We start from the raw sequence: 72089 nt of genomic DNA on the forward strand, positions 1-72089 counted from the left end.
ATCCAGTATGACTATTCTATGCTAAAAAGGAATTGAGAGGTAAGAGATATCTTTGTGCATTAGGGGGCTTAACACAGGAAGTAAGAAGGGCTCCAAATAGGAGATGAAACTGGTTGCATTGGAAGAAGATAGAAGAGGGAGGACTTGTTACTGATCAGTATTTGGAAAAATAATTATATGAGAAGTAATAGGAAATATACCATCTGTTTAGAAGTGGGGCTTAGCCACGTCTTTGAATTTCAGAACATACGTCTATAATGTTTGAACATTGTTCTAATTCTATGCAGGATGGGGGACCTTGTAGACTTCTTTTAAAGTTTGCAGTGTGTGTGTGTGTGTGTGTGTTTTGTGTATATGCATCATTTAGCATGTAAAGCTTAGTGCAGAAATAGTTTTTGTCTAATTTATCAGATCCAGTCCACTAGTGACTTACTGAAGTACTCTCTGGGCCTTGGCCCAGTTCAGCAAGAGAATCATCCCTGGAGAGTATTAACTTTATGCCCCAAGGAGAGATGAGACAGTGGACAATAATACTATGTATACCAAAACCCAGATGTAATACAGTGAGCTTGACACTTTAAAAATGAGATATTTGATGGAAAATTCTAACTCCTTCACTTTTACCTGGGTGACCCTTGATACAACATTCAATAATTTTTGACCAAAGATTCTGCATGAGTGAAATGAAGTTACTAGTTGCATTGCAGAGGTTGTATAGAAATTAAATGAGATCACAAGTACTAAGCCTCAAGTAGTACCTGAAAGCGCTAGTAACTGAAAGTACAGAAGCACTCAATATGTGTTAGATTTCTTTCTAGTTTTTTATCATAAACATTACAGAAGCTGTTAAAGAGAACATGAAACCGTATTTCAAGATGTATATATAATCATTATAAAAAGAGTAAATTTTAATCTTTTCATGTAAGCATCATGGGAAATGGCTACCATTTTCTCCCACAAGTGTTCATTTGTATATATCAGACGTACATCACATAGCTGGTGTATCATTCATCTGAACAAGTATGTTATTTTTTAATGCCTTAAGAAGACATGGATGGATTGATTTCAGTGCTAGTCAATTTACCATAAGTCTATTGTAATATTGCCAAAACATCACAGTATGTTTTTATTTGGACCTATTCAATATTTCCTGCTTTTTCTTCTCCTTGTTGAAATTCTAAGATTCATCAAACATGATCAGTTGTCTCAGTCTCCTGAAGAACTATTGTTTTTTTTTAATCCTTCTATTTTATTTTTTTAATTAACTTATTTTAATTGGAGAATGATTACAATACTGTGGTGGTTTTTGCCATACATCAACATGAATTGGCCACAGGTATACATGTGTCCCCCCCATCCTGAACCTCTCCCCATCTTTCTTTCCCACCCATCCTCTGTATTGTCCCCAAGCACTGGCTTTGGGTGCCCTGTTTCATGCATCCAGCTTGCACTGGTCATCTGTTTTACATGTGGTAATGTACATGTTTCAGTGCTATTCTCTTATGGCTAAGGCATCAGTCTTACATTGAAGCTTTGCTCTTCTCATGATTTAATGTTTGATCTGGGGCAACTTGCTTAATACTCATGGGCTTGATTTTCCTGTCTGTAATGTAATGTCCATATTTGCCCACCATAGCATCAGGCTTATAAAAGTATTTTCAGAATATTAGGAGCTGCTCCTTTATCATTGACATTATCTTCTTTGGGGGGATGGGGGTGGGATTTATATTTACATTTTAGTAGCTGGATCTCAGTGACTATTAGTATCAAAGATCCAGTGAGTTTAAAATTGGAAAAAAAACAAATAGGCAAACCTCTAAAGTAAGATCCTGAAATGTCTGGAATATGTTGTATTTATATAGGGATTAAAACTGAGCAAACTGGTTTGTTTTAGTGTCTGATTTTGTCTTTTTTTTTTTTAATGTGAACTCTGAATTGATGATTGCTTTTGTTCCTTTGAAACTTGGACATGTAGCCAAGTTTCTAATCTTGGGTAGAAATTATTTGGAATGTTTCTTAATTTTACCCATATTCTCTGGAGGAGCTAAAGAAGGTTCATCAATTTTAACTTTAAATAGTTAAGAGCCAAAAGTCAGTGGAAGAGCCTGGAAGTGGAGAGCCAGAGGAAGGAAAAGAGCTATGGACTGGTTTGATGATGAACATGTCCCAGTTCTGGTGTGAATGGAAGATAGATCACCCTCCCCTAGCTTGCATTACCTCTTACACGGAGGGGGAATGTTTCCTCTAGTCCCTGAAGTGACAGTATTTTGGTAGGTTGTTTCCAATAGAAATTGGAAAGGAAGCTCCTTTTCAGTGAAATTAAAGTGCTGTTATTTATCATCTGAGTATCACAATGAAATATGAAGTTGTTTGAGAAGTTAGCCTTTTCTGAGAGTCCTGAAATACCAGAAGAGCACATAGGCTTCAACTCTTGAAGATGTGTTTGCTCTAACCAGATAGAAGTCTGACTTGTGGATAAACTCAATGGAAAAGGGTCAATGGAACTCAATGGAAAACCATTAGCTATTGGGAGAAGAAGGTACAGGATATTTAGTGAAGAAATGCCAATTTAATATACCAACCATTAAATTTGCATATTATTAATTATGCTTCCTATTATAACTTGTCACCAAAAACTGCTGGCAAAATACGGTGATGTTTGGGGGTGGGGTGATTATGAAAAACTACCTTATTTAGCTTAGTAACTATCTCGAGTGTAATTCAAACCGAACAGGGTGAGGTGTTAGCAAAGTATACATTTGTGAGACTTCAAGAATTTTCAAAGATGTTATATTCCAGTAGGGTTCCCTGGTGTTCTAGGTAAGATTATTTTGTAGATGCTGTATTGTTTCTAAAGGTATGACCCATGGTTCACATGGGTCAACATTTTCTGTAATGCCTTACAGTTGGATATGTCACAGTTGATGGTCAGTAAGTGCTAGTAATTAATGGATTAGTTCTTCATTCTCTTTAAGACTCCAATTTCCTTCTCATTTTGATTCAGATACTGTATTCCTGGCATCTCCTTGGGACATTATTTCATTTGACTTTACACGGGAATAGAGGAATTCTTGGGAAGAGGAAAAACTCTACACTTTTTGTCTTGCTGTGTTGACTCTGGGAGCTGGAGGGGTTCATAAAAACATGGAATATGCAATAATTAAATATTTGAATGAAGATAGTCACAAGATCATAAGATACTGTTTCCTGGTTTTAAAGATAAAATGAGGTCAGCTAGTAGGACCTCCCTAGTGGCTCAGCTGTAAAGAATCTGCCTGCAATGCAGGAGATGCGGGTTCAATCCCTGGGTCAGGAAGATCCCCTGGAGAAGGAGGTGGAAACCTGGAAACCTGCTCCAGTATTCTTGCCTGGGAAATTCCCTGGATAGTGGAGCGTGGAGGGCTACAGACCGTGGGATGGCAAATGAGTTGCATGTGAGCTAGCGACTAAACAACAGAGAGAGGAGAGGATTTGTAGCAGACAACATTAGTGTTTCAAATACTTCAGTATTTTAATTTAGCACTGATTATTTTTTTTCTTTAATTGCTGTGGGAATCGTGTTTTTAATTCTGGAACAATTATAGACTCTTAAGACGATAGTACAAATTCAAATTGTAGTGTAATAAGTACATATACCATTTAAGTACTTAAGCTTTGTCAGCACTCTTGTGCTCTATCTGTGAAATGGGAGAGATCACTTTAATCCTTTTACTGGCTGGAATCACCGTTTGAAGATGTGAAGCGTCTTCATTTTTCTGAAAGGAAAGCAGAGTGCTTTCTACTAAATCTTAAAAGCAGACTTTAGAGAGGGTAGTCATTCTTCAAACCAATGGTCTGTCTTTGTAAATGGGCCTCCTACTGAATCAAAGATTGTGTGGGTGCAGTATGATGAGAGCCCCTTTCAATTTCCTCCTGTGCTGCCAACTATTTAATCTGAGGCTGTTTACACTTCCTTGGATATAAATGATTTTATCTCTATTGCTGACAATGTTGAATTCAATGTCCTTCTTTTTGATACAGTATTTGCTGAAGAAATTGTATTGATTTACAGAGTCTCTCTTCTGTAATTCCCCTAACATCTCAAGGCCTTTTAGGTTAACCAGTTTCTTTCAAACACCCTTCAAGACAAAAACATATTGGTTTTCAAAATCTCAGCAGGATCTGGCACTATGGGAATCAGTGTTGGCCCTAGCAATTAATAATTTAAGTTTATACAGCTATCTTTACAGATCCAGTTCTAGGAGCATTTAACTTTTTATACCTTAGTTTTTTAAACCACCAATAGTTCTTTTTTTCATGATGTGTTTCCTTCAGATGTATAGGTTGAAAGCAATGATTTATTTGTGTGAAGTAAGGAAGAAGCAAGGGAAATTAACTGCCCCCACCCAGTCCCCCTTTAGACAATCAATAATTCTTGTTCTCATCCCAGGTTTAATCATTGCCTGTGTGGGTTATTGCAGACTACTTCTTGGTCTTCCTATCTATGACCTCCCTTCTCACTAGAGAGTTCAAAAACTTTGGCTAAATTCGTCTTCTTCTCCCTGAAACCGTATTACTAGTCTTCAAGTGTTTCTCTCACTTTTGCAGTGAAGTTTGAATTTCTTGATTGTGGTCGACCTAGTGGAAACCAATTTAATTTTCTTCTACCCTGAAGTCAGAGTGCTTTTTAGTTCATCCGTTTTCTTTAAGTCATCAAAAGTTCCTTAAGAGAGTTTTCTAAATGGTCTGTTGAATGTGAGAAGTGATTTTTAAATCATATTCTTTTGGTAAAATCTGAATCTTAAGTGTGAGGTTAGCCCAGAATCTATATAATATCTTACATATTGTTGCCAATAATGCATGTGACTCTTAAGTAAGCATTTCATTAGTGTTGTAGATGCTTTTTCACATCTGTCATTCAAATTGGCATAACTCATATGGTTCTGGTGATGGCTTGCTGGCTATAATAAATTCACCAAAGCTTCCTTGTTCTTACCCCCTGTTTTATACTCCTTTGGGGTTGGTTTTGAATAAAAACTCTGTTCAAAATCAAGGGGCAGGGACATAGGTGACTGGAAAGTTGAATTAGGAAAGGTAAAAATGAAAGAAAGGGTGAAAGTGATGAGTCCTATACCAGATTCACAGAAGCTATTCTTTCAGGCGATGGGTGACCAACTAGAATCTTATAGGATGTATTAGAATTGTTCTGGGCTATTTGACCTACACCCACTGATAGTTCCTCTACTTTTTATTGATGGAGCTACCTTTTGTTTAACCCATTTTCACTTCATTTATTAACAAATATGCAATAAGAGATTGCTTTGTTTTATGCGTTATTCTGAGAACCTGGGCATGGACAAAGCAGACAAGCCCTTCTAATGGTGTTTATTTTCTAGAGAAAATTGGGGATGAAATAGAAACATGAGAAATAATAAATATGTGATGATTGAAATTACACTAAATGCAAGAAAGAAAATAAAAATAAAGGAAGGTGAGGCATCCTAGAGTGACAAGAGAAATCTCTCTTAGTTGATGTAGACAGAGGAGGCCTCTAGGAATGGGAGAAATTTCGAATAAATCCTGATGATAAAAGGTCCTGCTATATGAAGAGCTAGAAGCAAAGCATTTCAGGCCAAAGGAGAGCAGAGAAAAAAAGGCTAAATCAAGCATTGTGTTTGAGGAAAAAAATGACATTGTGGCTAGGTCAGGTTGTGTGGGCAGGTTCCTTCATGGCTCAGACAGTAAAGAATCTGCCTGCAATGTGGAAGAATGGGGTTCAATCCCTGGGTTGGAACAGTCTCCTGAAGAAGGGAATGGCTACCCACTCCAGTAGTCTTGCCTGGAGAATTCCATGGACAGAGGAGCCTGGTGGGCTGCAGTCCATGGGATCGCAGAGTTGAACACAGCTGAGAGACCAACACTTTCACTTTCAGGTTGAGTATGAGGGACAATGGTAGGAGAATGAAGATGGAGAGACAAGCAGGGAGTTCAGACTACAGAAAGGAGTCTGGATTTTATTTAGATGCAGTTGCAAGAATTTCAACCAAAGACTGGTTACCTGATTTTCAAGGAAATGACTGGCAGTTGTATGGAGGATGAATCAAAAAGGAGCATGTGTAAAATCAGTGTATGTATTTCCTAGTCCATCTTACAAACCTGAAACCATTCCTAGGCTAATAAGCTGCCTTTCTCTATAATCAGCAAGAATTAAATTATTTTCTTTTGATTCCAAATATTCGTAAGAATATTGTACAGTTTCTCATGTGAACAACAGTTGTTTTCAAAACTCTTTTATGAATGTTGACTAATTGAGTTGTGAAGTAACTGGGGAGGCCTTGCAGCCTTCTCTCTTTTATTCATTTTATTTCTTTATAATTTGCTCTGCTCATGTTTTGGATACAAAGAAGCATGTGACTAAAATCTGTATGGAAACCACTGATTAGTAGATTGCTGTCCATGGCATACTACCTGGGTATCTTTTAAAGCTCATCTCTTGGCACCCTTTCCCTGGTGCCTCATACTCAACTCCTCCTCTATATACAATCACAAAGAATTCTCAAAATATAACTTCCTGCTTTACACTTTACTGCTTTGTATATTCTGTCCTAGCTGCTTACAATGCCTTCTCACAGGCAAATGGCTTTTTCAGTCATTAAAACTTGAAAATCTTTCTTTTATTCTAATACTTTATTCCAACCTAACACTTCACAAGAATCATTGTACTAGAGATTACCTCTTTATAATCCTATATTGTATTGTTTATATTTGTTTCCCAAATTTATTCAGTTCTTTGAAGACAGGAACAATGTATCTTTCACTTTTGCATCACTGGTGCCTATAATAATGTCCAACACTTAGAAGGTCAAAAATGTCACTGGATAAAATAATCATTTAGTGTGCAAGTGAATGAAAAATGATTATTTAAGCATGTTCAAACCACTTACTGATATTATTCCATTAAACTAATAATACTTGATACCATTGGAATATTTCTTTTTTCAAGCCTAGGATCACCCATAGAGGAGAAGCAAGGATAGAAAATATAGTCAGGCTGAATTTTGAAGCAGCACTAATGGTTACTGGTAGATGTACAAGCAATAAAATGTAAAGATTCGAGCGTGTATTGTCAGTCCTAAATAAAAGCCTCTGTCCCAGTCCAAATGGACTTATTAAGACAAATAAATAAAAGGAAGTTAGGATTTGGCTTTTCATTGTATCTTCATCACTTTACTGACTGCATCTGATAAGTTTGATAAATATTAATTGAATAATAAATTTAATTAAAAGAGTATAAAGCTTGTACACTGAGGAGTACCAGTCATTGCTGAAAGAAATGAAAGAACTAAATAAATAGAAAGATATCCATTGATCCTAGATTGGAAAAATTAATGCTATTAAAATGACAAACTCCCTAAATTGATATACAGATTTAATGGAATCCCTGTCAAAATTCTAAAAGACTTTTCTTTCAGAAATGGAAAAGCTTATCTGAAAAGTCATGTGGAACTTCAGAAGAATCAGAGTAGTCAAAATAGTCTTCAAAACAAAAACAAAGTTGGAGGCATTAGACTTTCCAGTTTCAAAACTTACTGCCAAACTACGGTAATCAAAACAGTTGGTGGTGGTATAGGATAGGCATACCAATCAATGGAATACAATTGAGAGTCCAAAAATAAACCTATATATCTCTGGTCAGTTGGTTTTCATCAAGGATATAAAAATTGTTCAGTGCAGAAAGAATTGTCCTTTTAATGAATGGTGCTTGGACAACTGCATGCAAAGGAATTAGCTTCAACCCAAACCTCACTGTGCACAAAAGTTAAAAATGGATCAAATGCCTAAACTAAGAGCTAAAACTATAAAACTCTTAGAAGTATACATAGCGGTAAATCTCGATGACCTTGGATTTGGCAGTGTATTCTTAGCATGACATCAAAATTGTAAACAACAACAAAAATAAATACATTTGATTTCATCAAAATTAAGAATATTGTACATCAAAGAACACTATCAAGAAAGTGAAAAGATAACCTGAAGAATGGGGGAAAATATTTGCAGGCCATATATATGATAAGTGTTTAATATCTAGAACATATAAAGATCTAAAACTCAACAACTCAATTTTTAAAATGGGCAGAAGACTTAAAATCTGCATTTCTCCAAAGAACATGTGCAAATTGCCAAGAAATAATGAAAACGTGCTTCATGTCATTGCTTATTAGGGAAATGCAAATCAAAACTATGAAATATCAATTCATACCCTTTTAGGATGTCTATAACTTAAAACAAAAATGGAATGAAAAATGTGAGTGATGGCAGGGAAAAATTGGAATCCTCATACATTGCTAATGCATTTGCTCTAAAAAACCAGTTTGATGACTCCTCACAAAGTTGAGCATAAAGTCATCAGGTGAACCTGCAGTCCCACTCCTAAGTAAATATCCCAAAGAAATGAAAGTAAGTGTTCAAACAAAAACTTGTACATGAATGTTCACAGTAACATTATTCGTAATAGTAAAAAATGGAAAAAGTTCAAATGTCCATCACCTGAAAAATGGATAAACAAATCATGGGATATCCATACAGTGTGATTGAGTTCAGCCTTAAAAAGGGATGAAATATGGATTTATGGTGCAACATAGGTGGAGCTTGCAAACATTATGCTAAGTAATGGCCTTTTGTATCTCGCTTATTTTACTTAGCATAATGTAGACTAGTGGTTTCCAGGGACTAGGGGAAAAAGGGGGATGGAGAGTTAGTGTTTAATGAGTACAAGATGATTTTTAGGATGATGAAAATGTTCTAGAATTAGGTAGTGGTGATGGCTGCACAACATTGTAAATATACTAAAAGCCATAGTTTTGTGTACTTAGAGGTTAAAATGATGAATTTCATGTTTTATAAATTTTATCTCAATTTAAAAAGCAACCAACTAGGTTAAAATATTATTCTAATAAACAAAATTAAAATTATGTTTTATATAATTATATAACATTAAATTATAATTTAAAGTTAAATTATTATATTTCATTACTTTATTCATATAATCAATAAGAAATTATTTGAGGGCCTTATACTAGCCACTGAACTTAAATTATGGATATAGATGTATAGACAGATGAGTGGATGAGAGAAAGAGAAAGTATAAAAGGAGAGAAAGATAGATGGATTGGTGAATGAATGAGTTACCTACTAAGAATCATTGGGTTAATAATGTTGTAGATCTTTAATCACATTTAGTTATATCTCAGTGTTTTCCCTGTTCCATTTGGCTTCCCCAAATGCTTGATCTGACCAATGCAGAGACTCCTGTCTTTAAGTGCTTGTGCGTATTTTTATAGGGAATTTTCTGAAAATACTATGAACTCTGATCTGCATCTTTTTGATATTTCATACTTCACCACTCACTCAATAACTTTTTTTTTTCTTTCCTATTTGAACTCAATTTAGTGACAGGGACAATTTCTTAAATTCTCTATTGCCTTATTATTACTCTTAATATAAATGATATATGTTTATTATTTTCAAATGTGAAAGGCATTTCAACATTTAACAAAACTTTATAGTTAAACCTTTAAAGTTATCGGTATCTTACTAAATTTGGATTTTGGTGTTATAGATGTTCTCAGTTGGAGTTATCCTGAAATAAGAGAATCAGTGGAGAGAATAAAGAAAAAAAAAAAAAACATGTTTGAGAATTGATTAGATATTGTTTTAAAACAAGTGTAAAAGTGTTTAAATTGAACTTAGCTGGTCCAGTATTTTCATTTCAGAGAGAAAAGGGAGAAAGGACCAAAACTTTCAAATAAAACGTAAGGGAGCTGATCCTAACAATCAGATGGGAGTGAGCTGTTCTCTTTTTGGAGGATCATTAACTCTTCCCAGTCACTGGAATGTCATTTAGTGCATTGAAGCTAACCGGTGATACACACAATCTGAGTACAAGGAGTGGTAGCTTTCCTAGTGATGGGCAAGCCCTGGCTGATTTCCAGGAATGTGGGAACTCAAAGCTGGACAGGCAAACCTGATCTCAGCTCTGTCATAGAAGTTCTCTTGCTTTGACAGGTGGGCAGATCTGCTCCACCCATGTGAAAACCAGCTCTGTGTATTTATAAGGTTTGCCTGTGATGACTTGAGGCTGGACGGTATTAAGAAGATAAAATAAGAAGATAAGATAAAATATGAACATTTCCCATTATTACCAGTTTTGTTTAAAAACAAAAGTTTGGGCACCATTTCATTCCCATTGTGTGTGTGTGTGTGTATGTGTGTGTTTTCCGTTTATTCTTTTATTTTTTAACTTAGCAGACATACTTTGAGCATTTACTCTTGATGACACTGTGCTAGACCTATTTTGGGAATTGAGGATGGATACTTTAAGGGCCCTTTATTCAAAGTGTTTTAAATGTAGTTGGAGCAATAAGCCAATATAATTGTTGTTCAGTTGCTAAATCGTGTCCAACTTTTTGAGACCCCATGAACTGCAGCAAGTCAGGCTTCCCTGTCCTTGACCATCTCCTGGAGTTTGTTCAAACTCATGTCCATTGAGTTGATGATGTCTTCCAACCATCTCATCCTCTGTTGCTCCCTTCTCCTCTTGCCTTCGATCTTTCCCAGCATCAGGGTCTTTTCCAATGAGTTGGCTCTTTGCATTACGTGGCCACAGTATTAGAGTTTCAGCATCATTCCTTTCAGTGAATATTCAATGTTGATTTCTTTAGGATTGACTGGTTTGATCTCCTTGCTGTCCAAGGGATCCTCAAGAGTCTTCTCCAGCACTACAATTTGAAAGTGTCAGTTCTTCTTCACTAAGCCTTCTCTTTGATCCAACTCTTATATCTGAACATGACTATGGGAAAAACCGTAACTTTGACTATATGGACCTTTGTCAGCAAAGTGATGTTTCTGCTTTTTAATATGTTCACTAGGTTTGTCACAGCTCTTCTTCCAAGAAGCAAGTGTCTTTTTATTTTGTGGCTGCAGTCAACAGCCAATATACAAAAAACTAAAATAGAAAGGAATTATATATTTAACTGACATTTCAGGATGCCAGGCATGGTTCCCAAGTAGAGATGGAGATCATAGAACTGCTAGAAAGATAAATATTGGTAAGAAGCAGAAATAACTGTCTCAGCAAGACAGAAAGATGTGACTTGCTCAGAAATACCAAGTTGGCATTATAGAGAAAAGGAAAGACTTTGCTCTTCTTACCTTTAGAAAGCTATGACATCTCTGGGACTGACATCAAAATAACCCAGAAAACCAAACATTTTAGTGATATATGTGGGATTTGACCTAGACAAGAGTGCTGCATCTCCTCCAGACATGTGACAGGAGTCAAAACAAATCTACAAATAGAAATTTTGATAGCATATGTTATTTTCAAACCTTTGTGAAAATTCTGGATCATAATTTTTTGGCATGCTATTTGGAAATAACAATTCATTTTTCATTCCAAAAACATCCCATATTTACAAAATCCCCAGGAGGCAGAAAAGGAGGTAATTAAGCCAACATGGCAAAATTCCATTAAATAATTATCTGAGGGGATTAATGGAATAACATACTGAGATGACTGCTACATTTGTAGGAGACACACAAAAACAATGCAGTCAGGACTAGGGTTCTTGCATCTCAAAAAACTGGAGCCGGGGTGCAGAAAACCTCACTGCTGTTACCAGTATTCTTGTTTCACTGCCTCCAGCCCTAACATTACTCATTCTGTCCTCTATTTTTAGAAAATGTTTGGAAAAGTAGCTGCAATATCTACCAACCTCGAAAAATAACATTTGTAGGAGTCACCACAGTTAGGTTGGACACCGGTTTTATGAATGCTTTTTCCTTAGAAGATCTGAGATGACTTTTTTTCCTTCTCCCTGATAACAGAGTTCCTGGGTGCATGCGTGTATGCTTAGTCGCATAGTCGTGTCCAACTCTTTGTGACCCTTTGGACTATAGCCTGCCAGAGTTCCTAGGTAGCATTAGATAAATCACAAAAGCTCAGTTTTCTTTTTCTTAAATCTGTAGTTGCACAGTAGTGCAATACTTCAGTCATGTAGAAAAACTTAATCAATATACCAAGATAACTTTGATATTCTTAGATTAAAGGCCTACATATAAGAGGGAAGAAAAGGATTATCAGAAATTATCCATCTAATCTAAATTAAGTGATTGAAACAAATAAGCCATTGGGATATTAAAATACCATTTGGAGAAGTTATATTTGTGTTCATTTCCAGAGTGGTATTTATGCTATCTATTTTTCCCTCTTGCTAAGTATGTCATTATAAAAATCATTCCGAGTTATGAGCCCTTCCTAGGGGAATATGAATTCACTGTATCATCAGAGGGGTTTATTTTGTTGTTACAGCCAGGAGTGTCAATAAAGACTTCATAGAGGAGTTGACATTGAGCTGGGTTCAGAAGAATGAGTGACAGGCAGACAAAGTAAAAGGTACATGTGAAGAGCCACAGTTATGACAAGGTTTGGAATGTTTGAAGAATGGTAAGTTCAAAATTGCTGAGATTTGTAAGTAGATGGCAAGAGATGGGAGCTTGGAAATATGAAGTAGATTGATAGCCAATACTGCAAGTATTCCATGCCTCGCTAATACAGTGGGGGTTTATTTTACAGGTAACTGACATACTGAAGAAGTTCTAGGTACAGGATCAGGTTTTAATTTGAAAGTCTTAAGTATAGTGCCAGAAAAATGTGTGGATTGAAATGCCCACTCAAGAAAGAAATTAGAAGGTTTTTACTGTAATCAGGGAGAATTTCATGATGATCCTGGTAACTAGAGAGGAGGAAATCTAGAGATATTTACAAATACCCTGAACTGACCAAATTGGATGACCTTTTGAATAGGGGATGGAAAGATGCCAGCTTTGAGATGTAATGCAAAGATCAGCCAGTTCAGTTTCCACTGAATTCTCTTGTTGAGCTATGGAAATGTTAATAAAAGCAAAAGAGACATACGGCTCATGTCTGTTGCCAACAGAATATCAACAAACAACACAGTTGGACCAGATGTAAAATCAACTGGAAATAAATCTAGGGAGCCAGTTGTGACTGTTATCATATTTTCCTAGTTCTCTTTCTTTTTTCCCCCCACACATCTGTCATTCTTCACTGTTGTTAAACAAAACAAAACAACAACAAAAAGAAAAAAAAATAGGAGAAAGATACAGATTTTATTAGGGTAGAAGCCAGTGCAATTTTTGCCTTTTCAAATAATTCCAATAATTGAAAACACTTTCATCCTAACAAAGTGAAGCATTTCAAATTTATTCATATAATCTTTTAAAAGACTGATTCACTCAATTCCCTAAGAAGTGGCATTTTAGGAAGAGCTGGTTCAGAGAACATAACATTTATTTCTCTTGTAGCCTCACTTTTATTTGATTTTATGTATCTCATTGAAGAATTCATGCTTTTGAACTGTGGTGCTGGAGAAGACTTTGAGAGTCCCTTGGACAGCACAGAGATCAAAGCAGTCAATCCTTAAGGAAATCAGTCCTGAATATTCACGGTAAGGACTAATGCTGAAGCTGAATCTCCAGTACTGTGGCCACATGATGCGAAGAGCCAACTCATTGGAAAAGACCCTAGTGCTGGGAAAAATTGAGGGCAGGAGGAAAAGGGGGTGACAGGTTGAGATGGTTGAATGGCATCACCAACTCAATGAAAATGAGTTTGAGTAAACTCTAGGAGATAGTGAAGGAGAGGGAGGTCTGGTGTGCTGCAGTCCACAGGGTCACAAAGAGTTGGACATGACTTAGTAACTGAATAACAATCTAGGCAAAATACTTTTTCTTCTAGCCTAAATATATGTTCATTGTCTCTGCTTTTAAATTTGCTTTCATATTATTTCAAAAATTTTATTAAAACCTTGTGATGTAGTGAAAGAAGGTAGAGGCCCCTTTCCCAAAGCTCAGAGGACAGTAAAGAGCAGTAACTGATGTCATGTAACAATTTAGACTTGGAAGGAGAATTCAACCTTACAGACTCCTAGACCTTTCATTAACAGACTGCTAGTGACTATATAGGAGAAGGTGATGGCACCCCACTCCAGTACTCTTGCCTGGAAAGTCCCATGGATGGAGGAGCCTGGTGGGCTGCAGTCCATGGGGTCACTAAGAGTCAGACACGACTGAGCACCTTCCCTTTGACTTTTCACTTTCATACATTGGAGAAGGAAATGGCAACTCACTCCAATGTTCTTGCCTGGAGAATTCAGGGATGGGGGAGGCTGGTGGGCTGCCGTCTATGGGGTTGCACAGAGTCGGACATGACTGAAACGACTTAGCAGCAGCAGCAGACCATATTAAATAATACCTGAGATAAAAAATAGTGTGCACTTTCAGTAGATGAGTCTGTTTAAGTCTACTAACATTTGGAATATTTGAATGAAAAGAGAACCAGAAGATGCATTTTACTTTTCCTTCTTTCTCTAAGTGTTGATTAGTCATAGAAACATTTCAATGCCCTGTCCATCAAGAAGGTGTCTGGAGCTTATAACAATGTTTTCTAAACTTGTTTACCGAAATAACTAGTGGCATTGCAGAATCATGTTATTTCCTTAGTCTAATAAGGAGGTAGATGAATTGACCATTTGTAAGACATTTTTATTTGGGGAAGGGAGTGTTCACTTAATTGTAAAAATCTCTGTGAATTTGAATTCTGCCCTATAATTTATTTATATATATTTTTCATTATCTATAATTTATTTATACTTATCTAAACATACAGATGATAGTTTTCACTAGACTTCGAATATAATCTAAGCTTCAGAAAGATAGGTATATTATTCTGTGGCTTCACCTATTCCTTGAGAAACTTAAGACTTCTCATCTGTAGTACATAAACTCCAGTTTGAAAATAATGATACTGTTCCACTGCCTGGCAGTATTTGGTAAAGTACCCAGAAGCAGTGGGGATCTGGTAAACACTACCCGGCCACCACTGTGTTAACCTGCCCAGGTTAACCTGCTCATACAATTATGTACTTCTGGGACTCAGGCTATTATTTAAACCACTTAAAAGAGATAACTTGATTCTTTACTGACACACCATGAAATAAAAAAAACAGACAAAAAGAAAAAAAAGAATACCTCCACAAAAAGCAGAGGATGGAAAGAAAGTAAGAGAAACATGACAGGCCTCCCATGGCTGCCTGATACCTGAAGACAATGGTATAGACCCGCTCGCTCATACCACAGCACTTGCGCCATAATACATCTTCCTAATGATCACCCCCTTCAGGAATTTGATGAGGGTCAAATCCTGTCCTGTGTAGTGAGCACTGCCAAGCAGCTGATAAACCACCTTAGAATATAATGTTATTGGTACATATTTATAAGTGACTCCTGTGTTAAAGACTCAATTCCCTTGACTAAGTAGCAACGGCAGTCTTCAGAATAGAACTCAGTATGGTGGCAGATTGTATCACGTGTAAATCTGGCTGATGCAACTGAAGCTTAGCATTGAATCACACTGAAATTTCAGAACTATACTAAAGTTTCCACTTTTGTTTGTGGTAGAAGAAAAAAGAGAGATTCTTTAAAGTACAGAAACTACAGGTGATTCCTTTGATTACCCAGTCTTTTTTAACCTATGATATGTAGATAAGCTAAGATTATGAATGAATTTGAGTTAAAAAGGATATGTGTAAATGTGAAGTCACTCAGTCATGTCCAACTCTTTGCGACCCCATAGACTGTAGCCTACCAGGCTCCTCTGTCCATGGAATTTTCCAGACAAGATTAGTGGAGTGGGTTGCTATTTCCTTCTCCAGGGAATCTTCCCAACCCAGTGATCAAATCTGGGTCTCCCATATTATAGACAGACGCTTTACTGTCTGAGCCACCAGATAAGCTAGATTATGATTGAATTTGATTTAAAATGCATAGTTGGGTACTTTTATTTTGGAATCTGATGACTTTTTCCGGCCTTTGAAAAATAGAGACTAAGTGCCTCTCTTTTAAAGCTCTCAGTTTGCTGATAGAAAATGGATAAGTCTTAGGCTCAGGTATCTCAGTATTTGGAGATGATAGTCTGCCTCCAAAGGGACATCTGGTTTTGAAAGTGAGATAGAGGAGTACCTGTGCAGACCCAGTGTTCTCAGACTGTGGCCTGTGTACCAAACCCACTCACTGCCTTCTTTCAATTCTCCATGGACTGTAGCCCGACGAGGTCCTCTGTCCATGGAATTCTCCAGGCAAGAATACTGGAGTGGATTGCTGTTCCCTTCTCCAGGGGATCTTTCTGACCCAGGGATTTGAACCTGGGTTTCCTGCACTTGAAGCAGATTCTTAACCATCTGAGCTACCAGGGAAGCCCTTTGAAATGTTTGGAACATATCAAAAGAAGAATAATACTTTGTGATACATAAAAATTATATACAATTCAAAATTCTTTGTTACTTATCATGGTTTTTATTTTTTTTGGAACGAAGTCATTCCCAGTCATTCCCATGTTGTCTATACCTGCTTTCACCACCTTGACAGAGTTTGCAATTGTGACAGAGACGATATGGTTCCCTAAGTGTTTACATAGCCCTTTATAGAAGAAGTGTGTTGACCCCTTATGTACACTGATGAGAGAGGAATGCAAAGGTGTATGAGGTCTTCAATCGTGAGGCCTTTGAAGTGGATTCACAATATCCTTTTATTTGCAGAAACAGCTTTTAAATGGAACATAACAGTGGTCTGAGCAGGTCCAAAAGGCCTTCCTTGTCAATAAGAGCAGAGAACCTTCTCTTCTAATGTAACTGAAAGTTCTGCATTTCACAGGTGTTTTTCCTTCCCCTCTCTCTACACTATGGATTTAGTACGTTATTTGTTTTCTCAGCATCTGAATACAGATGCAAAACACAAAAATATACAGCCTATCGATAGACAGCTTTCTTAAAAGAGGTGGGAGAACAGAGCACATAGGAAGCCTCAATTTAGCATCCACAGCTGTCTCTATCAAAAAAACGATGCCCCAGGCATCAAATCTGACAGTTGTTGCGTCTGACATTGCTATTTTTATCTGAGCACATGCAGCAAGAATATGCCACTGATACGGCGCATGAGGAGTTATGCCATTACGGAGCATGCTGGAAGATAATTTTGGCTTAATGAACCTTTCAAATGTTGTCAGAATAGGATAAACCAAAACCAAGATATCACTGTGACTATAGGGCATTCCATTTACTGGTTGTTTTAGTTAATGTAGTAGAAATATCACCAAACTAAGGAAAACAATCAGTCACAGTGGCTATTTGATTCCATGTAGAGCAGCTTATCTAAGTAGCTTTTCTACTTTTAACTACTCATGTTATCTATTCAACTTTTACTACTACTAAGTATTATGGAGAAATTTCAGTGGGGAAATTGTCTAGGTGTATATAGTTTCATGGAGTAAGTAGAACTCTTGCTATACCTTGAAGAATGTTTGTAAGTACTGATCTGAAATAGAGGAGTCCCTGTGGGAAAAAGAAACATGCATACCGTTGGCACTGCAAGGAGCTCGATTTAGTTAGAGGGTAATAAGGCAACTTGACTCTGGTGCAAAACTAGTTTGTCAAGAGAACTAGAAGAAAATATTAGATAAAAAGTTTTAAGTCAGGTAATAGAAGGCCTAGAAAGTCAGCAGAGAAATTTATCATGCCTAAAATTATAATAGGGAATCATTGTATATATCTGAGCAAAAGTAATATCTGATAAAAGCATTTTTTTTAAGTCAGCAGGATCTGAAGAACAGAGCACAGAACATTAAAGATGAGGAGGGAAGCCTGACACTTTGGAGGACTAGCATTTGGGAATCACATATGATGGTGTTTTCTGTATTACATTTGTTATCTAAGCATAGGAATTGCCAGCAACAGATTAAAACTTGCAACTGAGTGACATAAGAAACTCATATTTCCCCCCATGGCTGCACTGGGTCTAGTTTGAGTCTGAATGTCAGTGATTGCCTTTGCATGACTGTATGCTCACCAAGTCTTTACCTACTCACCCTCATCTCTTTCCTTTCTTCCGTTTCCACATCAGTAAACATCATTCTGACTAAGCTCTTCTTTCTTATGCTTTTTTATTTTCTCACTTCTGTGATCAGCAATAGAGTTTGGGGGTTGTTTTTTACACTTTATTTATTTTTAAACTTTTTACTTTGTATTGGAATATAGCTTATTAAAAATGCTGTGATAGTTTCAGGTGGACAGTGAAGGGACTCAGCCATACATATACATATATCCATCCTGCCATCCAAGCTACCACATACCACAGCGTTCCATATGCTATACAGTAGGTTCTTGTGGTTATCCATTTTAAATACAGAAGAGTGTACATGTAGAGTTTTAAAGAATGTATTAGTTTGCACCCTGTTTTGAGTTGTTATCTGATTGGCTTTTGAAAATACCCAGGAAGCCTTGGAATACTGGGCTAGTTTGATTGTAATTAGGATAAAGATTCAGTTCTGTGGACATTTCAGAGGCACATCTGGAAAAACTTGCAGACAGATGAGACTTAAAACATGGAGGAAAAATGAAAGCTCAAAGTGAAATAAAAGGTATATGGAAAGGTTCGCTATAAATTTGAGGTTCCACCGGCAGAAGAGCTAGGATATTTGAGATACAAAGTATATTTCTTAGGAAGAGAGAGAGTGGTTTATTTGAGTATACTCTTCTGAAGTGTCAGGAGGAGGTTGTCCAGATGGAGATGCCCCCTCTGAAATAATTAAATCAGAAGGAAGGGTGAGACTTATCATTTGGTGAATACTCATTTGGGAATTTATCAACTTGGTAACAAAGGTTGAAAGCACAATTAGATGACAACTTTAGGATGATGAAGATTATAAGTGGTAGATGGCAAAGCAGAAACCACTGAGGGAGAGCAGTATCTAGAAAATGCAGATAGGAAAAAGTAAAAGCAATCAGAAAAGGAAAGTGAAAGGCAGTGATAAAAAGTATATGGAATAATTTGAAAGATGCTGTATTCACTTCCTTGATATGGAGCGGTAGATGAATAGCAAGATACTTCTATAAATATTTGTTCGATTTTTTTTTTCAAAATGTAGAACTAAATGTATTGTAGCTCAAGGATGCCATGTGTGTCTTCCCTCATGATGTTTGTATTTTTTTAAAACCCTTGGCAGCTTACTCTGAAGACAAGAGCTTCCAATTTCCTAAATGCTTACCAAGGAGAAAGTAGTAATAGCTTACATTAGTATGTTCCTACCCAATTTAAATATGTTTGAATTTATTTTATAACTATTAGTGCGCATAATCCCATTAGATAGATCTTCTAGTCAACATTTTACAAATGAGGGAAATGAGATTAAGAAATGTGAATTGGGAATAAATATTTTCCAAATGCTTAGATTCAATCTTAAAATCAAAAGGCAAGACAAGAACCACACACACACACACATTCTTGCACACACTCCAACCAGGGATATTTTCAAACTTACTAATGAAACTTCTGTAAATTACTTGCTATTGAATAATCCTTTTAATAATTCTATCTGCAAAGTAACTCATATATAAACATCTGATGTTTTTCTCTGAAATGAACTCTCTGTTTTCTAAAAGTTACAGAAAGATATACCTGTGTCTTTGTGTAGTTTTTGTAGCTACATGACTCTTTGGTCAATTTCATGATTTTATTGCCTTAGCCTTTTTATTTTTTGTGTTCAGCATTTTAATGTCCCCAATATATCAGTATGCAGTATACATCTGAAAGTTAAATTGCCATCTTTCTTATCTTTTATTTTTTGCCCTTCTTTGTACAAAAGGCTTATTTTATGGTCAAATCAATTAGAAATCTTTGAGTATGAAACTTATCTCACTGACATACATAAAAGATATTATGGAAATATTCACTGATTCTATTATAGCTGCTTGGAGAACAGAAATTAGATTTGAACTGTAATGAATATTTTTGCAAGCATGTGGTAACAATAGTTCTCATTAGCTTAAGAATGTGGATTGAATTTGACCTATTTTAGAAGTAGTTTTTTTTTTTTTTTTTTTGTTAAATCTAGTGGAGTTCTGTTTCTTCCTTTGTTCATTTCGTGACAGGTTTTTTTTTTTTTAATTTTACTTTATTTTACTTTACAATACTGTATTGGTTTTGCCATACATCAACATGAATCCACCATGGGTGTACACATGTTCCCCATCCTGAATGCCCCTCCCACCACCCTCCCCAGACCATCTCTCTGGGTCATCCCAGTGCACCAGCCCCAAGCATCCTGTATCCTGCATCAAACCTAGACTGGCAATTCATTTCTTACATGATATTATACATTTTTCAATGCCATTCTCCCAAATCATCCCACCCTCTCTCTCCTTTTCCCACAGAGTCCAAAAGTCTGTTCTATACATCTGTGTCTCTTTTGCTTTCTCACATACAGGATTATAGTTACCATCTTTCCAAATTCCATTTATATGTGTTAGTATACTGAATTGGTGTTTTTCTTTCTGGCTTACTTCACTCTGTATAATAGGATCCAGTTTCATCTACCTCATTAGAACTGATTCAAATGTATTCTTTTTAATGACTGTGTAATACTCCATTGTGTATATGCACCACAGCTTTCTTATCCATTCATCTGCTGATGGACATCTAGGTTGCTTCCATGTCCTGGCTATTATAAACAGTGCTGCAATGAACATTGGGGTACACGTGTCACTTTCAATTCTGGTTTCCTTGGGGTGTATGCCCAGCAGTGGGATTGCTGGTCATAAGGCAGTTTTATTTCCAGTTTTTTAAGGAATCTCCACACTGTTCTCCACAGTGCCTGTACTAGTTTGTATTCCCACCAACAGTGTAAGAAGGTTCCCCTTTCTCCACACCCTCTCCAGCATTTATTGCTTGTAGACTTTTGGATAGCAACCATTCTGACTGGTGTGAAATGGTACCTCATTGTGGTCTTGATTTGCATTACTCTGATAATGAGTGACCCCATAGACTGCAGCCCACGTGATATTGAGCATCTTTTCATGTGTTTGTTAGCCATATGTATGTCTTCTTTGGAGAAATGTCTATTTAGTTCTTTGGCCCATTTTTTGATTGGGTCGTTTATTTTTCTGGAATTGAGCTGCAGGAGTTGCTTGTATATTTTTGAGATTAGTTGTTCGTCAGTTGCTTCATTTGCTATTATTTTCTCCCATTCCAAAGGCTGTCTTTTCACCTTGCTTATAGTTTCCTTTGTTGTGCAGAAGCTTTTAAGTTTAATTATGTCCCATTTTTTATTTTTGCTTTTATTTCCAATATTCTGGGAGGTGGGTCATAGAGGATCCTGCTGTGATTTATGTTGGAGAGTGTTTTCCTATGTTCTCCTCTAGGAGTTTTTATAGTTTCTGGTCTTACGTTTAGCTCTTTAATCCATTTTGAGTTTATTTTTGTTTATGGTGTTAGAAAGTGATCTAGTTTCATTCTTTTTCAACTGGTTGACCAGTTTACCCAGCAGCACTTGTCAAAGAGATTGTCTATATTCCATTGTATATTCTTGCCTCCTTTGTCAAAGATAAGGTGTCCATAGGTGCATGGATCTATCTCTGGACTTTCTATTGTGTTCCATTGATCTATATTTCTGTCTTTGTGCCAGTACCATACTGTCTTGATGACTGTGGCTTTGTAGTAGAGCCTGAAGTCAGGCAGCTTGATTCCTCCAGTTCCATTCTTCTTTCTCAAGATTGCTTTGGCTATCTGAGGTTTTTTGTATTTCCATACAAATTGTGAAATTATTTTTTCCAGCTCTGTGAAAATTACCGCTGGTAGCTTGATAGGGATTACGTTGAATCTGTAGATTGCTTTGGGTAGTATAGTCATTTTCACTATGTTGATTCTTCCAATCCTTGAACATGGTATATTTCTCCATCTATTAGTGTCCTCTGATTTCTTTCACCAGTGTGTTATAGTTTTCTATATATAGGTCTTTAGTTTCTTTAGATATATTCCTAAGTATTTTATTCTTTTTGTTGCAACGGTGAATGGAATTGTTTCCTTAATTTCACTTTCTACTTTCTCATTATTAGTGTATAGGAATGCAAGGGATTTCTGTGTGTTGATTTTATATCCTGAAACTTTACTATATTCATTGATTAGCTCTAGTAATTTTCTGATGGAGTCTTTAGGGTTTCCTATGTAGAGGATCATGTCATCTGCAAACAGTGAGAGTTTTACTTCTTTTTTTTTTTTTTCCAATTTGGATTCCTTTTATTTCTTTTTCTGCTCTGATTGCTGTGGCCAAAACTTCCAGAACTATGTTGAATAGTAGTGGTGAAAGTGGGCACCCTTGTCTTGTTCCTGACTTTCGGGGAAATGCTTTCAATATTTCACCATTGAGCATAATGTTTGCTATGGGTTTGTAATATATAGCTTTTATTATGTTGAGGTATGTTCCTTCTGTTCCTGCTTTCTGGAGAGTTTTTATCATAAATGGATGTTGAATTTTCTCAAAGGCTTTCTCTGCATCTATTGAGATAATCATATGGCTTTTATTTTTCAATTTGTTGATGTGGTGAATTACATTGATTGATTTGTGGATATTGAAGAATCATTGCATCCTTGGGATAAAGCCCACTTGGTCATGGTGTCTGATCTTTTTAATGTGTTTTTGGATTCTGATTGCTAGAATTTTGTTGAGGATTTTTGCATCTATGTTCATCAGTGATATTGGCCTGTAGTTTTCTTTTTTTGTGGTATCTTTGTCAGGTTTTGGTATTAGGGTGACAGTGGCCTCATAGAATGAGTTTGGAAGTTTACCTTCCTCTGCAATTTTCTGGAAGAGTTTGAGTAGGATAGGTGTTAGCTCTTCTCTAAATTTTTGGTAGAATTCAGCTGTGAAGCTGTCTGGACCTGGGCTTTTGTTTGCTATAAGATTTCTGATTACAGTTTCAATTTCCGTGCTTGTGATGGGTCTGTTAAGATTTTCTATTTCTTCCTGGTTCAGTTTTGGAAAGTTGTACTTTTCTAAGAATTTGTCCATTTCTTTCAGGTTGTCCATTTTATTGGCATATAATTGCTGACAGTAGTCTCTTATGATCCTTTGTATTTCTGTGTTGTCTGTTGTGATCTCTCCATTTTCATTTCTAATTTTATTGATTTGATTTTTCTCCCTTTGTTTCTAATGAGTCTGGCTAATGGTTTGTCAATTTTATTTATCCTTTCAGAGAACCAGCTTTTGGCTTTGTTGCTTTTTGCTATGGTCTCTTTTGTTTCTTTTGCATTTATTTCTGCCCTAATTTTTAAGATTTCTTTCCTTCTACTAACCCTGGGGTTTTTCATTTCTCCTTTTCTAGTTGCTTTAGGTGTAGAGTTAGGTTATTTATTTGACTTTTTTTCTTGTTTCTTGACGTATGCCTGTATTGCTATGGACTTTCCCCTTAGCACTGCTTTTACAGTGTCCCACAGGTTTTGGGTTGTTGTGTTTTCATTTTCATTCATTTCTATGCATATTTTGATTTCTTTTTTGATTTCTTCTGTCATTTGCTGATTATTCAGCAGTGTGTTGTTCAGCGTCCATATGTTGGAATTTTTAATAGTTTTTCTTCTGTAATTGAGATCTAATCTTACTGCATTGTGGTCAGAAAAGATACTTGGAATGATTTCAATTTTTTTGAATTTACCAAGACTAGATCTATGGCCCAGGATGTGATCTATCCTGGAGAAGGTTCTGTGAACACTTGAGATAAAGGTGAAATTCATTGTTTTGTGGTGAAATGTCCTATAGATACCAATTAGGTCTAACTGGTCTATTGTATCATTTAAAGTTTGTGTTTCTTTGTTAATTTTCTGTTTAGTTGATCTATCCATAGATGTGAATGGGGTATTAAAGTCTTCCACTATTATTGTGTTATTGTTAATTTCCCCTTTCATACTTGTTAGCGTTTGTCTTACATATTGTGGTGCTCCTATGTTGGGTGCATATATATTTATAATTGTTATATCTTCTTCTTGGATTGATCCTTTGATCATTATGTAGTGTCCTTCTTTGTCTCTTCACAGCCTTTGTTTTAAAGTCTATTTTATCGGATATGAGTATTGCTACTCCTGCTTTCTTTTGGTCTCTATTTGCATGGAATATCTTTTTCCAGCCCTTCACTTTCAGTCTGTATGTGTCCCTTGTTTTGAGGTGGGTCTCTTGGAAACAACATATATAGGGGTCTCATTTTGTATCCAGCCATTCTTTGTCTTTTGGTTGGGGCATTCAACCCATTTACATTTAAGGTAATTATTGATAAGTATGATCCCCTTGCCATTTTCTTTATTGCTTTGGTTTTGGGTTTATACATCCTTTTTGTGTTTCCTCTGTAGAGAATATCCTTTAGCATTTGTTGGAGAGCTGGTTTGGTAGTGCTGAATTCTCTCAGCTTTTGCTTGTCTGTAAAGCTTTTGATTTCTCCTTCATATTTGAATGAGATCCTTGCTGGGTACAGTAATCTGGGGTGTAGGTTATTTTCTTTCATCACTTTAAGTATGTCTTGCCATTCCCTCCTGGCCTGAAGAGTTTCTATTGAAAGATCAACTGTTATCCTTATGGGAATCCCCTTGTGTGTTATTTGTTGCTTTTCCCTTGCTGCTTTTAATATTTGTCCTTTGTGTTTGATCCTTGTTAATTTGATTAATATGTGTCTTGGGGTATTTTGCCTTGGGTTTATCCTGTTTGGGACTCTCTGGGTTTCTTGCACTTCGTGGTTATTTCCTTCCCCATTTTAGGGAAGTTTTCAACTATAATTTTCTCAAGTATTTTATCATGGTCTTTCTTTTTGTCTTTTTCTTCTGGGACTCCTATAATTCGAATGTTGGAGCATTTCCTATTGTTCAGGAGGTCTCTGAGATTGTCCTCATTTCTTTTAATTTGTTTTTCTTTTTTCCTCTCTGATTCATTTATTTCTACCATTCTATCTTCTATTTCACTAATCCTATCTTCTGCCTCTGTTATTCTACTATTTGTTGCCTCCAGAGTGTTTCTGATCTCATTGACGGCATTAATCATTGTATATTGACTCTTTTATTTCTTCTAGGTCCTTGTTAAACCTTTCTTGCATCTACTCAATCCTTGTCTCCAGTCAATTTATCTGTGATTTCATTTTTATTTCAAGATTTTGGATCATTTTCAGTATCATTATTTGGAATTCTTTATCAGTTAGATTCCTTATCTCTTCCTCTTTTGTTTGGTTTAGTTCACTTTAGTTCAGTTCAGTTGCTCAGTCTTGTCCGACTCTTTGCAACTGCATGAATTTAAGCACGCCAGGCCTCCCTGTCCATCACCAACTCCTGGAGTTCACTCAGACTCACGTCCATTGAGTCGGTGATGCCATCCAGACATCTCATCCTCGGTCGTCCCCTTCTCCTCCTGCCCCCAACCCCTCCCAGCATCAGAGTCTTTTCCAATGAGTCAACTCCCTGCATGAGGTGGCCAAAGTACTGGAGTTTCAGCTTTAACATCATTCCTTTCAAAGAAATCCCAGGGCTGATCTCCTTCAGAATGGACTGGTTGGATCTCCTTGCAGTCCAAGGGACTCTCAAGAGTCTTCTCCAACACCACAGTTCAAAAGCATCAATTCTTCAGTGCTCAGCCTTCTTCACAGTCCAACTCTCACATCCATACATGACCACAGGGAAAACCATAGCCTTGACTAGACGGACCTTAATTGGCAAAGTAATGTCTCTGCTTTTGAATATGCTCTCTAGGTTGGTCATAACTTTTCTTCCAAGGAGTAAGCGTCTTTTAATTTCATGGTTGCAATCACCATCTACAGTGATTTTGGAACCCCCCAAAATAAAGTCTGACACTGTTTCCACTGTTTCCCCATCTATTTCCCATGAAGTGATGGGACCAGATGCCATGATCTTAGTTTCCTAAATGTTGAGCTTTAAGCCAACTTTTTCACTCTTCTCTTTCACTTTCAACAAGAAGCTTTTTAGTTCCTCTTCACTTTCTGCCATAAGGGTGGTGTCATCTGAATATCTGAGGTTATTGATATTTCTCCCGGCAATCTTGATTCCAGCTTGTGCTTCTTCCAGTCCAGAGCTTCTCATGATGTACTCTGCACATAAGTTAAATAAGCAGGGTGACAATATACAGCCTTGACATACTCCTTTTCCTATTTGGAACCAGTCTGTTGTTCCATGTCCAGTTCTAACTGTTGTTTCCTGACCTGTAGACAGATTTCTCAAGAGGCAGGTCAGGTGGTTTGGTATTCCCATTTCTTTCAGAATTTTCCACAGTTTATTGTGATCCACACAGTCAAAGGCTTTGGCATAGTCAATACAGCAGAAATAGATGTTTTTCTGGAACTCTCTTGCTTTTTCCATGATCCAGCGGATGTTGGCAATTTGAGCTCTGGTTCCTCTGCCTTTTCTAAAACTAGCTTGAACATCAGGAAGTTCATGGTTCATGTATTGCTGAAGCCTGGCTTGGAGAATTTTGAGCATTACTTTACTAGCATGTGAGATGAGTGCAATTGTGCGGTAGTTTGAGCATTCTTTGGCATTGCCTTTCTTTGGGATTGGAATGAAAACTGACCTTTTCCAGTCCTGTTGCCACTGCTGAGTTTTCCAAATTTGCTGGCATATTGAGTGCAGCCCTTTCACAGCATCATCTTTCAGGATTTGAAATAGCTCAACTGGAATTCCATCACCTCCACTAGCTTTGTTCATAGTGATGCTTTCTAAGGCCCACTTGACTTCACATTCCAGGATGTCTGGCTCTAGATGAGTGATCACACCATCGTGATTATCTGGGTCATGAAGATCTTTTTTGTACAGTTCTTCTGTGTATTCTTGCAACCTCTTCTTTGGTGGGCATTTATCCTGTTCTTTTACCTGCTGTGTATTCCTCTGTCTCTTCATCTTAAAGGAGATAGAGAAAGCTTCTGACATAGGCATCAGAAGGGGGCAGAAAGAGTACCCCCTTTGTGAATGAGAAACATTTAATTTTTTCTTTTTTCTTGTGTTTGTATGTATATATGTGATTTTCACTCAAGGGATTGCTAACAATGTAAAAAAAATAGTATAACTTGAAATGTACATTATGAAAACTGAGAGGGGAAATTGATTTTGGAGAGAGTGTTGTCCGAATTGGTTACTTTACAAGTGAGGCTACTGAGACATGGACTAAGAGGTAGAATTCATTCATAAAAGCAGGAGGCAAGCTGGGACACAATACCTTCTAATTTCCAGCTAATCAGTATTTTTCATAAAAACTTCATTTTTGACCATTAATAATTATTCCCACACTACAGGGATACTTGGAAAGGCATATTTTTTGTCCAGCTTTTCTTTTCTTCTTTTTCCAGTTATGTTCATATACAAATAATTTTCTTTTTCTATTTTGGAAGTCATAATCAGCTTTTGAGGTTGCCTCCTCTTTCAGTTTGATTTGTGTTACTGGTATTTTGGATATAAATCAAATAAGATAGATTGAATGAAAACACTGAACTTGTTTTGCAAAGTGAGTTGTTGAGTCAACAAAGTAACTTAATTCTCTCCAATATGGGTCTGTTGCCTTATATGGTTGCTGTCAAGTGAATTAGACTTTGCTTTTTGGCTTTTTTGTTATCTTACCAGCCCTTCATTTTCTACTATGTGATTGAAGATTAAAGAAAATAAGTCCTGATATTATTCATTTGTAGAACATGATCATTGAGAGCTGGATGTTTTGGGGTTAGAGTAAAGCATCCTTTCACAATGTGATGAAATAGATTGTGTCTTCTGTAGATAAACTACATTTAAAAAATTAACTTTCAATAGTTGAGGATTTGATATTGCCTCTGATAGTACCAAATGAAATAATTTGGACAAAACTTGCAGCTAAAGTAAATTTCAAATAGAAGGTAGTAATTAAAATATCAAATAAATCATATAAGCAATACTAGATATATAATAATAGAAAATAAAAATATAGTAATAATTGCCAAATTTAGACCCAGAAGATATCAGTCCATTATTTTAACCCCTTTAAGATATTCTTTTTGCTCTGGTCCTATTGGAGATTTCAGGTCAGCTGCTATTTTGAATTTAAAGGACACTAGCGCAGAGGGGAAGGCTTTAAGTGTGGTGGAATGGTAAATTACCTCAGTTTTATCTGGACTGTCATAGGAAGAATGAGACAGAAGTAAACTAAGTCTTGCATAGACTTCAGACCAGCTTACCACTGGTCAGAAAAATTTCAATTATAAAATTGAATTGAGATGACTAAAAATTATTGTGACCTAGGTACCTTGTAAAATCATACAACATCATTTCTGGAGGATTTTAATATCATCTTTGTTCTCAAATTGTTTATATAAATAATTTTTCACATATGATATCCAAAAATATGATAATAAAATAACCAGGTTGTGAATAGACAAGACCTCATGATTAAGAACTACCTGCAATAAGAGAAAATATAAAGAAGTCTACTATGACTCCAGATATTGAATTATCAGACTATAACTGTAATTTTCACATTCTAGGTGATAAATGACAAGATTCAAACTTATAGCAGGGACTAAAATATTAAAAGTGATCTAGCAAATTAACAAAAAACAGAAATTTTAAAAATAACTGAAAAATACAAGTAAAGTATATTTATTTTATATAAAAATAGAATTAAATGGTTGATTTTAGCTTCTGAGGAGAGCATCAACTTGAAAAATAAATGAATGAAACATAGAGAGATGAAAAACACAGAGAATGTAGGAGCATAGAACATAAAGGAGGAAGATCCAAGATAGTTAGTCTCAAAAGGAGAGGAAATAAAAACTGGGAAAGAAGAAATACTGGGTTGTGAATAAGAATTTCCCTAATCTAATGAAAAACTTCTGTCCAATAAACCCCTGGGAGTATAAAAACAAATCAATAAATAATTCCCATCTGTAGTATCACAATAAAATAAAAAATACCAAGTATCTTATTAAGTAGCTAATGAAAAAAATCATGTGACTTTTGGAAGAAGCAAAACTTAGATTACAATGGACTTTTCAAAAGAGATAATGAGCACTAATGAGTGTAGCTTCAATGCATTGAGAGAAAATAAACCATAAGCATAAGTTTTATATTCATTAAAATAAACTTTAGGTATAGAACTGAAATAAATGTATGTTTACCAAAATCCATCTGAAATACTTTGTCACCAGCATGTTTATATTAAAGAATATTTTTCAGGTATGTAAAAAAGTTTCTAAATGGAACTCTGGAGATCCAGGAAGAAGTAAAGATTAATATTTTGCCTTCTTATTTGGTTCGTGATTCACATATTCCAATTAATACTTGAAGTATTAACTATCTTATTTGGATACATGGTAAACATGTTGTTTATTCATCTCATAGAATATGCTCTATTATCTAAAAAAACAATTAGCAAATTTAAACAACAGTGTCAAGTATTTATCATTCAAAAAATCAATGTATATTTCTTATAAAAAATAGATAACATGTCACATTTGTATGGATAGTTGTATAACAATTATTTCAGCAGTTTTTACTTTGCCAGAGTATCATATGTTCTTTAAAATTTCTTGAAAAGTATTTGAATGACCAAAATATAAAGTTTAATCATTTTATGAAATTTAGATTCTATACTTTGGGTCTTCAAAGGGTAACATGAATTACACCTGTATAGTTAAAGTGATAATAGATACAACTATTGGGTTGGCCCTTAAGATGTTACAGAAAAATCCAAATGAACTTTTTGGCCAATCTGATATTGTCTGAGGGAATGGAAATCATTTTTCATTTTAAAACAATTATTTATTATATTTTCATTGCTGCTCAGGCTTTTCTCTAGTTGCAGTGAACAAGGGCTATGGTCTAGTTGCAGTGCATAGCCTTCTTGCAATGGCTTCACTTGTTGCAGAGCATGGGCTCTAGAGCACGCAAGCTTTAGTAATTGCAGCTCATGGGTTCCATAGTTGTGGCTTTCAGGCTCCAAAGCACTGGCTCAGTAGGGCATAGGCCTAGTTGCTCTGGGGCATGTGGGATCATCCCATGCCACAGATAGAGCTCATGTCTCCTGCACTGGCAGGTGGATTCTTTACCACTGAGCTGCCAAAGAAGCCCCGTTTTTCATTTTTGAGTAGCCTAAGGAATGGAAGTTTATAAGCTAGAATAAACTAATATCAATCTGAACAAATAAAAATCAAGTAATTTAGGAGATTCAAATTTTAGCTGAATTAAAAATATAAAAATGTATTTAACCTGATTGTTGTTGCCCATTGAGTAAATGCAGCAAAGTATAGGTATGTCATATTTTAGTTTTTTTAATCACATGTCTCTCTTTCTCTGTGGCTATAGCCTTTAAATGACTACTTTAGAATGAATTGATTGAAAATATGAATACCCCAAATGAAAGTCAATTTGTCCCTTAGTTCAAACATATGTTAAGGATGAAAAATAATATCTAGAAGCTATCATTGGTTATTCAGTTGATGGAAATAAATAGACACACACAATTTATGTATATATATTTGAGACATGCCAACAATTGTTTGTTGTTTATCTAAAATATAGTCTTAATTAGGAAACCTGTATTTTATGTGGTAATTCTATTATTCAGTCTTATGAAATCCCTGGAACTGATTTGATAAAGCCTACCCCTAACGATTAGCAGCCTCTAGACAACTACATCTAATTTGACTGAAGTAAAATTGCATTTGCCCAGAACTTTTTGTATTTCTGCAGAGACATCAGAACATTTGGGATAGATGTACTGACTCTGATTTCATTTGTCTAAGTAGATAAATCTTTGGTATTGAACTTGTCTCCATCAGCATGGCAGTATTTCTCCCTAATTTAATTTTCAGCCCCCCTCCCACTTCTAAGGAAAATAAATGTTTAAATACAATAAATATGAAGGTAATCCAGGTCATTCTGTTTTATTAAGGACTTCCAGGTCAAATTTTAGCAAAAGTATGTCCCTCAACTGATCATTTTCTCTCTTCCCTAAGTCATTAATTTGATTTAACTTCTGGAGACACAGAAAAATTGGAGAAGGAAATGACCTCTTATGTGAGAATACAGTGGCAGCATTATTTTATTTGCTGCATTTTTCCTTTAATAATACTATAATTTTGTTGTTGTTTTTGTTTTTCATTTTCATAAAATAGCTTAATAGAGTCTAATAAGGGAAGGAAATGGCAACCTACTCCAGTATTCTTGCCTAGAGAATCCTGTGGACAGAGGAGCCTGGTGGGCTGCTGTCCACAGCGTCACATAGAGTCAGACACAACTCAAGTGACTTAGCATGTATGCATGCATTTGAGAAGGAAATGGCAACCCATTCCAGTATTCTTGCCTGGAGAATCCCAGGGACGGAGGAGCCTGGAGGACTGCTGTCTGTGGGGTCACACAGAGTCAGACACGACTGAAGTGACTTAGTAGCAGCAGCAGCAGCAGAGTCTAATAAAGAGACATCACTGAAAAGGATCAAGAATTATAGGCCGCATGTAATTGACCACCCAATTACTTTGTTATTACCATTTGCCTCAAGTCAGTACTATTAATAACATCTGAAAAAAAAATCAGATGTTACTAATTGGAATTTTTGACTTAACTAAACCCAACACTCTATTATGAACCAAAGCTTACACATTTAAGTTGTGGATTTCCACAGTTCCACTGGCTGGGACTAGAATCAAATAGTTGTTACCGTTTAGGCACATTTTCTCAATAATCATTATAATGACTGAAGAAACTGAAGAGTGATGACGATGCTTTATTTTGGTGTTGAATGCTCACACTGCCATGTTGGATATTAACACCAGTAAGAGTTTATTTAGTACTGTCGGTGGCACTAGTCATAAAGAATCCATCTGCAGTGCAGGAGACACAGGAGATGTGGGTTTGATCCCTGGGTTGGGAAGATCCCCTGGAGTAACCACTCCAGTATTCTTGCCTGGGGAATCCCACGGACAGATGAACCTGACAGACTGGAGTCCATGAGGTTGCAAAGAGTCAAAAAGGACTGAGAGGCTAAGCTAAGCTAAGCACTTAAAATGTATTTTCTATATCATGATTCAAGCAGTAGAAAGTTAGCGATTATTACCTATGATTTTACTAATGAGGAAGGGAGACTTTGGAAAGCTAAGCATCTCAGCCAAATTCATAACTGTAATTTAATGCCCTAAGTCACCTTCTAACTAAAGAATTATTCATGTTAATACAAGTTAACTGGATCAAGTCACTATTAGTACTGGTGCTCCTGGCTTCTATTTATGACTTTGTCGTACATTTTTCGATGCTAAATTTATAATCCTCTACATAGTTATGCAGCATTTAGGAAAATATGCATTCAAGTAAATAAAATAACACAACTAATGGCTAATAAATGTTCCCAAACAAAGGCCCTGAATAAAAATTATTACTAATTTGCATATGAATTGGTTGCATGCAAATGATTGTTCCTCAGGCACTTGAAGATCATTTGTCCTTTAGAGTAGGTTAATCATCCCTTCATGTTTTTCTTATATTGCCCAGTTGACATTGTCTTCTTTAATGATACAAAAATAACATCTCGAGAACACTGGAGCAGCCTTCCAGGGCTCTAAAGCTGCTTGTTCCTCACAGTGGGATCTTGGGCTATCTGGTGAATAACTTTCCTTGAGACTTCTGTTATCTCACTTGAAAAATGAAATAGTTTTCCTAAAGTGTTTCTAACTGTTTTTTTTTTTTTTTAAATACAGTTTTAGGGGAAAAAATCAACATATAAAACAAATTAAAGACAGAATACTTTGAGGAAGATGTGGATGGGGTAGGTTTGACCTGTAGGTCCCCTGGGAGACCCTCTACATACATACACACACACACACACACAAATGCAGTCAGAAAAATTATATCAGATGGAATTCAGTAGACAATAAAGACTTTATTTATGACTATTTCTATTAAGAGTCAAGACTATTCTAATGGTGAAGAGAGATTCAACTCAACTCTCCTAAAAAAGAAAGGTAGGAGAAGTTTTCATCCCTGGGCAAACTAGTGGCAAAGTTCTGGGGCACATTAGCCCGTTAGTAGGGAAGTTGGTCAGTGTGGTCAGGCCATGAGTGTTTGCTAATTGGTGCTCATTGCAGTTCATTGATATTAGGCTCCTCCCTACTCACAGAGTCTGTGAGGGGGCCCTATAGTCATTATCTGTTTCAAAGGGGTGGCTTGCAGTTCCTTGAGTACACCAGTTCCCAGGCTGAAGACGATTTACATCTCTAAGGGACAAAGTAAGAATTTACAATTGCAAGTTTTCTAAGACAAAAGCTGTAAGATACAGATCAGGGGACTTCAGTCAGGGAGAAAGCTGTCTAAAGTTGAGTCAAGTCCAGGGAAATCTTCACACACAAAACCCAGTACAGTGGGCAAGCATTCAGCCTTGATGTTCTCTAAGAATTCTTCCACTGCCAGCAACCTAAGAGCCTGTGAGTCCTCATCCACATTACCATAAATTCGAAGTTAATGAGTCAAAATTAATGAGTTTGTATGTTGTGTGTACTTAGACACCCTATAATTCTATGTATAGTTATAGTGATTGATTTTTATACATTATATAAAACTTGAAGGCTTCCTTATTTGAATTTGTAATTGATTATTCTTTTAGTTAAATTGTCTAGATGATATAAAATAAATATCATGAGCTGTTTGTTGTTGATATTACCTCCTCATATTTTTGATCGCACACCCTGTGGTACCTGGATGTCTTGGTCTTATTTCAGTGCTTCAGAAAAATTTAAATTCTAAGCAGTAAGAGATTCCAAATCTATGATTCCCACGTCAATTATAATTTAGTCTCTTGGCACATCATGTTGGTAGTATTTTCTATTACTATATAGACTCTTATATTTATGCTTTAATATATATTTGCCTTACAGCCAAGTTATGATTCCTTTGAGGACCATAGCTTTACATTTCATGATGCTTGTTTCAAAATTCTCAGCCATAAAATTACATTAATATATTTTCTGTTGCTCTTTCCTCCCTTTGTTTTAAAGAATATGTAATGATTATGTGTTCATCTTTTCCTTCTGCATACCAAAATGTATTCCAGAATGTGATTCAGGGTTATATTTGAAATTCTCACCTTTATAAATAAATGAATGTGATTAATCCTGAGTGACATAAGGGCCAATGTGCAAGAATAATTTTACATAGGTCACACATAGGGCAATGCTTTCATTCACTCAGAAAATCTGTTGTCAAAGCAAATATTGAGAGGGAAAAAAAAAGTCCTTCCATTTGAAGAGCTGCTGTATAGGTGAAGTATTGTAAATGATCAAAACCAATGCAAGGAAGTGGTGAGAAAAGGTTATTTGCAGAGGTGTGATTTAAACCATGCGTCTCCAACTTTAATGTGTCCTTATATCCTTTTGAAACCTTGTTAAAACGCGACTCCTGATTCATTTATTCTGGGTGGGGCTTGAGACCCTGCCTTGGTAATAGAACAGGGCAGATACACTGAAATTTACCACAGCCCCTCAAAGTCCTTGGTTTCTCACAGCTGGCTATCTACACTCATTTATCTATCTGGGTCTGCTTATTAGAATTTGACATCACCAAGATGACCGAGGATGAGATGGCTGGATGGCATCACTGACTCGATGGATGCGAGTCTGAGTGAACTCCGGGAGCTGGCGATGGACAGGGAGGCTTGGCGTGCTGCGATTCATGGGGTCGCAAAGAGTTGGACACGGCTGAGCAACTGAACTGAACTGAAGAGGATTTCTAGATAGTTAACTTACATTCTACCATCATGTCAGTTGTCAAACTATCTGCCTCCACTTACTCTGATTGGTGTGGTTCTTTTGCTCTTTCTCATCGTTCTACCTTTTCTCTCATTCATAAACAGGCGCTTTATACTCTCCCACCTCTAAAGATACATCTGACTCTCATTTTTCTATCCCATCTGCAAGGGGCTATATCTCTTTTTTTTTGTTCATTTTTATTTTTTAAATTATGAAAGCATAACACATTTACCGGAGACTTGGAAAATACAGAAGAAAGTTGCATATAGTCCCACTATATATTACAATTATATTTTATATATTCTAATAGTGTTAAGTGGATTGAGTTCTAGTTGGAGTTTCAACATCAAAGTCTCAAAAATTAATAGAATGAATAGACAGAAAAGTAGAAGGATATAGTAGACCTGAAAAGCACTATCAACCAAGTCAACATAATTTAGATTTATACAACTTCCGCACAACAACAGGATACAAATCCTATTCAGGTTCAGGACTATGTCTCTTTTACAAACTATCTTAGGAACTTAGCCCTTTGAATACTGACCAAAGTGACCTTGACTTTCCCCTCAGCTTGTCTGAAATTTAGACAGACTTTTCCTGACCATAGCCCCTGATCTCCCTTTTCTTAGAGCTTTTCTTTAGAAAACTTGAAATTGTAAATTCTTTCTCTGCTCATTTAAGATAGGATATGATGTTCTATAACCCAGGAATGTCTTTCTCAAGACACTGGGAACCATCCTAGGACCCCTGACTGCCGTTTTCTCTTGGATGGTAGGAACCTAACTTCTATAAGTACCAGTTAACAAATGCCAATGACTTCTCATGTTAAAAGGTAGCACTCCTGTGAATATTTTGCATTCTTGCTTTTTCCCCTCCTGACTTCATCTTGGCCCCCTCCTCATGATATAGATGGTGAAAGGAGAGAAATTACCAGTAAACAAAATCTGTGAATTCTGTTATCAACTAAAAAAAAAAAAAAGCACAACCTAAAAGTTGAGAATAATGTTTTACTACTAAAGACTTACATCCAGGAGACTCTCTCTCAGATAGCTCTGAAGGACTGTTCTGAAGAGGGAAGGAAGGAGCCAGGATAAATAGGGGTTTTTGGAAAAAAACAAAACAAGCAAAAACCCCAGATAATCAGAACATCAAAAGATTGTGTGTGTGTTGTTCAGTGTTGTCTAACTCTTTATGACACCGTGGACCCAGGGACTGTAGCCTGCCTGGTCCTCTGTCCATGGGATTCTCCAGGCAAGAACACTGCAGTGGGTTGCCATGCCCTTATTGTTAATTAAGGAAAACCAGAAGCTTTCTTTGTGGTTCAGTGGCAAAGAATCCACCTTCCAAGGCAGGAGAAATGGGTTAGATCCCTGGGTTGGGAAGATTCCCTGGAAAAGATCCCCACTCCAGTATTCTTGCCTGGAGAATTCCGTGGACAGAGGAGCCTGACAGGCTATAGTTCATGGGTCACAGAGTCGGACATGATTGAGTGATTAACCAACAAAAAAATCAAACATCTCAACTTAATGAATTTAGTGCTTTTCTGTGTATCAGTTCAGTTCAGTCGCTCAGTCATGTCTGACTCTTTGTAACCCCATGAATCACAGCACGCCAGGCCTCCCTGTCCATCGAGTCAGTGATCCCATCCAGCCATCTCATCCTCGGTCGTCCCCTTCACCTCCTGCCCCCAATCCCTCCCAGCATCAGAGTCTTTTCCAATGAGTCAACTCTTCACATGAGGTGGCCAAAGTACTGGAGCTTCAGCTTTAGCATCATTCCTTCCAAAGAAATCCCAGGGTTGATCTCCTTCAGAATGGACTGGTTGCATCTCCTTGCAGTCCAAAGGATTCTCAAGAGTCTTCTCCAACACCACAGTTCAAAAGCATCAATTCTTCGGCGTTCAGCCTTCTTCACAGTCCAACTCTCACATCCATACATGACCACAGGAAAAACCATAGCCTGGACTAGATGGACCTCAGTCGGCAAAGTAATGTCTCTGCTTTTGAATATGCTATCTATGTTGGTCATAACTTTTCTTCCAAGGAGTAAGCGTCTTTTAATTTCATGGCTGCAGTCACCATCTGCAGTGATTTGGAGCCCCCCAAAATAAAGTCTGACACTGTTTCCACTGTTTCCCCATCTATTTCCCATGAAGTGATGGGACCGGATGCCATGATCTTCGTTTTCTGAATGTTGAGCTTTAGGCCAACTTTTTCCCTCTCCACTTTCACTTTCATCAAGAGGCTTTTTAGTTACCCGGCTAGCTCAGTTGGTAGAGCATGAGACTCTTTCTGTGTATGGGAAGATGCAAAAGTATGGTCTTACTGAAATCATTCCACTGACATGCACCTTAACTATCTAAGGCCAGTAGTATCCCGTTTTTCTCCTTCCTAAATCCCCTAATGATTAAAATAATGATTCCTATGTCTTAACATTTAATATAACCTTTCTTATTGTTAGAATTATATTTTGGATGGTAATATATGATGTAGTAAAGCTATATTTCCCTGACTGTTTGCTCTTTCTTCAGTTCTATGTGAATTTACTTAAGTTAAAATAGAGTAAATTAACTTTCTTATAAAATTCAACTTTATGAATATATTTATCAGCTAGCTATCTATTCCATTAGTGTTCCAAGGTGGAGTGCCATTGGGAGGAATCAATTCTGATGGGAGGAGTGTTGTAATCACAGTTATTGTTTAGAATTGCTGGCATAGAGTGATAATAAAATTTTATTAATTTTATTAATATTTCCAAATTGTCTAGAGTCAATATACTCTCTTATTGACTGTATCCAGAATGGAGCATTCGCATTGCCCTCCACTTCATTCCACAGATGATCTATGACATCATTCATCTTTCTAACTCCATTAATACTCAGAAACATGTTATCAGACATTAATTTTTTCTGGGTAATGCAATTTGGAGATTCATTTTTAATTTCTTTGTTGTTCTATATATAACTTTGCCTTTAAAATGATCTCTACCATATTTCCAATAAAATAAAATTGTGACTTTATTTTTTACTAAAGGAAATTAAATACCACATTTTCAAGTGTCACAAATGGGAATTGATGGGGTATTTTCTTTGATGAACATTGAATTAAAATAGGCTCTAATTTGATCTATTACTGCATGCAACTACATGACCTCAGTTTATTAAAAAGATACATGTTGGAAACAAATTTATTCTTCCTCATATACTTTGGTTATGCATAACACTTTTCACTATTTTAGAAGTATACTTAGAGAAGCTACATTTGTTTTGGGACTTCCCTGGTGGTTCAGTGGTTAAGAGTGATAATAAGTATACTTATAGAAGTTACATTTATTAAGAATGCTATTTATTATTGCCTTCCAGTGTAGGGGTGTAGGTTTGATCCCTGGCTGGGCAAATAAGATCCCACATGCCTTGTGGCCAATAAAAGAAAACATAAACAATAGATGGAATATTGTTAACAAATTCAATTAAGACTTTGAAAATGGTCCACATTAAAAAAAAAATCTTGAAAAAAGTTTCATTTGTGTCTATCTGACTTCTAAAGTGGAGTGTATTTATGACACAGTACAGTAAAACTACTAAGATCTGAGAAAAAAATGTTTCTACTTATACTCTGTCATTTCTGAATTTCTACTTTGGAGTATGCCTTGAAATGTTAACTCCATATTAATGCAGAAATATGTGTGTGTGTGTGTATATAAGCATAATCAGTTGTGTGCACATGCATGTATGCATGCATCTATGTATCTAAACATAGACTGGAATGCTAATATCTTTTTTAGTAATAGAGTACATCATTGGAAACATTTTGAAAACTAGCATTTCTGTTATACATTACGTTATTAAGAAAAGCATAGTCTTTGCCTTCAGTAAATCTCTACTTTTAGAAAAAATAATTGTATCATTTTATTTATTTATTTTTGACTGTGCTGGGTCTTAGTTGCTGTGTGGTCTTTTCTCTAGTTGCAGCACATGCAGGCTTCTCATTTTGGTGGCTTCTCTTGTTGTGGAGCAGGGGTTCTTAGGCATGCTGGCTTCAGCAGTTGCAGTACGTGGGCTGAGTAGTTGCTGTTTTGGGCTCTGGAGTGCAGCCTCACTAGTTGTGGCACAGGAGCCCAGTTGCTCCAAGGCTCATGGGGTCTTCCCAGATCAGAGATCAAACCTGGGTCTCCTGCACTGATTATCAGGTGGATTCTTTACCACCGAGCCACCAGGGAAGCCCTCTATATTTTAAACTCTATTTTTGTCCACATTTCCTTTTTACCTTTAAGTCCTAAATTTGTGATATTGGAAAGCCATGTATGGTATTATCTCAGTAAATAACTCATCCAGTAAAGAGGGTCATTCACATTCGAGTTAAAAACTGGTATATCTTAAGTTGCTACTCTCAAGCCTAGACATTTGACCTTTCTGGAAAATTTCTTTGAAATATTAAATTACCTGGAAATTTTATTCCTACATCCTATTACATAAATGCAGGTTATATTTTCAACATTTGTCCTCATGCTCTCCAAAATGTAAAGAAAATGGGATTTCTCAGATCCTAGATCTAGGAAATCATGTGAAATTTAGTTTGTCCTGTTTTGGATTTAATCTGCATCCTCAGTTTGGGTCTTACCTGGGTCTCTTCTTGAACTTTACTGCTACTTCCCTCTCTGATGTCCTGGGTGGATCCTCATAAATTCAATTGTCTCTATCTCAATAATATTTTGCATAGTTTCATCTTTTAAGTCATACTGTGCTAGGTCCTATGATACGGTAATGCCTTAGAATATGAGATACTTTATTTTCTAACTTTAATCTCAGTGATTTGAAAGCATAGCAATACTGGGATGCAATCATAATTAAACTACTACTAATTATAATAATTCATGTGGTAGTACCCTAAGTAATAATTCTCTCAAAAAGATGCCAAAATATTCCTTTATAATATCCTTATATAATTCTATGATTGAATATTTGAAGTTGAACAGAAATGTATCAAATAGAACTACTTTTTTTAAAAAGAAGTGAAAACCCAGCAAGAACCTTTTTCCTTTGAAGAAAGTTCAAAGTCCTGATAAAGGTGATTTCTGATGATTCTAATTGCTGGATGTGATCCTACTGCTTCACATGCTGGCTACTAAAGGCCTTTGAAGTCTTCTCCAATCTAAGAAACAAAAATATCTACAAAATTTTCATTAATTGAATGAGGAAACAGACATTTACATTTATTTTTATTTTTAAAAAGTCATCTCAGAGAAAGTAAAATGACTTTATCTCATCCAGAGGACAATTTAACCTATATGCAAATGAATGTGTGCTTTTTGTAGTTTTCTCTTAAAACAATTTGGAAAAGAATTCTTGTTATCTGAAAACAAAGCCTCTCAAAGGGGGCAAATGAGGAATGTTTAGGGTTTTTTGCAAAGTAAAATTAAGCTCTTAACATTCATGATCGACGGAAAATCTACAAAATCTATAGAATTTTATAACAGGAAATACATTTCTAAAAATACTTAAAACAAAGGTTTGGTCAAATTAAATTCTTTAAGCTACCATTTTGTTCATGGAGACTCAAAGGGTTCAATTCATTTGAAATGAAGGATTTTAGAGTGTTTTAATGGAGAAGGAAATGGCAACCCACTCCAGTGTTCTTGCCTAGAGAATCCCAGGGACAGAAGAGCCTGGTGGGCTGCTGTCTATGGGGTCGCACAGAGTCGGACATGACTGAAGTGTCTTAGCAGCAGCAGCAGAGTGTTTTAACAAGACAGATATATGATAGACTTTTGCTTTTTGACATACTTGATTGGTCAAGGAAACCAATTCTTAAACTAATTGTGTGTGTGTGTATATATATATATATATAAAACATATGTATATATATATAAAATATATGTGTATGTGTGTGTGTGTGTAGAGATATATATATATATGCTGCTAAGTCACTTCAATCGTGTCCGACCCTGTGCGACCCCATAGATGGCAGCCCACCAGGCTTCTCTGTCCCTGGGATTCTCCAGGCAAGAATACTGGAGTGGGTTGCCATTTCCTTCTCATATATATATAGTAAATGATATAGCCTGACAGTTTTTTGTGGCCTAAAATTGAATATGAACTGGTATATATCCTTGAGTCAAGAATGCTATCAACTTGACAGTATTGTAGCTTAGATCTTAGGCTGGAGTTGTGTGAACTTGAGTTTAAAATATGACTCTAGTCCTTCCTAACTCTGACCTTAAAAAAGTTACTCATTTAAACAAAGTGAAAGTCACTCAGTCATATCCTACTCTTTGCGACCCCATGGACTGTAGTCCATGGAATTCTTCAGGCCAGAATACTAGTATGGATAGGCTTTCCCTTCTCCAGGAGATCTTCCCAACCCTGGGATTGAACCCAGGTCTCCCTCATTGAAGGCAGATTCTTTACCAGCTGAGCCACAAGAGAAGCACTCCTTTAACTAGGTATCTTCCTAAAAGGGTTGTTCCCAGGATTTCAGGATTGCTTTTTCTATAGGTTGAATTATTTTTGCAGATTCACAGAGCCCTCCCTGTGCTCCACACACTGGAATGTGGGCAGAAGTGACCATGGTCTCTTCTGGGCAAAAATCTTCGTGGACTAGATGCTTTGTCACTTGCTCTGTATTCCTGCTATTCACCTTAAGAAAAACATGGTCCAGGTAGCATTTGGTCCAAGTAAAATGAGAATTATACAGAGCAGACCTAAACCCAATCTTCAGCCTTGAGGCTGGAACATAAAATACAGCTTATGCCTGCTGGGTGGCTGACAACTCACAAACCTGTATGTCAGAGTTAAATACTTCTTGTTGTAAGTCAGTGAGTTTTAGTGCTGTTTAGTATGTAACCACATTGCAGTGATAACTGACCAATATACTTTTAAAATGCATATATGTATTTGACATAGTCCCTGGTACATGCTAAGGGCTCAATAAATATTAAAATTTTTAATGAATATTCTCTAATTCTAGTTTATAGTAATAAGTGCAACTTAAAATCAGGAAATAACCCATTCTTTAATTGGCTTACTGATGAATATGACTTCAGAATATTTTTTTCAACCTCATTTCTGTTCCTTGTAGTTGATAAAATATAAATATAATCGTTGCTTTGAGATAAACTTGAGTTCACTTCTGTGATTTGTGACTTTATACATTTGGTCATTCAGCTAATTATAGACAATTTATTGTGTTTCTTTGGCTGTTGGACTTTTAGCTTCTCTCTATATAAAAGGGGAGGTTAAACACTTTTTATGTCATAATGAGATTTATCATAAAGTAAATAAAGAACAGCACAGATTATGGCACATGAAAAATGTTGAGATTGTTGTAGTGCTGTTGTTTTTAGGCAATCCATTAACATGTTGTGTTTGTGAGCCATTTGATACGTTTGCTAAAAGATAAGTCACCTTTATGTTCACCATCAGGCTAAAATTGTCCCTTATTTTCCTTGTGTCAGATTTAATTTGCAGCAGGTTACCAAAGAGATACTTTGTTAATGTCTTATTGTCTCTCTATTTTCTTGAAAACAGAATGACCAAAATTTAGGACAATTCATTTTCATAAAAAACAATATTTGAAATTCAGTTGATCCCATAGAAGCATAAATTTTGGAATCAGAGATCAGAGGCTTCAGTGTCTAACATACGCAGCATCTTGGTTTTAGTTCCATGCTGAATGACAGCAGGCAGGTTTCTCACTTATATCTCCATATGCCAAGTCTTGTATTCATTCATGCATAGTTGGAAACTAGACTTTATTGGTTCATTCAAGAAAAAGAATCTCAAAGGACAGACTCATTCTGGCTTAATCCACATGAGGCAGGCTGTGACAGAGGTTATTTATCTGCTTAATTGTCTTGTCTTCTCTCCCTAGGAACACAGGAAGGCTATTTGCCAGGATTCCCTTTTATTAATTTTGGTCCCGTGTGCTTGGTTTCTGATCAGTATTATCTCGAGGTAAGCAATGTATATTATCCCCATGACTGGTTCATATAATGTCACACACAACTGTCAATCAGTTCAGTTCAATTCAGTTGCTCAGTCGTATCCAACTCCTTGCAACCCCATGAACCACAGCACGCCAGGCTCCCTATCCATCACCAACTCCTGGAGCTTACCCAAACTCATGTCCATTGATTTGGTGATGCCATCCAACCATCTCATCCTCTGTCGTCCCCTTCTCCTCCTGCCTTCAATCTTTCCCAGCATCACGGTCTTTTCAAATGAGTCAGATCTTTGCATCAGGTGGCCAAAATACTGGAGTTTCAGCTTTAACAGCCCTTCCAATGAACACCCAGGACCGACTTCCCCTAGGATGGACTGGTTGGATCTCCTTGCAGTCCAAGGGACTCTCAAGAGTCTCCTCCAACAACACAGTTCAAAAGCATCAATTCTGTGCTCAGCCCTCTTTAGAGTCCAACTCTCACATCCATACATGACCACTGGAAAAACCATAGCCTTGACTAGATGGACCTTGGTTGGAAAAGTAATGTCTCTGCTTTTTATTATGCTGTCTAGGTTGGTCATAACTTTTCTTCCAAGGAGTAAGCGTCTTTTAATTTCATGGCTGCAGTCAGCATCTACAGTGATTTTGGACTCTCCCAAAATAAAGTCAGCCACTGTTTCCACTGTTTCCCCATCTATTTGCCATGAAGTGATGGGACTGGATGCCATGATCTTAGTTTTCTGAATGTTGAGCTTTAAGCCAACTTTTTCACTCTCCTCTTTCACTTTCATCAAGAGGCTCTTTAGTTCTTCACTTTCTGCCGTAAGGTCTTAACACACCAGCTAGGACCGAGAAGATGACTCTAGAGAGGGCCTTGCATCCGACAGAGCCACAGAGTAACAGCAGAAGGAACCCCCCAGTCATTGCTTAGAAAGAAGTCATAATACTTTCTTTTTTAAATTGCTTTTTATTTTTATTAATTGGACAGAATGGCTTTACAGTGTGTTAGTTTCTGCTGTACAACTTCACGAATCAGCCATATGTGTGGAGAGTTGTATTGACATGTATACACTACCATGTGTGAAATAGTTAGCTGGTGGGAAGCTGCTGTATAGCACAAGGAGCTCAGTATGGTGCTCTCTGATGACCTAGGTGGGTGGATGAGGAGGTGGGAGGGAGACGCAAGAGGGTGGGGAAGTATGTATGTATGAGCTGCTCAGTTCTGAAATGAACAAGAAATAAACCTTTCTTGTTTTAGGCCACTGAGATTTGCATTGTTATATAAAGTTGATGGCATTAGTAACCCTGGCTAATTCTGTGCTATATTGATCAGGATGTATATTTGTCTCTAATCCAGATATCTTTCTGTCTAGGAGTATAATACTTTGATTTCCTATTCAGACAATACCCAATCCTATGTATAAGTTGGCAGGGGGTTAAAACATGAGTGAGGGGATTGGGTGAGGAAGAACTCAGAATTAGAGGCAGGAATATTAGGGGTCAGCATCCGACCTAAGTACCCAGATAGAATACTGATATATCTCTGTTGTACAGAAAGAGCTGCTTCTCAGCTGACTCTGGTAAATTCCATCTTTTGAACATGGTCAATTGGGCTCCCCGGTGGCTCAGATGGTAAAGAATCTGCCTGCAATGCAGGAGACCTGTGTTCTATCCCTGGTCAGGAAGCTCCCCTGGAGAAGTGAATGGCTGCTCACTCCAATATTCTTGCCTGGAGAATTCCATGGACAGAGAAGCTTGATGGGCTACAGTCCATGGGATGGCAAAGCATGGGACTTGACTGAATGAGTAACACTTTCATTTTCAATGTGAGCTAATGACGTTTGTCTTTTGAGCCATAGGGTTGTCAGTTTGCTGTGCATTTTTATTTTTGGTGATGACCTTTCTTTAGTATAAAATTAATAAAGCATTCTGCATCAAGGCCAGAAAATCCAAGTGCATTTTATTACATCCCCAAAATATGAAGATATGTGTTTCTTCACATTCTTTAGCAACTCACAGATGTCAAAGACTGTACCTTCACATTAAACTTGACCTTTCTCCCACATTCACTACCTAATGGTCTCAACTTTACTACTGAAGCTCTATCTATCATACTAAGAACAAACTGGAGGAAAAAACAGCACAAAAGTAAGATAGAGATAGAAGATTGGCCAGATATGGCTTTAAATTCATTGGCCAGAAATAAGTCACCTGGCTGAAAACCTGGAAAAATAAGTTTGTTTTTGTTAATTGTTTTTAGATATTCCAGCCTGCAATATATAGAGAGATGAGGGATAAAGAAGATAGAATATTTAGTGACTCAGCCCATATCATCTACTAGAATGTTCTAGAATTATTCTTTCTGTAGGCTTAAAGCAGTTGTCCCCAACTTTTTGGCACCAGAGACAGGTTTTATGGAAGACAATTTTTCCATGGACCAAGGGTGGGGGTGGTTTTGGGATGATTCAAGCACATTATATTTATTATATACTTTATTTATATTATTATTATTGCATTATTGTATTATTATTGACATATAATTAAATAATTATACAACTCACCATAATGCAGTATCAGTGGGAGCTCTGAACTTGTTTTCCTGCAGCTAGGCTTTCCTATCTGGGGGTGATGGGAGAACGATGGGGATTGACTATAAACACAGATGAAGTTTTGCTTGCTTGTTTCCCACTGCTTACCTCCTGCTGTGTGGCCTTGGTTGGGGGAGGTTGGGGGCTCCTGGCCTAAAGGGCATCCTGTCTGTTTTATTATACATTGATTTAAATAGTCCAATTCCTATAAAGATAATGCTTTTATCAAATTAAAACAACCTATTGTTATTTGAGCTAAGGTATTTAAACTTTGACAGTTGAAGAAGAGGTTGCATTGTATGGAGTGGAATATGGCCAGAATGATGAAATATGAAGAGAAGAAAGTCTGCTTCAGGAAATTTCCATGGGCAGGGGCTAGGAAGAAGAGTTAAATTGGGATTCAAATGACTTTAAGAATAGCAAGCTGGAGGGCTAGATTAAATAGGTAATATCCAGAGAACCAGAAGACATATTTCCAAGTTTGCAGACATACATATATGTAGCATTTCCACATACATAACTTTCTTTGAAACAGTATGATGTGAAAGATCCAGAGTAAGTAAAATACTAACTAGTACATACTTATTGTTCAGTCTCTCAGTAGTGTCTGACTCTCTGCAACCCCATGGACTTCAGCACACGAGGCTCATCTCCCAGACCTACCTAGACCAAACTCATGTCCATTGAGTTGGTGATGCCATCCTACCATTTCGTCCTCTGTTATCCCCTTCTCCTGCCTTAAATCTTTCCCAGAACCAAAGTTCTTTCCAATGAATTGGCTCTTTGCATCCGGTGGCCAAAGTGTTGGAGCTTCAGCATCAGTCCTTCCAATGAATATTCAGGACTGATTTCCTTTAGGATTGACTGGTTTGATTGTATTGGTTATATTTTTTTAAAAAAATGCTTGGTAAATATTCATTTCTTTTTTTTTTCTCTCTGCAACTTGAAAATTTTATTCTAAAGCTTTTACAGAAAAATAAACAATAAACAATAGTATCCTTTCCACTCTTCCTTGTTCTTCCCAGAAGGAAAAAAGACCGTTGCTATACCTACTGCCTCATGTGGTGAAAGCCAGGGTTTGGGAGATAGAAATGGGTTAAAAAACCAAAACCTCAACAATAAATTGAGTAACTTGGGCTGTTGTCTAATCTCTCCAAACTATGGAATGTGACCAATAATGCTTTTTTGTATCATTGCTATGAGCATTAAATGCAAAAATTATTCAAAAGTAGTCCATTCATTCACAAATAGTTTTAGAGATTCAATAAATAGTGAGTATATGCTTCTGAACTGTGGTGTTGGAGAAGGCTCTTGCAATCCAACCAGTCCATTCTAAAGGAGATCAATCCTGGATGTTGATTGGAAGGACTGATCCTGAGGCTTAAACTCCAGTACTTTGGCCACCTCATGCGAATAGTTGACTCATTGGAAAAGACTCTGATGCTGGGAGGGATTGGGGACAGGAGGAGAAGGGGATGACAGAGGATGAGATGGCTGGATGGCATCACCAACTCGATACACATGAATTTGGGTGAACTCTGGGAGTTGGTGATGGACAGGGAGGCCTGGCGTACTGCGATTTATGGGGTCGCAAAGAGTCGGACACGACTGAGCAACTGAACTGAACTGATGATAGGAGTGCTGATTTTGAGCAGAATAAAAATTATAACATAAGGAAGTGGCACTATGGTAAACAATCTACCCTCCAATGCTGGAGAAGCAAGAGATGTCGGTTTGATCCCTGGGTCGGGAAGATCCCCTATGGTAGGAAATGGCAACCCACTCCAGTGTTCTTCTCTGAAAAATTCCTTGGACAGAGGATCCTAGTGGGCTAGAGTCCATGAGAAGGCAAAGAGTTGGACATGACTAAGCGACTGAGTACACAAATACAATTGGAGCTTTCCTTTTAAATTCCCCTAAAGGATATCTCATGAGTCTAGATCTAGATTGTATATTTACATAGTATTCCAGGTTCTAAGACAATTACTTATAACTCATAGTGTCTTCGAAGTCTCTAGTAAAATAGACTTACCCTCCCTCCTATGACGAAGAATCAGAAAAGCATTGGGAGAACCACTTACCTCCAAATTTCAAGTACCTAGTCTACACAGAAATATGTTAAGGTCTATTTTTAAAAGTTTACCTGTCCTTAAATAAACGTGTTTCATGTATTTGTTTAAACTCTGTGTTCATCTTTTATTTTCAGTGTTTTCCCACTGTCCATAATAATATTTTATACAATGGATTATTTAAAATCTCTGTGAAATTTGCCTGGAGGCAAGCTTGCCATTCAAGAATAATTAAAGTGACAGTTTAAGAGCAACTTATGCAAGCCAGAGATGTACAGTGGGTTTATTGTCACTCTCATCTCTGTACTCTGTAAAAAGAAAGTGATTCAACTTAATTTTTCATCAAGTAGCATCTTCCCAGGAGGCATTATGGAAAAGTGGGGTACAAAAAAATATATCAACTTTCACAAAGTGATGACATGAATAGCATATAGTATTCATATTTGTATGTGTGTGAGTACCTGTGCAAAAAAGAATGGACATAGCTCAATTTTACTTCCTCTTTGACATAATTTGAAAAAATCACATGGCCTGTGTTAACTGCAAAAGAGTATATTTGTTAAATAAACTGTTTTCTTCTATTTATACTAAGAACATTCTTAAATCTCTTGAAGATTATAATCTTTAATCTTGTTTACAATTTGATGATTAGACTGATTTAAATCCTTCTTTAAAAGCTAGTCTTGTACTCTCATCCTCAGATATTTCAGTTTTTCTAAAATTTTGTTCTGGGTGAGTTAATATTCAGGTAAATGATATAATGTAAATATTTTCTGTATGGAGATTTTTAAATGAAAATAAATTATACTTCCCCTGAAAATATTGGGAGAATGTTTTATTTCAGTTGAAAGATCGTGACCATATTTGTTGTTAATCTGAACACTTTAGTATGATAATGTTCATGATGATCAGTCTTGATCATGGACAGATGTTTTGTAATTATTTTTTCCTTCTACACTTTTTATGCATTCAGGAACTGGAATATAAATGTAGTATCATTCAAAGACTATGGCTTTCATAGAAATGACATCTTTTTTGGGTATTAGTTCTAGAAGTTTTTGTAGGTCTTCAAAGAACCATTCAACTTCAGCTTCTTCAGTGTTATTGGTTGGGGCACAGACATGGATTACTGTGATGTTGAATGGTTTGCCTTGGAAACTAACAGAGATCATTTTGTCGTTTTTGAGAGTGCATCCAAGTACTGCATTTCGAACTCTTTTGTTGACTGTGATGGCTACTCCATTTCTTCTAAGGGATTCCTGTCCACAGTAGTAGATATAATGGTCATCTGAGTTAAATTCACCCATTCCAGTCCATTTTAGTTCACTGATCCCTAAAATGTCAATGTTCACTCTTGCCATCTCCTGTTTGACCACTTCCAATTTACCTTTATTCATGGACCTAACATTCCAGATTCCTATGCAATGTTGCTCTTTACAGCATCGGACTTTACTTCCATCACCAGTCACATCCACAACTGGGTGTTGTTGTTGCTTTAGCTCCATCCCTTCATTCTTTCTGGAGTTATTTCTCCATTGATCTCCAGTAGCATATTGGGCACCTACTGAGCAGGGGAGTTCATCTTTCACTGTCCTATGTTTTTGCATTTTCATACTCTTCATGTAGTTCTCAAGGCAAGAATACTGAAGTGGTTTGCTATTCCCTTCTCCAGTGGACCACGTTTTGTCAGAACTCTCCACCATGACATGTCCATTTTGGGTGGCCCTACATGGCTTGGCTCATAGTTTCATTGAGTTAGACATGACTGTGGTCCTTTACCTTTATCATTTATTAATTTCTATAGTGCCTACTCTGTATCATACATGATACTAAGTAGTTTACTCATACTCAAACATTGAATCTCAACTATACAAAGTTGATAAAATTATTATCTATAATAATAATTTCATTATTACATATGGGGAAACCAAGGCAAAAAGATTGTTTTTCCCATGGTTCTATAGCTGGTAATGTGGAAATCCAAACTCACTCAGGAATTTTTTTTTCTAATAGTAGAATCTTAATCATTAAGATACATATGCAGAAAGTATACATTTTTCAAGAGAAGCAAGACCTAGTTCTTTATCTCTCCTAAAATTAAAAAAAAAAAAAGACTTAAAAAAAAAAAACATTGTCTCAAGATATTTGGGGGAAAATATTCTCCATGCTAATATTTCCTTATTCTGACATCCTTTCAAAAATAAATACACCACTTTTGATAGTTTTGAGTGTCTTGACCTATGAAACACATGTGTTTCATACATGTGAATATCTAAGTACTAGGAAAGTAACTTCTCTGTCTCTGGTTGCCTGTGTGCATTATCAGTCATCAGTATCTGGGTGAATTCCTCTGGAGGAAGAGAAGACCTAGACAATTACTTTAGAACAGGAAAATTGCCTTTAAAATAGAAATAAGCTAGAAGAATGTGCAAAGCCTACATATAATTGGTTTTAATAGTAAATTCAGCTTATATTTTTAAACCTACAATTTTCTTGTCCTCAAAGTATCTTTATGATTGCTTTTTTTAGACAGCTCAAAGAATAGAAAAGCAAAGTTTAAAATACAGACTTTCATGTATTCCTGAAAATTGAAAAAAAGTGTGGCTTTAGTAGGAGAAATTTAAGTTTAGCCCTTATTCTAAAAAAGTATTTTCTATTAGCATTGAGGGTGGGGTTAGATTTACCATGAATTATGCCACAGACTGGGCTTAGATTTGGAAATAATCTCCTCCAAAAATAGAATCCAATAAAACCTTTTCTTCTGTATAACATTTTTCTACTGGAAAAATGCTCAAGTCCAGTGAATATTTTTCTCAGGAGAATCTAAGCAGAGAATTTTGTCCATTTTACAGATGGTCATGAGAAAGAAATGCTATATTCTAACCTATTTTCTCAATTTTATAACTTGAAACGGTGTGAAAACTTGGGCTTTGATGAATTTGCTTCTTTCCTGTCTCTGAGGAAGAAGGAGGCATCTCTATAACCTCCAGAGAAGCATTCACTGGTTTCTGCTCCCTTCTGGGTTTCTCAGGTAGTGCAGTTCACCTGCCCATGAAGGAGCTGAGAGAGATTTAGGTTAGATTCCTGGGCCAGGAAGATCCCCTGGAGGAGGGCATGGCAACCCGCTCCAGTTTATTGCCTGGAGAATCCCTTAGATAGAAAAACCTGGTGTGCTATAGTCCATGGCATTCCAAGGAATGGAATACAACTGAGGATGCACACACACACACCCCCTCCCTTATAGGAGGCTTAAGCTTGACCAGTTGGGGTATAGACCTGATTTTACTGTGACATAGATTTTATTTTTCCTACATTACGCATTAACTAGAATAGATATAGACTATGTAATGTACCAAATTTCACACAGTATAAACAGGGGATTTTTATTTAGGTCAGTCTCCAAATTCTGACTTTCTCCCACTGAATCAAGCTAACTTTCATCATCCTGCTTAGGAAAATGTTTGTCATGAAGCTATAGCTAAATAAAACATTAGCTTCCCTGATGGCGTAGATGGTAAAGGAATTATCTGCAATAAGGGAGGCCTGGGTTTGATCCCTGGGTTTGGAAGATCCCCTGGATGAGGGCATGTCAACCCACTCCAGTATTCTTGCCTGGAAAATCCCATGGACAGAGGAGCCTGGTGAGCTAGAGTCCAGGGGGTCACAAGGAGTCAGACATGACTGAGGGGCTACACACACAGATCATCCACTTTAATATCTAATGTGTTATCAGGAAATAATTGAGGCAAGCCCTTGAAATGAATTCTGAGACTCAATATATCAGCAAATTTGGAAAACTCAGCAGTGGCCACAGGATTGGAAGAGGTCAGTTTTCATTCCAATCCCAAAGAAAGGCAATGTCAAAGAATGCTCAAACTACTGCACAATTGCACTCATCTCACACGCTAGTAAAGTAATGCTCAAAATTCTCCAAGCCAGGCTTCAGCAATACATGAACCGTGAACTTCCAGACGTTCAGGCTGGTTTTAGAAAAGGCAGAGGAAACAGAGATCAAATTGCCAACATCTCTGGATCATGGAAAAAGCAAGAGAGTTCCAGAAAAACATCTACTTCTGCTTTATTGACTATGCCAAAGCCTTTGACTGTGTGGATCACAATAAAGTATGGAAAATTCTGAAAGAGATGGGAATACCAGACCAGCTGACCTGCCTCTTGAGAAACCTGTATGCAGGTCAGGAAGCAACAGTTAGAACTGGACATGGAAAACAGACTGGTTCCAAATAGGAAAAGGAGTCCGTCAAGGCTGTATATTGTCATCCTGCTTATTCTATGCAGATTACATCATGAGAAATGCTGGGCTGGAAGAAGCACAAGCTGGAATCAAGATTGCTGGGAGAAATATCAATAACCTCAGATATGCAGATGACCCCACCCTTATGGCAGAAAGTGAAGAAGAACTAAAGAGCTTCTTGATGAAAGTGAAAGAGGAGAGTGAAAAAGCTGGCTTAAAGCTCAACATTTAGAAAATGAAGATCATGGCATCCAGTCCCATCACTTCATGGGAAATAGATGGGGAAACAGTGGAAACAGTGTCAGACTTTATTTTGGGGGGCTCCAAAATCACTGCATATGGTGACTGCAGCCATGAAATCAAAAGACGCTTACTCCATGGAAGAAAAGTTATGACCAACTTAGACAGCATTTTAAAAAGCAGACATTACTTTGCCAACCAAGGTCCATCTAGTCAAAGTATGGTTTTTCCAGTAGTCATGTATGGATGTGAGAGCTGAACTATAAAGAAAGCTGAGTGCCAAAGAACTGATGCTTTTGAACTGTGGTGTTGGAGAAGACTCTTGAGAGTCCCTTGGACTGCAAGGAGATCCAGCCAGTTCATCCTAAAGGAGATCAGTCCTGGGTGTTCATTGGAAGGACTGATGGTGAAGCTGAAATTCTAATACTTTGGCCACCTGATGTGAAGAACTGACTCATTTGAAAAGACCCTGATGCTGGGAAGGATAGAGGGCAGGAGGACAAGGGGACAACAGAGGATGAGATGGTTTGATGGCATCACTGACTCAATGGACACGAGTTTGGGTGAACTCTGGTAGTGGACAGGGAGGCCTGGTGTGCTGCAGTCCATGGGGTCACAGAGAGTTGGATACAACTGAGTGACTTAACTGAACTGAAATGAATAAAGCCATGTTTACTTAGTTGTACTACTTTTGTCCTGTAAACACGCGTGACCATGTTAGTGCATGTAGTGATGAAGGGAGGATCAAGAGGACTGGAATCTTCTGTGTATAATACTATTAATAAGTTTTCCAGCAAAGTCTGCTTCCCATGGATTTTTCTGTTTACCTTGTGTGCCTCTTGATGACAACTGTATGTGGCCTTTGGATAGATCAACTGGATAAAAGCCTTACCCTATGTCGGCTCATGTCTACCTTTTGTTTTAAAGCATTGTATAATGTTATAGGTCATGCACTGTTATAACATTTTCACTCATCAGATAATCAAAGATGAAAAATATAATATTTTTCATCAGTCAGTGTATGAATATGAGAGCTACAAATCCTTGGCCTTCTAATGGACTGAAATTCATTCAAGTTGTTTTGAAATGTGGCAGTATGTATCAAGAACTTTAAAGAGTTCGTAACTTTCAACTTTGTAAATTCTTCTAGAAGTTTGACCTAAGTAAATGGTCAAAGATATTAACCAATATTCTATACATAAAGATGTTTTATAGTCATTTTTATTATTGTGAAAAACACTGTAAATATCCAATGTCTAGGAATTTGGGATTGGTTAAATAAAATGTATTTATGTCTTGAAAAGACTGTAGGGGAATTAGAAAATATTAATCAATTTTTTTCTTGATGGTGAGATTACAGGTGTTTCAATCTTTTTTCTTTGTCCCATTCTGTATTTTTATCTGGTGTTTCAATCTTTTTTCTTTGTTCCATTCTATACTTTTATCTAAGGTAAATAGTTACTGTTTTAATTTATTAGTGAACAAGTTATTTTTAAGACAGAATTGGTCAAGGTTACTTCTGATTCTCCTAGCTTTCTGTGTTTTGGAAATTGCTTCAGCAAATGTATTTGTTAATCTTGTTTTCAAGCATTCACACTAACACATACATACATGCATGCATGCAGGCACACCGTGCACACTCCAACACCTCAGTCCTTTTATTTACCCTCGCCTTCCACAATCAATAGCCAATGTATTTTTATAACTTTATATGATCATATCCAGAACTTGACCCATCCTCCCCCTGGAAGAAAGTATACTAGAGCATCTGTTCTGTCTTCATTGGCCTAATAGTTAACATACTAATAAGAGTTGGTAGAAATTTTATTTCTGAAGATTAGGTTAATATGCTTAAGAGAATATCCCAGGGTTTTCCTGTGTGCTGGTGTATGAATAGAGAATGTTGCTGTTAATTAACTTTATAATGGAAATAGCTGTCTACTTTGAAATATTTCAGCTGTATCTTTGTGCATGAATCATAGGATAGATTTGGTTGTGTTTTGGAAGGTGATATTTTTGTTTAGTTTTTGTATCAGGGTAATATTGAAAAGTGTTTTCTCTTTTTTCCTTATTCTCTGAAAGAGTTTGCATAACACTGATGTTATTCTTAAGATTTTTGAGAGAACCAACAGGGAATTTAACTGTATCAGCATTGTCTTCATGGAAAGTTTTGTAGTATCCAATTGAATGTCTTTACCAATATTAAGGTATTTATATTTTCTCTTATACTTTGTGTCAACTCTACTATTTTGTGATTTTGAGGGAAGTCTGGTATTAATATAGGCACTTCAGCTTTCTATACTTAACCTCTTTTGTGATTTATGTTTTCTCATCTTTTTACTTTTTCTGTATATTTACATTTAGGATATTTCTCCTAGGTACCATAAAGGTGGTCTTGTATTTTTATCCAGTCTAATTAAGTAATTGGATTGTTAAATCCATGTAATTACAATATAATATTTGATATGGTTAGTATTAGCTTTATAATTTTGCTTTTTGTTTTCTTTTAATTTTTCCCTTATTGTCCCTTTCCACCTGATCTTTATTAAGTATTTTTATTTGATTGTATTTCTTCCATTGACATTTTTGGGTAGAAGTTTGGTTTTTTAAAAATGATGGTTTAGGATTTTTTTTTTTTTAGTATAATCAACTTACAATATTGGATTGGTTCATCTGTGACTTTTATAGATTATCCTCCATATGAAACATCGACTTTACTCTCTATCCATTACATCCTTTTATTTTATATCTAATAGTGTGTACCTCTCAGTCCCCTTTCCTTATATTGCCTCTTCCATAATCCCTCTCCTTGCTGGTAGGTAACCACTAGTTTCTCCTCTTTGAGTCTGATTCTATTTTGTTATATTTGTTCATTCTATTTTTTAGATTCCACATATAAATAAAGACATATGGTATTTGTATTTCTTTGTCTGACTTATTTCGCTGGTCATAATATCCTCCAGGTGTACCCATGTTGTTGCAGATGGCAAAATTTTAGAGCTATTTTAAAAATTTTATTTATATATTTATTTAGTTTTGGTTCCACTGGGTCTTCTTTGCTGCATACAGGCTTTTTCAAATTGCAGCAAGGAGGGGCTGTGAGTCCTTGGGTTTCTCATTGTGTGGGCTTCTTCTGTTGCAGAGCATAGGTGCTAGAGCACAGGCTCAGTAATTGTGGCATATGGGCTTAGTTGCCCTGCAGCATGTTAGGATCCTGCCAGACCAGGGATCAAACCTGTGTGCCCCACACTGTCAAGCAGATTTCCAACCACTGGGCCACCAGAAAAATCCATGTCTATTTTCAATGACTCAGTAATACTCCATTGTAGGTGTGTGATGTCGTCTTTTTCCACTAAACTGTTGATGGACACTCAGGTCACTTACATATCTTGAGTATTATAAATAACATTACTGTAAACATTGAGGTCCCTATATATTTTTGAATAGTATTTTTGTTTTCTACAGGTATATACACAGAGGAAGCATTGCTGGATTGTATGGTAGTTATACTTTTAATTTTTTTGGAAACTTCATATTTTTTTCATAGTAGTTGTTCCAGTTTACATTCCCACCATCAGTGTTCTTGGGTTCCCTTTTCTCCACTTCCTTGCCAACACTAGTTATTTTTTATCTTTTGGATGATAGCCATTCTGATAGGTATAGCATGCTATCTCACTGTGGCTTTGATTTTCATGTCCCTGGTGAAGCAACTTCTTTTCATATGCCTATTGCTGATCCACATGTCTTCTTTGGAAAAATGACTCTTCACATCCTCTGCACATTTTATAATTGTGGTGTATTTTTTTGATATGTTTAGTTACATGAATTTGTATATTTTGGCTATTAACCCCTTATCAGATATGTCATTTGAAAAATATCTTCTCCTACCTTGTAGGTTTTTTCATCTTGTTTATGGTTTCTTTCACTGTGCAAAAGCTTTTTAGTTTGATGTAGTTCCATTTGTATATTTTTGCGTCAGTTCCCCTTGCGTGAGGAGGGAGATTCAAAAAATATTGCCAAGTTCTATATCAAAGAGAGCATTGTCCATGCTTCTGTCCAGGAATTCTATAGTTTCAGGTCTTATATCTTTAATATATTTTGAGTTTATTTTTTGCATATGGTGTGAGGAAATATTTTAATTTCATTTTTTAAAGATACTATGTTTTCCCCATTGGTTATTCTTGCCTTCTTTGCCATAGATTAATTGACCATATGTGTGTAGATTTGTTTCTGGTCCTCTATTTTGTTCTGTTGATCTATATATCTGCTTTTGAGCCAGTACCATACTGCTTGATTACTGTAGCTTAGTTGTATAGTCTTGTTGGGTGACATGATACCTACTTTTTTTTTTTTTGAGATGGCTTTGGCTTTTTTGAGTGTTTTGTGATTGCATGCAAGGGCTTCCCACATAGCTCAAACAGTAAAGAATCTGCCTGCAGTGCAAGAGACCTGGGTTCAGTCCCTGGGTCAAGAAGATCCCCTGCAGAAAAAATGCCAACTCACCTCAGTATTCTTGCCTGGAGAATTAAATGGAGAGAGGAGCCTGGTGGGCTACAGTCCATGGGGTCACAAAGAGTTGGAGATGACTGAGCAAGCAACAGACACATACATACAAGGATTATTTGTTCTAATTCTATGAAAAATATCCTAGGTATTTGGATAAGAATTGCATTGAATCTGTAGATTGCTTTGGATAGTGTAGACATTTAACAAAACCAGTTTTTTTTCAGTCCACGAACACAGGGTACCTTATTTGTATTATCTTCAATTACCTTTATCTATGTTACATAGTTTTCATAGTATAGATCATTCATCTCTGTGATAAATGGGACTATTTATTTCTCTTTCTGAAAGTTTATCATTAGTGTATAGAAAGATAACAGAATTCTATATATTAGTCTTATATTCTGCAGCTTCAATGAATTCATTTATACTAATAGTTTTATACTGGAGTCTTTAAGGTTTTCTATTTTATATATATTATATATATACATATATATACACATATACATATAAATATAAATAAAATATCATGTCATCTGCAAGTACTGACATTTTTACTTCTTTCCTTCAAATCTGGATGTCTTTATTTCTTATTCTGGTCTGATTGCTGTGAGTATCATTTTCAATGCTGTGTTTAAATGAAAATGGTGATGGTGGACATGCTTCTCATGTTCCTAATCTTAGAGGAGAAATGTCCAGCTTTTCAGCATTAAGTATAATACTATCTGTGGGTTTGTCAAAATGGCTTTTGATATGTTTTAATTTTCCTCTCTTATTTCCAGTTGTCATTATCTGGCTTTCAGTTCAGTTCAGTTACTCAGCCGTGTCCGACTATTTGCAACCCCATGAATCACAGCACGCCAGGAATCCCTGTCCATCACCAACACCTGGAGTTCACTCAAACTCATGTGCATCAAGTCAGTGATGCCATCCAGCCATCTCATCCTCTGTCGTCCCCTTCTCCTGCCCCCAGTCCCTCCCAGCATCAGAGTCTTTTCTAATGAGTCAACTCTTCACATGAGGTGGCCAAAGTATTGGAGTTTCAGCTTTAGCATCAGTCTTTTCAATGGACTGACTTGATGGACGTGAGTCTGAGTGAACTCCGGGAGTTGGTGATGGACAGGGAGGCCTGGCGTGCTGCAATTCATGGGGTCGCAGAGTCAGACACGACTGAGCGATTGAACTGAACTGAATTTCCAATGAACACCCAGGACTGATCTCCTTTAAAATGGACTGGTTGGATCTCCTTGCAGTCCAGGGGACTCTCAAGAGTCTTCTCCAACACAACACTTCAAAAGCATCAATTCTTCGGTGCTCAGCTTTCTTTATAGTCCAACTCTCACATCCATATATGACCACTGGAAAAATCATAGCCTTGACTAGACGGACCTTAGTCAGCAAAGTAATGTCTCTACTTTTGAATATACTATCTAGGTTGGTCATAACTTTCCTTCAAAGGAGTAAGCGTCTTTTAATTTTAAGGCTGCAGTCATCATCTGCAGTGATTTGAGAGCTCCCCAAAATAAGTCTGACACTGTTTCCAATGTTTCCCCATCTATTTCCCATGAAGTGATGGGACTGGATGCCATGATCTTCGTTTTCTAAATGTTGAGCTTTAAGCCAACTTTTTCACTCTTCTCTTTCACTTTCAACAAGAAGCTTTTTAGTTTCTCTTCACTTTCTGCCATAATGGTGGGGTCATCTTCATATCTGAGGTTACTGATATTTCTCCCGGCAATGTTGATTCCAGCTTGTGCTTCATCCAGCCCAGCATTTCTCATGATGTAATCTGCATAGAATTTAAATAAGCAGGATGACAATATACAGCCTTGACGGACTCCTTTTCCTATTTGGAACCAGTCTGTTTTCCATGTCCAGTTCTAACTGTTGCTTCCTGACCTGCATATAGGCTTCTCAAGAGGCAGGTCAGCTGGTCTGGTATTCCCATCTCTTTCAGAATTTTCCATACTTTATTGTGATCCACACAGTCAAAGACTTTGGCATAGTCTATAAAGCAGAAATAGATGTGTTTCTGGAACTCTCTTGCTTTTTCCATGATCCAGCAGATGTTGGCAATTTGATCTCTGGTTCCTCTGCCTTTTCTAAAAGCAGCTTGAACATCTGGAAGTGCACGGTTCACGTATTGCTGAAGCCTGGCTTGGAGAATTTTGAGCATTACTTTACTAGCATGTGAGATGAGTACAATTGTGCAGTAGTTTGAGCATTCTTTGGCATTGCCTTTCTTTGGGATTGGAATGAAAACTGACCTTTTTCAGTCCTGTGGCCACTGCTGAGTTTTCCAAATTTGCTGGCATATTGAGTTCAGCACTTTCACAGCATCATCATAAGGGTAATGCTTGCCTTATAAAATGAGTTTGAAATTATCGCTTCCTTTTCAGCTTTTTGAAATAATTTGATAAAGATAGGTATCAACTCTTCTTGAAATGTTCGGTAGAATTCCTCTGTGAGACCAGCCCTGGACTTTCATTTGTCAAGAGTTTTTTGATTACTGATTCAATTTCTATACTAATAACATTTTTGTACTTTTTGTTCAGATTATCTGTTTCTATCTGATTCAGCTTTGGAAGAGTGTATATAGCTAGGAATATACCCGGTTTTTTATAGGTCATCCAATTGGTTGGTGTATAACTCTTCAGAGTCTTCTATTATGATTGTATTTCTGTGATATTGGTTGTAATTTCTTTTGTTGTTATTGATGTTTGTTTTATTGGGGGGTCTTCTCTCTTTTTCTCTTATTTTCACTGTGATCTTTATTGTTCCTTCCTTCTGGTGACTTTGAGCTTTGTTCATTCTTCATTCTCTAACTTCTTTAGATTTTTAAATTAGATTATTTACTTGAGTTTTTTTTTTTTTTAAGGTAGGCTTGTATCCCTATAAACTTCCCTCTTAAAACTGCTCTCACTCCATCTCATAGATGTTAGAAAGTTGTGTTTATGTTCCCATGTCTCAAGGTATTTTCTTATTTCTTCTTTGATACCTGTGTTGACCTATTGGCTTTTTAGTAAGAGGTTGTTAGTTTCCATGTGCTTGTGTTTTTTCCATTTTTCTTCCTATAATTGATATTCAGGTTAAAACTGTTGTGTCTAGAAAGAATGCTTGATATAATTTCAGCTTTTTTATATGTATTGAGATATGTTTTTTGAGGTTTATCTTGGAGAACCTTCCCTGTGCACTTGAAAAAAATATGTATTGTGCTGTTTTGGGATGAAATGTCCTCAAGTTATCTATTAAGCCCATTTAGTCTAATGTGTCATTTAAGGTCACTGTTTCCTTTTTTTATTTTCAGTCTGCATGATCTTTTCATTGATGTAAGGGGTGTGGTAAAGTCTCCTGGTATATTATATTGCTCTAAGTTTCTTCCTTTATGCCTATTAATGTTTGGTTTATATATTTAAGTTCTCCTATATTAGGTGCATATATGTTTACAAATGTTAAATCCAATTTGTTGGATATTGGTTACTTTATATAATGTCCTTCTTTGTCCTTTTCTGTGGTCTTGTTTTAAATTCTACTATGTGTGATGAGTATTGCTACACTAGCTTTTTTTAATGTCCATTTATATAAAATATCTTTTTCCATTCCTTCATTTCTGTCTTTAGCTCTGAAGTGAATATTTCATAAGCAACATATAGATAGGTCATTTTAAAATCCAGTCAGCTACTCTGTCTTTTGATAACATATTTACTCCATTGACATTGAAAGTGATTATTCATTATATGTACTTATTGCCATATTGTTACTTGTTTCCTGGTTGTTTTTGTAGTGGTCTCTATTCATTTATTCTTTTAATCTCTTCCCTGTGGTTTGATGATTTTATTTAGTGTTATATTTGGGTTCCTTTCTCTTTACTATCAATTGTAGGTTTTTGATTTATGGTTACAATGGTGCATATATGTTGACCAAAGCTATCTATTTGTTTTTAAACTGGTCATCATTTAATTTCAAACACATTTGGTGTCATATTTTCAAACCTATCCCTTAACTGTTGTTATAGTTACACTTGATTTTATATTTTTTGTCTTTTAACCTTCATTCTTATTTAGGTTGTTGATCTGCTACATTTGGTATGCATTTTCTTTGCCTGTGGGATTCTTTTCAGCCCTATATTTTCTTATTTTACGTTCAGTTCAGTTGCTCAGTCATGTCCAACTCTTTGTGACCCCATGGACTGCAGCACGCCAGGATTCCCTGTCCATCACCAAGTCCCAAAGTTTATTCAAACTCATGTCCATTAAGTCGACGATCCCATTCATCCATCTCATCCTTTGTCATCCCCTTCTCATCCAACCTTCAATCTTTTCCATCATCAGGGACTTTTCAAATGAGTCAACTCTTTGCATCAGGTGGCCAAAGTATTGGAGTTTCAGCTTCAGCATTAGTCCTTCCAATGAACATTCAGGACTGATCTCCTTTAGGATGGACTGGTTGGATCTCCTTGCAGTCCAAAGGACTCTCAGGAGTCTTCTCCAATACCACAATTCAAAAGCATCAACCCTTTGGCAATCAGCTTTCTTTAGGGTCCAACTATCAAATCCACACATGACTACTGGAAAAACCATAGCCTTGACTAGACAGAGGTTTGTTGGTAAAGTAATGTCTCTGCTTTGAATATGCTGTCTAGATTGATCATAACTTTTCTTTGAAGGAGTAAGCATCTTTTAATTTCATGGCTGCAGTCACCATCTGCAGTGATTTTGGAGCCCCCCAAAATAAAATCTGTCATTGTTTCCACTGTTTACCCATCTATTTGCCATGAAGTGATGGGACCGGATGGCATGGTCTTAGTTTTCTGAATGTTGAGCTTTAAGCCAAGCTTTTCACTCTCCTCTTTCACTTTCATCAAGAGGCTCTTTAGTTCTTCTTCACTTTCTGCCATAAGGGTGGTGTCATCTACATATCTGAGGTTATTGATATTTCTCCCAGCAATCTTGATTCTAGCTTGTGCTTCATCCAGCCTAGCGTTTCTCATGATGTACTCTGCATATAAGTTAACTAAGCAGGATGACAATATACAGCCTTGATGTACTCCTTTTCCTATTTGGAACCAGTCTGTGGTTTCATGTCCATTTCTAATTGTTGCCTGCTGACCTACATACAGATTTCTCTAAAGGCAGGTCAGGTGGTCTGGTATTCCCATCTCTTGAAGAACTTTCCACAGTTTGTTGTGATCTACACAGTCAAAGGTTTTGGTGTGGTCAATAAAGCAAAAGTAGATGTTTTTCTGGAACTCTCTTGCTTTTTTGATGATCTAATAGATGTTGGCAATTGATCTCTGGCTTTTCTAAATCCAGCTTGAACATCTGGAAGTTCACAGTTCACATAGTGTTCAAGCCTGGCTTGGAGAATTTTGAGCATTACTTTCCTAGTGTGTGAAATGAGGGCAATTGTGTGGCAGTTTGAATATTCTTTGGCATTGCCTTTCTTTGGGATTGAAATGAAAACTGAACTTTTCCAGTCCTATGGCTGAGTTTTCCAAATTTGCTGGCATATTGAGTGCAGCACTTTCACAGCATCATCTTTTAGGATTTGAAATAGCTCAACTGAAATTCCATCACCTCCACTAGGTTTGTTCATAGTAATGATTCCTAATGCCCACTTGACTTCACATTGCAGGATGTCTGACTCTTGGTGAGTGGTTATTTGGGTCATGAAGGTCTTTTTTGTATAATCCTTCTGTGTATTCTTGCCACCTCTTCTTAATGTCTTCTGCTTCTGTTAGGCCCATACCATTTCTGTCCTTTTATTGTGCCCATCTTTGCATGAACTATTCCCTTGGCTTCTCTAATTTTCTTGAAGAGATCTCTAGTCTTTCCCATTCTATTTTCCCCCTCTATTTCTTTGCACTGTTCACTGAGGAAGGCTTTCTTATCTCTCCTTGCTGTTCTTTGGAACTCTGCATTCAAATGGGTATATCATTCCTCTTCTCCTTTGCCTTTGCTTCTCTTCTTTTCATAGCCATTTGTAAGGCCACCTCAGACAACTATTTTGCTTTTTTGCTTCTCTTTTTATTGGAGATGGTGTTGATCACTGCCTCCTGTACAATGTCACCAACCTCCATCTCTATTTCTTCAGGCACTCTGTCTATAAGATCTAATCCCTTGAAACCATGTGTCACTTCCACTGTATAATTGTAAGGGATTTGACTTAGGTCATACCTGAATGGTCTAGTGGGTTTCCCTACTTTCTTCAATTGCAGCCTGAATTTGGCAATAAGGAGTTCATGATATGAGTCACAGTCAGCTCCCTGTCTTGTTTTTGCTGACTGTATAGAGCTTCTCCATCTTTGGCTGCAAAGAATATAATCAATCTGATTTCAACAGTATGGACAGTATGAAAAGGCAAAAAAAAAAAAAAAATAGGACACTGAAAGATGAACTCCCCAGGTCGGTAGGTGCCCAATATGCCACTGGAGATCAGTGGAAAAAAAAAACTCCAGAAAGAGTGAAGAGATGGAGCCAAAGCAAAAACAATACCCAGGTGTGGATGTGACTGGTAGTGGAAGTGAAATCCAATGCTGTAAACAGCAATATTGCATAGAAACCTGGAATGTTAGGTCCATGAATCAAGGCAAATTGGAAGTGGTCAAACAGGTGATAGCAAGAGTGAACAACAACATTTTAGAAATCAGCGTACTAAAATGGACTGGAATGGGTGAATTTAACTCAGATGACCCTTGTATCTACTATTGTGGGCAAGAATCCCTTAGAAGAAATGGAGTAGCCATCACAGTCAACAAAAGAGTTAAAAATGCAGTACTTGGATGCACTCTCAAAAACGACAGAATGATCTGTTAGTTTCCAAGGCAAACCATTCAACATCACAGTAATCCATGTCTATGCCCAACCAGTAATGCTGAAGAAGCTGAAGTTGAATGGTTCTATGAAGGCCTACAAGACCTTCTAGAACTAACAGCCAAAAAAAAGATGTCCTTTTCATTATGGGGGACTGGAATGCAAAAGTAGGAAGTCAAGAAATACCTGGAGTAACAGGTAAATTTGGCCTTGGAGTACAGAATGAAGCAGGGCAAAGGCTAATAGAGTTCTGCTAAGAGAATGCACTGGTCATAGCAAACACTCTCATCCAACAACACAAGAGAAGAACATACACATGGACAGCACCAGATGGTCAAAATCAAAATCTGATTATTTTCTTATTTCACGTTATGTCCTTTTAGTTTTCACTTGAAGAAGACCCTTTAACTGCTCTTATAAGTTTGGTTTCATGGTGGCTTGTCTGGGAAAATCTTTCTTTCTCTTTCAGTGATAATCTTGCCAAGTAGGGTATCCTAGATTGTAGGTTCTTTTCCTTTTAGCACTTTGATGTGTATCATTCCACTCTCCTCTGGCCTGGAAAGTTTCTGTTGTAAAATCAGTTGATATTCTTATGAAAGTTCCCTTATATGTGACTCTTGCCATTTTTAAAATTCTCTCTTTAATTTTTGCCATTTTAATTATAATATGTCTTTGTACTGTTCTCTTTGGGTTCACTTTATTTGGGGCTCTGTGCTTTTTGGACATGGAGATCTGTTTCCTTTATCAGGTTAGGAGAGTTTTAGTCATAATTCTAGCAAATACCTTTTCTGTGAGTTTCTCTCTTCTCCTTCTGGAACCCCTATAATGTGAATATTAGTATGCTTGATATTCTCCCAGAGGTCCCTTAAGCTCTCTTTATGTTTTACTATTCAGAAAATAGTAATAGAAATCGCATTTCTATAACTGTTTTTTGAACTCTTTATCATGTCCATTTTTTCCCCAACTCTGTGCATGTTTGTGGGCTTCCCTGCTGGCTCAGATGTTAAAGAGTCTGCTTGCAATGTAGGAGACCCGGGCTCAATCCCTCGGTTGGGAAGATTCCCTGGGAAAGGAAATGGCTACCCACTCCAGGGCTGTGGTGGTCTCTGTGCCCACTGCTTCCCTGGAGAATGCATGTGCACATAGGTATTTCTCGTGGCAACCTTTGCCTTAGTGGGGAGCAGTGCCAGAGAAGGAGAGGCTGTGGCAGGAGTCTGGTGCAAGCTGAGGGCACACTGGGGTGGTCCTGGCAGGCCATCCAGAGTGGGAGGCTGCTTTCAGTCTGTTGCTTCTGTGCTGGTACTAGGAGTAAGCAAGTCTTTGCTTATGCCCTTCATTAGCAGAGTCTCAGCTTCTCGTAGCCCTCTGGTAATCTCCATTGGTTTTCAAGCCTGCTAATGGCAACCCACTCCAGTACTCTTGCCTGGAAAAACCCATGGACAGAGGAGCCTGGTAGGCTGCAGTCCATGGGGTCGCTAAGAGCCAGACATGACTGAGCGACTTCACTTTCCCTTTTCACTTTCATGCATTGGAGAAGGAAATGGCAACCCACTCCAGTGTTCTTGCCTGGAGAATCCCAGGGATGGCGGAGCCTGGTAGGCTGCCATTGATGGGGTCACACAGAGTCAGACATGACTGAAGTGACTTAGCAGCAGTAGCAACAAGGGGGCTTGTCTTACTGGTGTCAAACCCCTGAGCTGGGTTGTCTATACATGGCTCAAATCCCTCACATTCCCCAGGGAGGATCTCTGTGCCTGTGATATGCCCTTCTTTTCTGGGTCACTTTCTAGGGACGTGGACCTCAACTAAATGTTTTCTCCTTCCCTTCTACCAGAGTCCATGTCCCATGCATTTATATATACACACATATATATATATATATATATATATATATATATATATATGGTCTTGGTTGAAGATTTATTTTGCTCATCTTCAGTCCATTTACCATGAGGTTGTTCTATATAAAGTTGTAGTACTGATGTAATTGGTGATGGAGCTATGGGGAGAGAGAAGCTTCGATTCTTCCTTCTACCATATTGATCCTGCCTCTTAGGGGTCTATATTATGCTTTATTAACTCATTTTCATCAACTTTGAATTAGTATGGTGCTACTTCAAGGACAATGTAAAAGTCACATGTATATATTTACCCATCACATTATCTGTGCTATTATCATACATTTTATTTCCACAAATGTATTAAACAGTACAAAACATTTTTATTACTTTTGCTTCAGTCATTTTTGTCACTTAGAATTTTGAGTTTGGATTTATTAAAATAGCTATTATAAATAGATTTTTTTGACATGTATCAGTCTTGAGAAAACAAGAGAAGAAAACAGAAGTAAAAGAAATTGGCTGAGAATGTCTTAAGGTAATGACAGCTACATCCTGGCTGCCATCTGTCTGGCTACAGTGTTAAGACCATGCTGATTTCAGAGATGTGAAAATGTGAAATAATACAAACATAAACTCCCATGAACCTATCACCCTGCTAAAAAAATAGAACAAGTCCCCATGTTGTTTGAAGCCATGTATATGTCTACTTTATCACATCTTCTTCTCCTTCTTTTCATTCAAGAGATAACCACTAATTGAATTTTATATTTGTTTATCCTTTTTTCTGTAGTTTTAATAAATATGTACTCAAAAATACATTGGTCTTATTCTTGAACTGTTCTATAAATGTAATTTTATCTCACATATTTTGTGATTTGCTTTTGTAAACTCAACACTATGTCATATCCATTCATGCTTATTTTCATATCCGCTATTCATTTTCATTGTTTTATAGTTTTCCACTGTATATACACACCCAAATGTATTCATGTTTCTGTTCACGGATATCGGGGTTGTTTTGTTATTACAGATGATTTTCTTGTAAATATTTTTTGTCCCCTATAACACATTTAAAACTTATTCAAATTATATATTAGGGGTGAGATTGTTAGGTCTAAATAATAGATTAGCCTGCTCTAATTGCCAGCAGAAGCTGCTGACAACTGTCATTCCCCATTCTTCCTCTGAATATCCTCTTACGACATGAGTCTTTTCCTTCCTTGATCTGTGTACATACTCAGTTGCTCAGTCATGTCCAATTCTTTGTGACTCCATAGACTTCAGCCTGCTAGGCACCTCTGTCTGTGAAATTTTCCAGGTGAGAATGACGGAGTGGTTTTCCATTTCCTCCTCCAGGAGATCTTCCTGACCCAGGGACTGAATCCACATCTCCCATGTCTCCTGCATTGGCTGGTGGATTCTTTACCACTGAATCACCTAGGAAGCCCCTCCTTGGTCTATGGATAGAGCTAAATATCTGTATTCAGAGAACTTCAGGAAGAAGAAGAGGAAATGGAAGAGATTTTTTTTTTTCCACCCTGAAATCTGTGACTTTTTGAAAGCCATATCTTTGGAGAACAAAAGACAGAACAAAAATAAGGTAAATCACTAATCATATCTCAGCTGGGCATGAGTGTGAGATAGGGGCTACAGTTAGAGGAGGGTGTTTCAGGCTATAGCAGAGTTAAAAATCACAAAATCTACTGTGAAGTTACTACTAGACTGTTGTATATAAAAATTCAAACAGAAGTGAACATTTCATTTTTACGAAATTTAGGCTGTGTAGGGAAAGCTGGAACTAGCTCTCTTGGAATACATCTCTGAATCTGTCTTCATTACAGCTCCCTGCTTTATTTCCTATTTAACAGACTTCAAAGGTTACTGACTCCTTGCTCTGAGATGTGTTATTACCAAGGAATTCAGCCTTTCATGTCTCTTGTCCTCGTAATTGCCTCTATGTTGCTCCCCCAACAGTCTGAGATGCAATGCAAAGCTCTCTACCGGAGTTTGAATCAATGATTTTGTAGTAAGGTTGACTGAAAATTTTCTCAAGAAAAATCTTATCCCACCAGGTTACTCACTTGAAGAACCTGAACTAGTTGTAGATTAGTTGTTCCCTCACTTGTGAAACAATTTGTAGGTCTCCAGCTGGTGCTTTTGTAAGAAAAGCTGTGTCTGCTGGCCCTGGGATGCAAAGCCTTTTTCCTCCGTGTCATCTCCAGTAGTTCCATGGCTAGCTATGGACCAGTTGCAGGATGCAACTTGTCTTCCTGTGTCTTGTAGTGACTTTGACCCCTCCTGTAGTATAGAGAACTCCTTCTGCTGTGAATTGTCTTTCTTTTCTTTTCTCCCTTTTTTACAGGCTTCAGCATTGAGCCAGGAGTCTTTCTGACTCCCATCCCATTAAATCATGTAGTCTTCATTCTGAAAGTCTGAGACAAGGGGTCCCACTATAGAACCTTTATCTGTTTCTGCAATATGCCCTGCACAGTGATCTCTCCCTTTGTAATCACACTTATGCTTCCCTTTGGGAAAAGACTGACAACTTCATCAACATGCTGGAAGTACTTACCAAGGATATGCTTGCAGTACCCACCGTGAATGTGTTAACAGCCACTGATGACACAGTAACAGCATGCACCAGGGTCATACCAGCTATGTTTCCTCCTGCGCTTCCACTAGCTTGTTGTCGTTCAGTCACTAAGTCATGTCCGACTCTTTGTGACCCAATGGACTGCAGCACAACAGGCTTCCCGGTCCTTCACCATCTCCCAGATCCTGCTCAAAACCATCCTTTAAGTCAGTGATGCCATCTGACCTTCCTATCCTCCGTCATCCCCTTCTCCTCCTGCCTTCAATCTTTCCCAGCATCAGGGTCTTTTCTTTTCCAATGAGTCAGCTCTTTGCATCAAGTGGCCAAAGTATTGGAGCTTCAGCTTCAGCATCAGTCCTTCCAATGAATATTTGGGTTTGATTTCCTTTCAGATTGACTGGTTGGATCTCCTTGCAGTCCAAGGGACTCTCAAGAGTCTTCTCCAACACCACAGTTCAAAAGCATCAATTCTTCAGGACTCAGCCTTCTGTGTGGTTCAACTTTCACATCCATACATAACTACTGGAAAAAGCATAATTTTGATTTTACAGACCTTAGTTGGGAAAGTGATGTCTCTGCTTTTTAATACCTGTGTTCACTAGTTATTTTTGCCATTGCTCCTGAGTGTGTCTGTCCTAGTTCTACAGACTTGCTTGCTGCCATGCTCACAGTACTTACTTCTGGGATTGTGGCTTTCTCCACTGCTGCTACCTTTACTGCTCCTCCTCACTCTTCCTACTGCTGAAAAAATTAAGTTTGTGATTATGATTGGGAGAAACTTTGAAATTATAAAGTGTAATCTCCCATCTGATTCAGGAATCTCACTATAGTACCCTTGTCAGATGGTAATCTCTGTTGTATGTGAACAGCTTCAGTGCCAAAGTATTATTACAGTTAAGTATGCAAGAGGAGAAGGGGGTGACAGAGGACAGGATGGTTGGGTGGCATCATCCACACAATGGACATGAGTTTGAGCAAGTTCCAGGAGATAGTGAAGGACCGGGAAACCTGGCATGCTGCAGTCCTTTGGGTAGCAAAGAGTCGGACACAACTTAGCAACTGAACAACAACAATTCATATATACTTATATTCTGCATACTTGTACTAATATTTTTATAGAAAGATTCCTATAAGAATGGGTTCAAGGGATATGTACACTACATTTTGACAGCTACTAGCAAATTATAGGTGGGTATTCCACACATATTGCTACTGTTTTGTTATCATAATTAATGCATTTCCAAGTTACTATAGAGGCTTACCACTGGCACATACTTGGCTATGTCTATTCAGTGCACAGATGAGATGGCCTCAATACACCCATCACCCTCTACTCGTGGTCTCAGAGATAAGTGAGTTTTTCCAAGTTCTCAAATAGTCTTTCCCATGTTTCTGAAGTGGGACACAACTGTGAATAAAATGTTTGACCAGTAGCAACTGACAAGCTATTTCTTATGATAATAAACAGGAGTCTTTATAAAATTCAAGAGAAATTGCAGATCAGCCCTAAGATCTTTGTAGGCTTGTACTTCTTCTCTAGATGACCTAGCTGTATCCAGCACACTTTTTTACAGCCTGTTGTTGTTTAAACCAGAAGCATAACTTTGTATAATAGGAGAGGCTGGTGAATATGATACCCACAGTAATCATTTGGATACACTTATGTAAGTCAGTTGCTTCTTTTTGCTGACCTGGATAAAAATGGTTTCAAATATCTGTGTTTCTTGAATATACCATTCCTTCTGTTGTGTAGTTGTTACTATGGATCCACTGATGAGGTACTGAATATATCCACCAAACCATTTTTATGGACAGAGCAGGGCAATAACATAAATGTTCATGGCTGCCTTTTATCTTTTATCAAGATAGCTCTGCTTCTGGTTTTTGATTGTATAAATCCAAGCATCCAGGGGAGGAGAGACCTCAACCACCTACTTCTCTACTCTTGTTATTTAGTCTCTCAGTTGTGTTTGACTCTTTGCATCCCCATGGTCTGCAGCATGCCAGGCTTCTCTGTCCTTCACTGTCTCCTGGAGTTTGCTCAGAGTCACATCCGTTGAGTTGATGATGCCATCCAACCATCTCATCCTCTGTCATCCCCTTCTCCTTATGCCCTAAATCCTTCCCAGCATCAGGGTCTTTTCCAATGAGTCGGCTACCCTATGGGTCTGCTTTTATGTTCTACTGTTTTCTGTTATCTGTTGCCGTAATAAATCATCTTTGTCTTTATTTCTGTAGCCAACTGCTCAAGGTGGGGCCACCACAGCCTCCACAGGGCACAGGTAGATCCTGCCATAAATATGAGCAGGCAGGAGTGAGATATATATGTATCTATTGGTAGTTATGTTATAAACTCATTACGAAAGGTGAAACCTTTTAAATTATTCATATGTTTACCTTGGAGCTGTTATTTGTTTTGTGTAGTTGTAATAGTGTATTGAAAAGCACAGACATTACTTTGCCAGCAAAGGTCCATCTAGTCAAGGCTATGGTTTTTCCAGTGGTCATGTATGGATGTGAGAGTTAGACTGTGAAGAAAGCTGAGTGCTGAAGAATTGATGCTTTTGAACTGTGGTGTTGGAGAAGACTCTTGAGAGTCCCTTGGACGGCAAGGAGATCCAACCAGCCCATTCTGAAGGAGATCAGTCCTGGGTGTTCTTTGGAAGGAATGATGCTACAGCTGAAACTCCAGTACTTTGGCCACCTCATGCAAAGAGCTGACTCATTGGAAAAGACTCTGATGCTGGGAGGGATTGGGGGCAGGAGGAGAAGGGGACGACAGAGGGTGAGATGGCTGGATGGCATCACTGACTCGAGGGATGTGAGTCTGAGTGAACTCCAGGAGTTGGTGATGAACAGGGAGGCCTGGCGTGCTGCGATTCATGGGGTCACAAAGAGTCGGACACGGCTGAACGACTGAACTGAACTGACTGAACTGAAGTTTTCATCTGGTATCATTTGCCTTTGGGCTAAAGCATTTTCTTTGACATTTCTTATGATTCGTAAGAATCTGGTGATAGATTCCCCCAGTTGTTTATCTGAAAATAAATAGATCTTGTTTCTCTAGAAATGTTATGATTTTGGCTTTATCCTTGAAGGACACTTTTGTAGGATATAGAATTCTAGGTGATTTTTTTTGTAGTACTGTAATGTCTTTATTCTTTTGTCTTCTAATTTACATTATTTCTGATAAGAAGTGAGTAACAATATTATATTTGTTCCCCTACGTGTAAAGTGTCACCTTTTGTGTGGATACTTTTAAAATTGTTTTTTCCCCTTAACTTTGGCTTTGATTTTTAGCAATTTGACCAGAATAATCCTAGATGTGATTTTATTTGTGTTTATCCTGCTTCATATTTGTTAACTTTCTTGGATTTGTGGGTTGGTATGTCTTCATTAAATTTGAAATATTTTTAATGATTCATTTTTCAACATCCTTTTATTTTTGCGGCCCCAATCTTTTTTCTATTTCTTGTTAGACCACTTGATGTCTTCACTAGTTGCTGAACATGGACACTTTGTTTGTTGTTGCTTGTCTGTTTAGTTTTTCTCTCCTCTGTATGTTTTAATTTCCATTAACCTGTCTTCAAGTTTATTGTGTTCCCTTAGTCTGCTGTTAAACCCATTCCGTATAGGATAGTGTAGCTTTAGATTTAGAATTACATTTAGTTCTTCTTAATAATTTTTCTCTGTTGAAATCCTCTGTTTGCATATTTGTAAATTCTTTTAGTATTTTTAATGTATTTATAATAGTACCTTTATAATCCTTTCATCCTAAGTCCAGCATCTGTGTCATCTCTTGATCTGTTTCTCTTAACTGTTTATTTTTCCTGGTTATGAGTCACATGTCTTCTGCTTCTTTGCAACATTTTTTTTTTAATTATATACTACTCATTATGGATGATACATTGTTTTAAGTGTAGATTTTCTTTAAAGAATATTGAGCCTTATTATGGAGAGCAGTTAATTTTTTCATGGTTAGAACTCATGCTTTGTGGAGACTTTTAGAATTTGTTGGGGGCTCATCTCATGAAGTTTCTCAAGGACTATGGAAAACCTATGCTTATACTGTAGCCTTTCTGGGATTTTAACTAAATGCCTTGGTTTTTCAGCATTTCTGACTGGTTCTAATTCTAATGCTTTCCAGTACTACATATCCTTCAAAATTTTATTTTAGTTTGTAGTCTCCAGTAGCTGTTCTCTGCAAAGTCTCACAGAGTCTTGTTTTCAGCTTGCATAGCTTAGTATTTGGCCAATGACTAAAGTAACTCCTATGCAGATTGTTTTACTTAGCTCTTTCCTCTTGGAAACCTGCACATGTAATTTTAAGCCACCTCAGCACCTCCATATTGTGACTTTGGTTTCCTTTCCTTAGTGAGATTGCTGTTCTATTTGCCCTCTAATTCCCTGTGATGTTATTTAGAAAGTGCCCCAAAGCCAATGTGAATGTAGAGCTCTCTATCTATTTCTCAGCTCTCAAGGATAATATTCTTGTGCTCTTAAGGTCCAATGACTAAAGACTGTCGTGTTACATGTTTTGTAATACACATTGTATTATGAGTTGATGGT

This window comes from Oryx dammah, unplaced genomic scaffold, assembly GCF_014754425.2.
Source record: "Oryx dammah isolate SB20612 unplaced genomic scaffold, SCBI_Odam_1.1 HiC_scaffold_1, whole genome shotgun sequence".
In the NCBI taxonomy this organism is placed as follows: Eukaryota; Metazoa; Chordata; class Mammalia; order Artiodactyla; family Bovidae; genus Oryx; species Oryx dammah.